Source organism: Lissotriton vulgaris, chromosome 9 (genome assembly GCF_964263255.1).
Source record: "Lissotriton vulgaris chromosome 9, aLisVul1.2, whole genome shotgun sequence".
Classification (NCBI taxonomy): Eukaryota; Metazoa; Chordata; class Amphibia; order Caudata; family Salamandridae; genus Lissotriton; species Lissotriton vulgaris.
This window is the reverse complement of record NC_141697.1, coordinates 177,238,136-177,310,224: the sequence shown is the minus strand read 5'-3', so window position 1 is coordinate 177,310,224 and position 72,089 is coordinate 177,238,136.

Genomic DNA, 72,089 nt, shown 5'->3' with positions numbered 1-72,089 from the left:
AAGAACAACAATAAGTCCAGCAATCCATTACGGACGTCCCACGGAGAAGTCATCATCCGGATGAAGGGACGAAGGAACCTCCCATAGCCACAGGAACAACAGTAGACCAACGAATAGGAGAAATTCGCAGCACATCTCATTTAAGGTCGGAACCTGGAAGAAGTAAAAACAAAGTCGTAAAGGCCATTCCAAAAGGAAGAAGTATAAAGTTCAAAACAGGGTGGGAAACAAGTCATAGAATAATCAACATAATGGTATAGCTGTAATGCATAAAATCAACACAATATATAAAGACTGTAAATAAGGGTGGGATAATCCTCGCCTCCTGTCCTTAACAGAATTGAAAATTCTTGGCACGAATGTTAGCAAATTTTAAATTCTATGTCAGGACGGAGGCTCCGATTATGCTTGTTCAAGGCTTAGCCACCACAACAGAAGCAACATCAACAATTGGTTTGAAATAAAACGCTTTAAATACAGATTCCGAAGACCAATCTGCGGCCTTCATGATATCCTGAAGGCCAACCACCAAGGAAAAAGCCTTAGAAGCCATGGCTCCTCGAGCAGAGTGGGCCCCAAAGATGGAAACATCAATGCCCGCTTCTAACATGAGCCAGCGCACCCAATGTGCCAAGGTAGCTGGAGAGACAGGCTTGAAAGGCTTTTGCAAAGCTATAAGCAGTTGACCCTGCAAATCATGTCGAAAAGGTGCATTACTCACCTCGTAATCTTTAATGCATTGCACCACACAAAGCTTCGGATTGTGTGGAAAAGAAGGGTAAGAGACAGAAGTCGTGTTACATTTAGTACGGCGCGAAATGGCAAAAGAAACACCCTCCGGAGAGAAAGTGCGCCCGGCAAGATCCAGAGCACGAACATCCGACACGCGCTTGCAGTACAACAGGCATAGCAACATAGTCAGTTTGGCAGACAATTGCTTACGAGAAAGCAAGGAATTAGCAGGCCAGGAAGTCAAGAAACGCAAAACCACGGAGACATCCCATAAGGCGACATACTTAGGGCAAGGAGGTTTTACCATCCAAATGCCTCCGAGTAATTTGGAAACCAAAGGGTGTTCCCCAATAGGTTTGCTATCCACAGGAATGTGACCAGCAGAAATAGCAGAATGAAAGTTATTTACCGTTCTGTGTGCCAAACCAGAAGAAGCAAGAGAAGCAAGAAAATTCAGAACTAAAGTGTGTAGTATCCTCACATGATGTTTAATTCCCTATGTTTCTTCACTCTAGCTGCTCAGCCTGTGTGTGTCTACTCTGTCTGGAATGTTGGTGAGTGAACCTTCACTAGAATGCCTGGGTGACTGAATGTGGTGTACCAGTTGATGAGAGGGGCTGAGCAGCTAGCAGGCTGCTCCTGGTGTGGTTGTGATTTACCACCTACATGACTTTTACTACCTGTTAACCAACCTGTTAATAAACCTACTTGGTTTACATCATACCAGCGTAGCGTGGTTACTACAAAGTGACATCTGCAGAAGAGGGATCCACTGACAGTTGTGTACACCAATCACACCATCGTTTCCAAGCTGACGCATAACGTTTGTGTGTGTTGGGGGCCCAAGCTTCACCGATAAATCGGGCAACGTCTGAAGAAAGGCCTGAGATTTGCCAGCGTCCCCCGAAATCCGCCACGCCACAAGACGGAGATGCCCTGAAAGAATGAGGGGGTGAGGTTTCAGCAGAGGGTCCAGCAACAGGTTCCACCTGTTGGGGAGAAGAAGTGGCGGGGAGCAACTCATCTCCAGAAGATCTGCAAACCACGCCTGAGCCCTCCAAAGAGGAGTGGTGAGAATGAGCTCCGAAAGAAAACTCCTCGTGCGGGCCAGAACCCTGGGTATCATCATGAAGGGAGGAAACGCATAGCACAGGAGAGGAGGCCAAGACTGGAGAAATGCGTCCGTGGCTAGATCCTCCGGATCCGGACGCCAACTGAAAAACAGGGGAAGCTGTTTGTTCAGGCGAGAGGCAAAGAGGTCCATGTGACAAAGCCCCCAAATCCGGGACAAAGTCCGAAACACCCGAGGGTGAAGTCGCCAATCGCTGAAATCCCGCAGATGGCGAGAGTTCCAATCCGCTATAAGATTGTCACGACCAGGAAGGCACTCAGCAATAATCGTGATCTGCCGTTGAAGACAAAATTGCCAAAAGTCCTTTGCAATCTCCACCAGGAGTTTGGACTTGGTGCCCCCGAGTTTGTTGACATATCTCACTGCTGAGATATTGTCCATACGGAGCAGAATGCAACAGTTCGACGCCTGAGGTGAAAGACAACGGATCGCGAAAGAGCCCGCAAGAAGCTCTTGACAATTGATGTGGAGGGATAACTCCTCCTGGGACCAACGGCCCCCCGTCGTCAGAGAACCGCAACGGGCTCCCCAACCCCAGAGACTCCCATCCGACTCGATAACCACGTCTAGAGTCTTCCCGAACAGCGCACGGCCGTTCCAAGACTCCATGTGGTCCAGCCACCACAGCATCTCCCAGCAAGCATCCTCTGACAGAGGAATGAGATTGGAGTACCGAAGACCCTTCTGAAGATGTCTGATCTTGAGGCGCTGAAGAACGTGATAGTGTAAGGGACCCCGGAAGATGACTTGGATTGAGGAGGACAACAGATCCACAATTCGAGCCACTTACCGTAAAGAGAACATCTGTTTGGACAAAACCATGCGCAACTCCCGTTTGAACGATCTGATCTTCTGACCGGGAAGAAGGAGTTGGCAGGCCACTGAATCGATGCGGAAACCGAGAAAGTCCATTGTCTGAGAGGGCTGAAAGTCCGATTTCAGAGGATTCACAAGAAATCCCAGAGATTGTAATAGTTCTATGGACCATTGTAAATGATGTTGCAAAAGGAGAGGGCATTGCGCCATCAAAAGAATGTTGTCGAGGTAGACAATCAAACGGACCCCACGGGTTCGCAAAGATTCTACCACAGGACGCAGCAGCTTCGTGAAGCACCATGGAGCGGAAGAAAGACCGAAAGGAAGGACAGTATACTTGAACCATTTCCCCAACCACTGAAACTGAAGGAATCGACGGTGAGGAACAAAGATCGGAACAGACAGGTAAGCGTCCTTCAGGTCTAGACAGACCATCCAGTCCCCCTTCTGAAGAAGATCTCGAAGAAGATGGATACCTTCCATTTTGAAATGACGGTACACCACTCCGCCGTTGAAATCTTTGAGATTGAGGACCAGACGGGAACCTCCCCCTTTTTTATCCACCAGAAAAATGTTGCTGACGAAACCGTCGGGATGACGGGAAGAAGGAATGATGGCTCATTTTGCCAGAAGAGAGTCGATTTCTTCGGAGATGAAGTCCTGATCTCGTTGGGAAAAAACAAGGGGTAGCGGAAGGCGGTGTTGGAGAGGGCGTTCGTAAAACTCGAGTTTGAAGCCTTGCATCGTCTCCAACACCCAGGCATCGCTGGAGATTAGCCGCCAATTGTGGAGAAAATACTTCAGTCTGCCCCCTAAAACAACCTCGGAAGCTAGAATCAAGCTCACCTGAGTTGAAGGAATCCTGACGTCCTCCTTGGGCACCTCCGTAACCGCCCTTGTTGTAGTTGCCTCTGCCTTTGCGCAAAGGATAGAATCTGGACTTGCCAGAACCATAGTTGTCTTGTCCGCCTCCTCTCTGGGACTGTCCACCTCGTTAGTTAGGTTGATTGCTACCCCGGCTGGACGAACGTCCCCTTCGTCCGGCCCGCCCGAAAACCGGACAGAAGGCTCGACACAGATTGGACTGCGCTTTATCAAGGCCACTGAACGTTGCCACAAAATTAGTCAATTCCTTGAGGAAAGGAGGACCAAAGAGAAAGCCTTGCGCCAAGGAACCTGATGCCGAAGGAGCGAGATCCGTCAACTTAGGGTCTAACTTCATTAGAATAGAGCGACGACGCTCGCAGGACAGGGCACAATTTGCATTACCCAGAATGCAGATGGCCCTCTGGGAACATCCCACAAGTTCTTCAGGATCAATCAAAGAGTTAGAATTCTTGGCACAATAAGCCAGGTCCAATATCTTGGTCAAGGGGCCCAAAATATCCAATAGCTTGTCCTGGCAGGACCTCCAGGACCTGTCCAGACCTTTTTTCGGATCTTTGGAATATTTGCGCATGTAGGTGACCATAGTCGGATCCACCTCTGGAGTGTCCGCCAATTTGTCCGCAAGATCTGGTCGGGGACACTCCGAGCGCAACCGAGCGCGAACGTCTTTATCAAAAGGGCGACGAATGTGCGTCTGAACATAATCAGCCACTTCAGGGGAGGGAAGCCAGGCTGAAGAATTGGGATGAATTATGTTGTCTGGATCAAAGGTTAATACCTGAGGAATGGAGGGGGCATCCACAAAGAGCTCCCTGCGAGCCTTCTTCTTAGGAGGTGGAACCACAGGGTCAGAAGAAGTATCCGTGGACGAGGAATCGTCAGTCATGGGAGAATCAGATGGCGTCTGTTTAGGCGTAGAAGATTTCTTAGAAGTCTTAGAAGAGGACAGAGACTTCGCCAATCTAACAAAATCCGCCATGTGTGGGTTTTTAGGTGACTTCTTTGAACGTCCTGACTTAGGCAACCAACCTAGCTGAGAGGCATACTCGGATAAATGCAGTTTGAACGGGGCAATAACGCGAAGTAAAGCTTGGTCCATATACTCGGTAAATGTAAGGGGGGTCCCCGTGGAAGAAGAATATGAACAATACCAATTTAAAAATTTAAAAAGACTAAAGTGATGGTTCAAATAGAAAGGAATGTTGTCATTTATTCAACAACACAACATTATAATTAGTGAAACATTGTTGCAATCATTACAAGAGAAATGAAAAATCGAAAAATGAAAAGGCCCCAATATGGGAAGAAGGAAGAGAAAGGGGTGCTCTAAGGCTGTGAGAAGGGTTAAGAAAAGTACACAGATTTGACGATAATGTACATCAATACATAAATCCACAAGGAATTAGGAATTATTCCAAAAACCAAACGAGCCTATATCAATTAAGGCCAATCTTGCAAATGCACTTCAAATAGAGACGTTCTACGGTCACAGGAGTGGTTTAATGTAGGACAGGGATGTGCCGGACGTCCAAAAGTGAGGAGGCGTCGACGTTTCGACCCCTTTGTGTAGGCTAAATTTAGTCCTTTGCCGGGGTCTTCATCAGGACCGTTACAATGGGGGAAGGAACGGAAGGGGGCCGTCCTGTCTTTTAGTGGTGAACCAGATCAAATCAGGATATACGCGGCGGTCATCAATTGACTGTTACATCTTTTTAAAGGTCCACGTGGAGTCTGTGTGAACCGAGAAAGGGTGCACTCAAAGTTCGCCAAAACCAGAGGTCGACTGGGTGCCTTCACAGTTATACGCGGTTTTCAAAGTCTGACATCCGTCCCCAATTTCGTTATCTGTCCATGTGCCCCTTGTTCAAAGCACATTTTAAAAACGAGCGTCTTGTCTCGTTCGAACGAACGAGACAAGACGCTCGTCGTGCGACTTTACGGTGAGAAGTAGAGTTACTGATTCTGAGTGCAGGAGAATGAGTGATACTACGCGATTTTAAAATGTGCTTTAAAATGTTTCACTAATTATAATGTTGTGTTGTTGAATAAATGACAACATTCCTTTCTATTTGAACCATCACTTTAGTCTTTTGAAATTTTTAAATTGGTATTGTTCATATTCTTCTTCCACGGGGACCCCCCTTACATTTACCACATAACGCCCAGGTCCCCGCGACTGCATGGGTTCTACCCCCCTCTGAAATGGTCCATATACTCAGCCCCCAATGAGCTAGCGGGCTCTTCCTCAGCATAATAATAAGCGTCTTCATCCTCATAATAGTCACCTATTGTGACCTGAAAACAGGTAATAAGCCCAAAGGAGGAGAAGCAAGATATAAACACCCAAAGGGCAATGCAGGGGGAGTGTACACCCCAAAGCAAGCCAAACACTGCAGGAACCAACCTGTCAGAATTAGTTAAAGTGTGGAGGGAGGGCTTGCTGAACACTCTAGAATTATTACAACCCTCGTTCTATGAATGAACCAGGGCGTGAGGGGCCTAACAACCTGGCAGGTGGGCTAAGGCTGAAAGCCAAATCAATGAACTCCTGAAGGAGAAGCTTGAAAGCGCCGTGAAACTCCTCACGAAATTCCCCTCAGCGAAGGAAAACGAAGCGCAGTTCCACCGGCAGCCACTGAAGCAATGTGACAAGGTGGAACTGCGCATGTGCAACAAGCGTGCCAGCCGAAAATGAGAGACGCGCGAGAAGGACGCGCGTCTCTCAGCCCCGTCTCCCGCTCCACCAAAAGTAACAGGCGCAGAGAGCCTGCAACCAGGGGGGTGAGCACACGCCCCCGAAGCCACGCCGATAAGCGGCGAAATAAATAACCACAAAAAGGTAACGCGCACTTAGTAGCAGCGCAAGCAAGGAACCGGAGAGGCTCAAATTAGCATATGTCAACAGCGCGAAATGAAATAACGAGCGCGCAATTATAATAACAAAGCACAATAATAAGTAGAATGAAAAATGCACTTAACTGGCTGCGGAGCAGCAAAGAAAGAGGAAGTTGTAACCTCTATGACTCTATATATACTGTTTGGTACTCTATGGTTACCCAGGGTTTATGGGTAATGTAGTTTTCTTTTTCTTTACTGTGTTTTGATTGGCTGCTGTGTTTCAGTAAAGAAATTGAGAAAAGCATAAACGGAGCCTCCGTCCTGACATAAAATTTTGTTACCCCTCTGGAAAGTACATCTTGGAAGGTACTGACATCATCCACTGGAGAGACCCTTGAAGGTGGACTGTCTGTTAAGGTAGGGGAATAGTCCTTTTTTAAAGACTGAGTCAAGGAAGACGACTATGTAGTTGATCTGCTTATTTTCCGATGACCACGTATTACGGATCTCCTTGCGACACTGTCACTCTTCGAGCGTGATCTTGACCCCTCGAGGGAGTGGTTGGAGAGAGATCTACTGTCTGTACCAACCGAGCCAGTGGTGACCTGTGTAGGGGGCTGGAGTAGTCCTGTGGTTCTAGCACATGCCCTGTTGTAGATTTCGGCCAATGATGCAGTGGCAACATCCATCTAGAAGAAAGAAGCACGGTGGGTTATGTTTGTCCCCTTGTTTCTTGTTGTACTGGAGGTTCTGTCATCTGTGGACAGGAGCACTAAGGATATGAAGCTGAGAAGTCCGATGTCGGCACAATAACCTCCAGGGACCGCGAAGTCGATGACACCGTGCATCTTGACCTTGATCGGTCAGATTGTTCTCTTGATTGATGAGTCAATGTCGACTAGGGCAAATACCTTGATGTCGAGCTCGGAGTCACTCTTTCTTGAACTACTGATGGTGATTGAACTCTCAACGAAGGTGGACTGTCTGTTAAGGTAGGTGAATAGTCCTTTTTTGAAGACTGAGTCAAGGAAGACGACTATGTAGTTGATCTGCTTATTTTCCGATGACCACGTATTACGGATCTCCTTGCGACATTGTCACTCTTTGAGCGTGATCTTGACCCCTCGAGGGAGTGGTTGGAGAGATATCTACTGTCTGTACCAACCGAGCCAGTGGTGACCTGTGTAGGGGGCTGGAGTAGTCCTGTGGTTCTAGCACATGCCCTGTTGTAGATTTCGGCCAATGATGCAGTGGCAACATCCATCTAGAAGAAAGAAGCACGGTGGGTTATGTTTGTCCCCTTGTTTCTTGTTGTACTGGAGGTTCTGTCATCTGTGGACAGGAGCACTAAGGAGATGAAGCTGAGAAGTCCGATGTCGGCACAATAACCTCCAGGGACCGCGAAGTCGATGACACCGTGCATCTTGACCTTGATCGGTCAGATTGTTCTCTTGATTGATGAGTCAATGTCGACTAGGGCAAATACCTTGATGTCGAGCTCGGAGTCACTCTTTCTTGAACTACTGATGGTGAATGAACTCTCAACGAAGGTGGACTGTCTGTTAAGGTAGGTGAATAGTCCTTTTTTGAAGACTGAGTCAAGGAAGACGACTATGTAGTTGATCTGCTTATTTTCCGATGACCACGTATTACGGATCTCCTTGCGACATTGTCACTCTTTGAGCGTGATCTTGACCCCTCGAGGGAGTGGTTGGAGAGATATCTACTGTCTGTACCAACCGAGCCAGTGGTGACCTGTGTAGGGGGCTGGAGTAGTCCTGTGGTTCTAGCACATGCCCTGTTGTAGATTTCGGCCAATGATGCAGTGGCAACATCCATCTAGAACATGGGTACTCACAAACTTTCTCTCGGGGGCCAAATTTACAGTTTGGTTTGTGTCCGAGGGCCGCATCGGTGGGGGGGCAGGGTCAGTGGGGAAGGGGGAGGGGCTAGAGCAACAACATAAAACTGACCATGAGGTTGATCATAGGTCCCTGCAGCGGACGCCTTCGTCCACTGAGCCGTCCCGGCATACACACATCTCTCTCGGTCTCCCTCCCTCTCTCTAGCTCTCTCTCCCTCTCACCCTCCCTCTCTCCTGTCTTCCTCTGTCTCACTCCGACTGTCTCACTCCCTCTCTCTCACTCCCTCTCTCTCACTCCCTCTCCGTCCCCCTCCCTTTCCCTCCCTCTCACTCACTCTCTGTCTCACCCCCTTTCCCTCCCTTTCCCTCCCTCTCCGTCTCTTTCCCTTTACCTCCCTCTCACTCCCTCCCTTTCCCTCCCTCTCTGTCTCCATCTCACTCCCTCTCCCTCCCTGTCCGTCTCACTCCCTCTCCGTCTCACTCCCTCCCTCTCCCTCCCTCTCCCACTCATTCACTCTCACTCTCTCCCTCTCTCTCACTCGCTCACTCCCTCCCTCTCACTCCCTCTCCGTCCCCCTCCCTTTCCCTCCCTCTCACTCACTCTCTGTCTCACCCCCTTTCCCTCCCTCTCCGTCTCCTTCCCTTTCCCTCCTTCTCACTCCCTCCCTCTCACTCACTCACTCCCTCTCATTCACTCTCTCCCTCTCACTCACTCCCTCTCTCTCTCTCCCTCCCTCCCTGTCCCTCCCTCCCTCCCACTCCCTCCCTCTCACTCACTCACTCACTCCCTCTCACTCACTCACTCACTCACTCCCTCTCACTCACTCCCTCTCCCTCACTCACACCCTCTCCCTCACTAACTCCCTCTCCCTCACTCACTCCCTCTCAAACCCTCTCTCTCTCCCTCTCACACTCTCCCTCTCACTCCCAATCACTCACTCCCACTCACTCACTCCCACTCACTCACTCCCACTCACTCACTCCTACTCATTTACTCATTCTTTCTCACTCCCTCTGTCACTCACTCCCTCTCAGTCACTCACTCCCTCTCAGTCACTCACTCCCTCTCCCTCACTCCCTCTCACTCTCACTCCCTCTCACTCACTCCCTCCCTCTCACTCCTTCCCTCCTTCCCTCTCACTCACTCACTCCCTCTCACTCTCTCTCTCTCTCCCTCTCCGTCCCCCTCCCCCTCCTTTCCCTCCCACTCCCTCTGTCACCTCACCCTGCCTGTGCGCCAGCCGGGGCACACACACAATCACAGTCGCACCCGAGCACTTCACAGGTCATTAAAAGACCATTTGCATGTTAATGATGCCTTTGTATTTCACCTCTCCTTAGGCCCCTGCAGCTTTACTCTGGCCATTCCTAGGATCGCCCGCTGGCAGCCCCCACAAAGCAACAAGAGTCTCTCTCGCTGCTGCAGACACTTTAAAAAAAAAACTCGGGAAACACAGTTATGATGTCTCGGGGGTCCGCGGGCCGCCAGGGAAGGCTTGCCGGGCCGCCACTGGCCCGCGGGCCGTACTATGAGTACCCCTGATCTAGAAGAAAGAAGCACGGTGGGTTATGTTTGTCCCCTTGTTTCTTGTTGTACTGGAGGTTTTGTCATCTGTGGACAGGAGCACTAAGGAGATGAAGCTGAGAAGTCCGATGTCGGCACGATAACCTCCAGGGACCGCGAAGTCGATGACACCGTGCATCTTGACCTTGATCGGTCAGATTGTTCTCTTGATTGATGAGTCAATGTCGACTAGGGCAAATACCTTGATGTCGAGCTCGGAGTCACTCTTTCTTGAACTACTGATGGTGATTGAACTCTCAACGAAGGTGGACTGTCTGTTAAGGTAGGTGAATAGTCCTTTTTTGAAGACTGAGTCAAGGAAGACGACTATGTAGTTGATCTGCTTATTTTCCGATGACCACGTATTACGGATCTCCTTGCAACATTGTCACTCTTTGAGCGTGATCTTGACCCCTCGAGGGAGTGGTTGGAGAGATATCTACTGTCTGTACCAACCGAGCCAGTGGTGACCTGTGTAGGGGGCTGGAGTAGTCCTGTGGTTCTAGCACATGCCCTGTTGTAGATTTCGGCCAATGATGCAGTGGCAACATCCATCTAGAACATGGGTACTCACAAACTTTCTCTCGGGGGCCAAATTTACAGTTTGGTTTGTGTCCGAGGGCCGCATCGGTGGGGGGGCAGGGTCAGTGGGGAAGGGGGAGGGGCTAGAGCAACAGCATAAAACTGACCATGAGGTTGATCATAGGTCCCTGCAGCGGACGCCTTCGTCCACTGAGCCGTCCCGGCATACACACATCTCTCTCGGTCTCCCTCCCTCTCTCTAGCTCTCTCTCCCTCTCACCCTCCCTCTCTCCTGTCTTCCTCTGTCTCACTCCGACTGTCTCACTCCCTCTCTCTCACTCCCTCTCTCTCACTCCCTCTCCGTCCCCCTCCCTTTCCCTCCCTCTCACTCACTCTCTGTCTCACCCCCTTTCCCTCCCTTTCCCTCCCTCTCCGTCTCTTTCCCTTTCCCTCCCTCTCACTCCCTCCCTTTCCCTCCCTCTCTGTCTCCATCTCACTCCCTCTCCCTCCCTGTCCGTCTCACTCCCTCTCCGTCTCACTCCCTCCCTCTCCCTCCCTCTCCCACTCATTCACTCTCACTCTCTCCCTCTCTCTCACTCGCTCACTCCCTCCCTCTCACTCCCTCTCCGTCCCCCTCCCTTTCCCTCCCTCTCACTCACTCTCTGTCTCACCCCCTTTCCCTCCCTCTCCGTCTCCTTCCCTTTCCCTCCTTCTCACTCCCTCCCTCTCACTCCCTCTCACTCACTCACTCCCTCTCATTCACTCTCTCCCTCTCACTCACTCCCTCTCTCTCTCTCCCTCCCTCCCTGTCCCTCCCTCCCTCCCACTTCCTCCCTCTCACTCACTCACTCACTCACTCACTCACTCCCTCTCACTCACTCACTCACTCACTCACTCCCTCTCACTCACTCCCTCTCCCTCACTCACACCCTCTCCCTCACTAACTCCCTCTCCCTCACTCACTCCCTCTCAAACCCTCTCTCTCTCCCTCTCACACTCTCCCTCTCACTCCCACTCACTCACTCCCACTCACTCACTCCCACTCACTCACTCCCACTCACTCACTCCTACTCATTTACTCATTCTTTCTCACTCCCTCTGTCACTCACTCCCTCTCAGTCACTCACTCCCTCTCAGTCACTCACTCCCTCTCCCTCACTCCCTCTCACTCTCACTCCCTCTCACTCACTCCCTCCCTCTCACTCCTTCCCTCCTTCCCTCTCACTCACTCACTCCCTCTCACTCTCTCTCTCTCCCTCTCCGTCCCCCTCCCCCTCCCTTTCCCTCCCACTCCCTCTGTCACCTCACCCTGCCTGTGCGCCAGCCGGGGCACACACACACTCACAGTCGCACCCGAGCACTTCACAGTTCATTAAAAGACCATTTGCATGTTAATGATGCCTTTGTATTTCACCTCTCCTTAGGCCCCTGCAGCTTTACTCTGGCCATTCCTAGGATCGCCCGCTGGCAGCCCCCACAAAGCAACAAGAGTCTCTCTCGCTGCTGCAGACACTTTAAAAAAAAAACTCGGGAAACACAGTTATGATGTCTCGGGGGTCCGCGGGCCGCCAGGGAAGGCTTGCCGGGCCGCCACTGGCCCGCGGGCCGTACTATGAGTACCCCTGATCTAGAAGAAAGAAGCACGGTGGGTTATGTTTGTCCCCTTGTTTCTTGTTGTACTGGAGGTTTTGTCATCTGTGGACAGAAGCACTAAGGAGATGAAGCTGAGAAGTCCGATGTCGGCACGATAACCTCCAGGGACCGCGAAGTCGATGACACCGTGCATCTTGACCTTGATCGGTCAGATTGTTCTCTTGATTGATGAGTCAATGTCGACTAGGGCAAATACCTTGATGTCGAGCTCTGAGTCACTCTTTCTTGAACTACTGATGATGATTGAACTCTCAACGTCGGGAGAGACGTCACCGAAGGGGAAGTGGTACTTTGATACAGCTGTGTTTTAGTCCTCGATGTCGATCTCAACGTCAAATGCCTCGACGTCGGCCATGAATTCATCAACGAAGACCGATGTCTCGACATCGTGTGGTGAGCCGACGACGATGAACGCCTTCTGGATGATGATCGACATCAAGAGGGTGTCCGCGCGGATCGAGGCCTCAACGTCAACCGTCACCAGGTTGATATCAACAGAGGGGTTCATCTCGGCATCGAATGTCTATGAGCCGATGCCGACGGAGACCTGTGCCTCGACGTTGAGTCAACGCCAACGGAAACCGACTCCTTGATGTTGAACATCGCTGAATTGACGTCAACAGAGGAGGCTGATCTGACACCTGTGAATAACGGCAATGAATCGATGTTGAACGTGCAGTTTTCGGTGTAGTCTTCGACGTTGTATGGTGCTCTGATACCATAGATGGTGGAGGCCTCGTCAACGGGGACACTTGTTTCTTCTCTGCTGGAGGTATTTTCAATGCCGGGCCCAAAGCCAAAGGGAATAGATTGGGACCTTACTTCTCGAAGTCGATATGGGCCTCTTCTTCTTATGCCTCCCTGGAGATCTTCCTCTTGAAGTATATTTTTGTTTCTCTGAGAGGCCATGGAGATGAATTCTTTCTCTCTCCTGTACGCCTAGAAAGCTTTTTACAGTGTTGGCAAGTCTCAGAGGAGTGAGACTCAAGTAGACAGAGTATACACACAGAGTGTGTGCCAGGTTTGGCCTTCTTCTTGCCACAGGAGGGTCCAAACACATATACACCACACCATGCCACATAATTCCACACACCACTCAATTCCACAATTCAGCCCTTCACAATTCACCACACAACATACTTAAACTTCACTAAACACCACCCAACACCACATAATTCAACTCAATATTACTACACTCTACTCCATACCACATAAATACACTCCACATTAATCCAGATTATGCCACGTAGGAGAACTCCGCATAAATACACTCCACACATGCCACATAATAGCACTTCACATATTTTTTACTCAATGCCACACACTACCATGCCACACAATTCAACTCTACACATTTCCATTCAACACCACATAATTGAACAAACCATATCATGCAACTAAACACAATTACACCACACACCACATACATCCAATCTACACCACATAATTCCACATCATGCCACAAAATTCAACAGCACACCATATAAGTAAATTCCATTACATACCACTCCACAACAAAAAATACCATTCCACATAATTACACTCCATAACACTCAATACCGCTACATATAATTCTAGTACACTCAATACCACATAATTACTATCCACATAAATTGACTGCACACCGTGCCACATTCTTTCACCACACAACTCCACCACACAAAATTCCACTACTAACAATTCTACTCCACACCAAATACATTCACTCCACTCCAAACAGAGTCATAGGTAAATGACACTGCCATTTACACCGTCTATTGCTCTAACTTGCATAAATGCGAGACCTATTGCATTGAAAATGCTTGTTTATCTTCCAGATAGAATAATCAGCTTATCCTTACCGATCATGGTTGTTAGCACCACTGAGTAATCCAACAATTCCATATGAAGTCCTCTTCAATGAGGCCCGTGGAAGAACACAGAGACCAGTGGAGCAGCCTTTTAGGCTCCTAAAGGCTAGACTTGCTATATGGACAAGGCTGGTGATACCCTCCTCTACTCACCCAATAAGGTTTGCCAAATCACCATGGCCTGCTGCATATTGCATAGCATAGCCCTGCAACAGAACATCCTGTACATTGCAGAGAATTGAGAGCATGAAGAGCCACCGGCTGAGGATGGTGAAATGGCAAATGAAGATGATAGTGGTAAAGAGGTAGGAACTGGCTTACGTCCAGATGTTATTGATAACTGTCACAAGTCACTCACCTGAACACCGGGAAGTTCCTATGGGGTGACAATGGATCCCGACTCCCCGATGGATCATTTCTTGGTAGCAATGAATAGTTTTCACACTGCTCCAGTGAAAGTTCTCAAGGGGAAGGGGGAGTGGGAATGAGAGACAAATAAAGAAACAGATTGTACATGCTCTGCATGTCTCTCAGGGCACTGGACTGCTTTGCCTGGAGGGTGATGCTCTTGACCTCTGTATAGAACAAGTTATGCTAATACACAATTGTTAAGTGAAAACAGGTTTTGAATAATTACTTTTGCTAAAAGAATAATTGATTACCCTTTTAAATCAGTCCTAGGGGATGTCATTGCCAAATGTGAAATAAGGTTCTTTTAGCTGATTTAGCATAAGGTTCAGCTTTGGTCCAAACCAAACTTGGGTCTTGTTGAATCCAGAGTTCTTTATATTTACAATGAAACTGTCTTAACAAATCCTTAGATGGAGTTTTGTCCATCGAGCATAAAGATGTCGTTCTCAAAATGAATTTGAGAGATAAGCGCTTCCAGGAATGCATGCAAGACACAATACATTGGAGTCCATCTATCTATCTGTTACTTATAATTTAATTACAATTCCGAAAACTCATGAACTGTCCATTGCATCTTTTGTTACAATGTATCAAACTCTTGTGGTGTTCTTATTACCCCAGCCTTTAGAAAAGGAATTGGTTTACCTGAACGTTGATTGAGATCTTATCATTAGGTGGCAAATCCGTTGCAGAGTGTTGTAAAAAATGGACGTGCCCTTTGAACACCTCTCTGCAACGCACCTCCCTGGCGCATACTGGAGGTACCTGGTGGGCTAGTTGGCTCACAGGGGACCTCAGGATTGAAGAGTAATGAATTCCCAAAACTAAAGCGCGCCACAGGGTGTGTTTTCACACATGTCACCTCAGGCCCCGCCCCCTTCCTTTACTATTGAGCGAAATATTCCTCTAAAATTTGCCGAACTACGAATTCCGATTTACTCACCTGTTATCAGGAGAGACCTCAGTGCTGCATCTGTCAGCCCACTACTGATCCTGAAAAGTAACTCTAACCATACTTACAGTAACTTGAATTTCCTTCCATAGGCTAACATTGACTGGTTTCAAATGGACATTTTTCTGTGTGTGGAGTTTTGGAACTTTAAAAAATTCCTCTAAAATCAGCAGAACTACGAATTCCGATTTACTCCCCTGTTATCAGGAGAGACCTCAGTGCTGCATCTCCTATTTAACTTCTGCCGTGCGGGCTATAAACGAAAAAATTGCAAATGCTGAAAAGGTTCTGGAACTAGAAAGGATAAATGGCACTACCAACAGTCCTCTACCTATCCTACCCCGTCAGAATCCCCACACAAGAACACAATCCCTGCTTCTGACATACCACAAGACATCGTCACCAATACATGTATACTATCAACGGAGGAGGAGCCCAGCCGTAGGAAGCCTCTAAATCCGGATCAGTCAAAACCCAAAAAATGTGTCCGTAAAACGAAACATTTGCAAGTAGATCAAGATCAAGGACAAATTATGAACGCATTCTTGGGAGACAAACTGGAGGAATTGGTTAACTCACGAATAGAACCACTACTCGTGAGCATTGCTAAAGATATTGTGGACTCACTTAAGGCTTGCGTAGCTCGCTTATTAAAAAGGTGCGAAACTATAGACATTTTTATAAAGGACTATCTATCGCACTCCCGGTAGGGGAACACCATCCCTAAGCCTGCTCTCCCCATAGTTTTGGAAGCAATGGAATGCTCAGGTCCAAGCACAATTACACCTGACACACGAGCAAAAATGAACGCTAAAGACGGAGGTGACCTTATAAATCCGACCCATAGTAAAGAAAATACCCTCATCGGTGCAGTTGCTATCAATCCCACCACCCAGAAAGATACAACATCCCAGTCAAATCTCACTACAAATATTCATAAAGCTAAAATAATAAAATAATAATAAAGACATTTATAGAGCGCATGGATAAAGTACGCCATCTCGGCGTGTCCCCGCGCTAAAAGAGAGAGGAGAAAAACTCATTAAGGGGGGGAGGACAGTGCGAGGCAAAAAGGGCAATAAGTAAGCTATAAGGAGAACAGATAAGTTTTAAGTTTCCGTCGGAAAATAGTTTCTGAAGGCTCCAGGCGGAGATGGATGGGAAGTTTATTCCATGCTGTGGCAGCCGCCACTCTGAAGGACCCATTTTTTCTCTCCTGTAGCGGTGGGTCACAAGCGTGCCCATACCGCTAGATCTCAGTGATCTGCGTGGTTCGTACCTGGTAACCAGACCTGTCAGATAGCCGGGGGCTTTGTGCCAGATGATCTGATGACATATGAGCAGTGCTTTGTATTTTATTCTTTTCTTCACTGGGAGCCAGTGGAGGGCATCCAGGGTGGCTTTAGAGTTGGCTCTTCGCGGGAGTCTAAGCACTAGGCGGGCTGCAGCATTTTGCAATATCTGGAGTCTTCCTATGCTTTTACTAGAAGCTCCCGGGAAAAGGACATTACCATAATCGAGGCGTGATGTAATTAGTGCCTGGGTCATAGTGCGCCGGGCCTCCAAAGGAAGGAGATCTAGGGTTTTGTTGAGAGTTTTAAGGACTCCAAAGCACTTGCCTACTAGACGGTTGATGTGTGTCTCATAGGAGAGTGCGGGATCCATCCATATCCCTAAGTTTTTGGCTTCAGTACATGGTGTTGGCATGTCGCCTAAACAGTTTGGCCACCAGTCACATGTCCAAAGTCGTTGATCACCACCAACCACCAAGACTTCCGTCTTGGATCCGTTCAATTTAAGGCAGTGCGTATCCATCCAAGTGGCCAGTGCTTGCATACAGGCTCTGAAATTATTTGTTTCAGCAGCCGGTGTTTGGGTGAGGGTGAGTAAGAGCTGTGTATCGTCGGCGTAGGATACAATCTCTACGCCGAACGATTGGACTAGCTCAGCCAGGGGTGCCATATATAAGTTAAAAAGGGTAGGACTTAGAGCAGAGCCCTGTGGCACTCCCTGTTCCAGGACCCACTCTTCAGACTGAAATGAGCCCCGTTGAACCTGAAAGCTTCTGCCTGTCAGAAACGACTTAAGCCAACCGAGTGCTCTATCAGTCACCCCTCCTCTGTTCAGACACTGTAGCAAGGTGATATGTGCTACAGTGTCGAACGCTGCGCTCAGGTCTAGCATGACCAGTGCCATGGTTAGTCCAGCGTCAGCTCCTTGACGGAGAGTTTCGGTGGCTCTTAATAGGGCCGTCTCCGTAGAGAAGCCTCTTCAGAAACCCGATTTGGAGGGGTGTAGGAGATTATTCTGCTCCGCAAATGCAATCAGTTGCACATTTGCAATTTCCTCAGCAATTTTAGCTGTATAGGGTAGCAGACAGATAGGTCGTAGGTTCTCTAGGACATCATGGCTTACATTAGGTTTTTTCCTAATGGGTAGTACAATTGCCTTTTTCCATTTTCTTGGCAGGGTCTGGGAGTCGAAGGATGTAGTAAGGACATGGCGGATGTACGGTTCTAAAGTGGCTATACTTGCGGCCAGAACCCTTGGGGGAGCGGGGTCACGAGGAGAGCCCGATTTTATGCTAGAACATATGGTAGCAAGTTCTTTACTTGGCGGGACAGTAAAGCATTCTAGCCTCGGTTTTGTATTTGCCATCGCCGGTTCCTTCATTTCTGTGAAGGTTTCTCCAGCTGCAGGATAAGTGGAGAAAGAGCTGTATATTTTCTTGACCTTGTTGGCAAAATATGTTGCCACCTTGTTACATCAGTTTCCGGAGAGTTGGAAAGCGAGACGACTGAGATTTCTTTATAGATTTTAAAGAGTTCCCTAGATGAGCAGTCTGCCTCACTAATTCTGCTTCCGTAAAAGGTTGCTTTAGCAGCTCTGACCTGTTTTTGGTAGCCTCTCTGGGCTGTTTTGTATTGAAGCTTAGTTTGATCATTCTTATCCTTGCGCCAGAGTCTTTCTAGCTTTTTGCACTCTGATCTGACCTACTGCAGATCTGTATTGTACCATGGTGCCGTTCTCCTGGCTCTGTTTCCTTTTTTGGCCGTGGATAGAGGGGCTACCTTGTTCATGGCGTCAAGGATTCGGGTTTCTAAGTTTTGATTGGCGCTTTCACTATCTGTGCCTCCCGGCATCCCACCTAAGCTTAGCATCTCGTTAAAGATGGGTTGTGAAATTTTTTTCCATCTGCGATATGGGTAGCTATTATTGCCACTCAAATGGGGGCAGGCTTGCTTACAGTGTTAATTTCAAAAGGGACTAGAAAATGGTCAGTCCAGGGGAGTGGGTTAGGAGTACTCGTGGTAATGCCCTCCCAGTTGGCGAACACCGGATCCAGTAAATGGCCATGGATATGTGTGGGTATTAGGTTTTTTAGAACCAGATTCGTATTTAATAATTCCTGCTTCAGGTCAGTGACCTCCTTTAGCTGGATATCATCAAAGTGAATATTTAGATCACCCATGAGGAGAACCTTCCTATGTCTCAGTGCTAAGTGGGCGAGATGTTCTTGTAAACTTTGTCTAAAATTTCCCAGGGTCGCAGGAGGTCAATAAAGGAGGACACCCGAGATATGGTCCTGAGGGCCAAGTTTCAGTGCAAATTTGCCGGCTTCGCAGTTATCTATTCCAAGAGGTTCAAGGGAGCACACCAGGGGGGCCTTGCTGATCACAGCGATGCCACCTCCTCGGCCTAATGGTCGATCCACCCTGGCTATACTAAAGTCAGGTGGAAGGGATTCGATGATCTCAGGGTCGGAATCTGCCCCTATCCATGTCTCTGTCAGAAAGAGTATGTCAAGGCCCTCTTCTAGGAGCATGTTCCAAATTTGCAAGGCGTGTCTCGGGAGGGATCGACAGTTTAACAGCCCTCCTCTGAGGCTCTTGGTCCGTTCTTTGTCGTCTATCTGTGTACACGTTTGAAATGGGCAGTGTCGGCATTTCTTAGAGGAGATGACCTCCAAATTATGCCTGCAGCATTCATTTATTGTCGGACATAGGTTCCATAGGGCCTGTTTGTTGTAGGTTATGGGGTCATTGGGAGAACGGACAGGGGTTGTGGCCCTGGACCGCGCCCGGCCGCGGACGGGCGCAGACGGGCTTGCCTTAGGTGCGCCTTCAGCGCGCAAACGGCGCGCCCGCTGCGCTCGTCCGCTGCGCGACCGAGAATTGCACATAATTTATGGTGTGGGAGCTGAGGATAGAGGGGCGTGGCCTAAAAGGGGGCGTGGCCTCCGCTCGTGGCGGGAGGGCGCGAGGGGGAGTATCTGCCCAGCGTGCAGCGTCAGCGCTGGCTCCGCTGCGTGCACCAACTGGGTCTCAGCTAGTAAATTTAGGCTACATCTCCCCCCCATTGCCACCCCCTTTGTAGCTGTACGAACCGGGATTTCACCCCTAGCACATGGGGCCACAGAGTCTACAGTGGACCTTCTAAGCAAAACTAGAGAGTGGTGTAGACACTACTCTAGTGGGGACTACGACATACCTGCATCCATCACTATGGTTAGGAGAGTGGGGTGGGTAGGTAAAGGCACCAAGTCAATACCAGGGGACTGTATTGTTGTGAATTTTGGTGAGAAAAATGCCGCTGATAGACTGTTTTGGGATGGCTCTGAGATCACAAAAACGGGGCTTAGACCATATTCTTTGGGTTTTTTCTATCCACCTTTAAATGCACAGAACGGTAGGCGGCCTGTATCATTATCCAACAGCCAACCCCAATCAGGTATACTTGCACACAACGGAACTTCCAGACCGAGGGCATGCTGAATTCCACCTGAGCAATATATCACATCATCATAGGACCCTAAGAATAAGGCCAACACATCATGCGGTGGTATACCTCTTTCAAACCATTTTTTGCCACTTGTTGGGATGGACGACATTGATTGACAACCAAATCAATGTGGTAAAAAAGCTGAGATAGCTGCCACATCACCTCTCAAAAACACATGTAGTATCCTGAGCTGGAATATAGCCGGTCTCAGATCCAAAAGCAAGGATGAAAATTGGCTGGGCATGATTAGAGCCCATGAAATTATAGCATTGCAAGAAACATGGGACACGAGAAATAGCATGGCTCTGGATGGATATACTCACTTTAGTATCCCAGCCGAACCTAGCACGGCTGGCAGAGCGAAGGGAGGACTAGTTACACTCATCTCATTAAATATTAAAGGTAGAGTTAAACAGATTGATTCTGGTTCTAGAATTTGTCTAGTTGTCGAACTTAAGATAACTAACTCCCCCACCCTATTATTGATAAACTTTTATAATTCCCCAGTCAGTCACACCCCAAGTGAGCATCTAGACTCTTTAGGAGAGTTCTTGAACAAGTATAGGGAGCCCAGTAAACATGAGCTTGAGGTCATACTCATGGGAGATTTTAATATTCACCCATGTAGCTTAGAGTGCCTAAGGGAAGATAGCGAGCGCCCCCCTCACTCGCTCCCGACGCACTTTGAACATATTAAACAGAGGGAGGCCTTGGAGCTTCTCCTGGCATCAATGAACCTCTATGAATCTGGATGCTGTGAAACTGGGCATAGGTTGAATACATATGTAGGAAATAACACAGGCACGGTTATTGATTTTATTTTCATTTCTACTTATGTTTTATTTCAGGCCATAAATTACAGGGTAGAAAATTCTGTTTTTAGTGACCACAATCCCATAATTCTGGAGGTTGCTCGATGGGGGCCATTGGGACGCATTGAGACGCAGGCTCTTTGTGCCACTGATCTGGTCCCTAAAGACCAGAATCGGAGGCTAAAATGGGACAAAGTAATCCCAATGACCTTCCTACAAGATACCCTGCCTAAGGTTGAGGCAGAGGTGGGCATTTGCCTGGATAATATCGAACCAAATATAACACTAATTGATGCTTTTAACGTCATATGCCATCAAGTCAATGCTGAGTTAACGGTAAAAATAAAACCAGATTTGAGTTCGGGCCCAAAATGGTTTGACTATAATTGTACAAAAGCCCACTCAGTCCTCCTTACAGCGCTAAAAGATAAACCAAGGGACAGAGCACTTATTGCATCCCTCAGAAAACAATATAAACAAGCCCTCCAGGCCCGTAAACTAAAGATTAAAGACAAGGCCTGGAATGATTTATTATCGGTTGAGGCACAGCGGGACAGCCCCAAATTTTGGTCAATCATAAATCATCCCTACTTCTCGGGCACAGAGAACCATGGAGTAGAAGGCATTATTCCGGATGAACAGTGGGTGGCACACTTTGGAAACATATACAGTCATCCAGCCCACACTACTGCACATGAGATAACGTACTCGGGAAATGTAGTAATGGTGCCGGCCTTTAGGGCTAAGGAAGTGGAGAAAGCCATAAATGACACACTAAAGAACAAAGCACCGGGCCCAGATGGGGTACCCGCTGATCTCTTCAAATGCGCACCGACTTTTTGGGCCAAAATTCTTACTAATGTTTTTAATGCCACAAGAGACTATAACTTTCCTGAGTCTTGGGCAAAATCGATAATCATTTCAATTTTTTAAAAAGGTCTGAGGGGAGATCCAGCCTGTTATAGGCCGATCTCGCTAATAGACTCCAGTGTAAAAATCCTGGGTAGAGTGTTATTGAGGAGACTGACCACCTGGCCACCTGGCTCGATGGGAAAGGGATTATGTCAAATGCACAATATGGCTTCAGGGCAAACAGGAGCACACTGGATCAGTGTCTTAATCTTGAACTCCTTATAAATAAGTACTCGATCGCCAGGGGGGGTCTCTGTACATGGCCTTTATGGACCTCTCCTCAGCTTTCGACCTTGTTAACAGGGCGAAGCTGTGGGGGGTCCTTTTGGACATGGGCTTTGATCCCCCACTGGTTAGCTATATAGCCGAACTTTACCGCGACTTTTCACCTCGGTTAGAGTCACCAAGGAGGGCAGGTGCACCTGTCATTTTAAATCAGAGAGGGGCGTTAGGCAAGGATGTATCCTAGCTCCCCTCCTCTTCACACTTTACATTAACGCCCTAGAGCCAGCTTTGGCGGACGCATCCCTGGACATCCCGCGTGCAGGAGAGACAAAGATCCCGGTCCTCCTGTACGCAGATGACGCCGTTCTTTTGGCACGCTCAGGGGTGGCCCTTAGCCGTCTACTGGATTCTTTTGGTAATTTTATGGCCTCCCTAGATCTGAAAATTAACACTCAGAAATCGCAGATCATGATCACTGGAGCTGCAGGTAGAAAAAAGAAAACTAAAACTCTTTTTTGTACTGGGCAGGAGTTAAAGAGAGTCCCATCTTTTCCATACTTAGAAGTCTTATTTGATGATAGAGGAACCTGGGGCCCCCAGAAACTTTCAAAAAGCAACGCTGTAGCTAGAGCGGCTGCAGCTTTGCTTGGATTTACGAAAAGGCTGGGAGCCCGCCCAATGGAGGCTATTATAAAAGTATATAAAGCAAAATGCCTGTCTATAGCCTATTATGGCTCCGCCATCTGGGGACACACGAACCACGACAAGATTCAAAAGGTGGAAAATAAATTTCTGAGATCGTTGCTTTCTGTCCCTAATTCCACCCCTATATACTCATTACACGCAGAACTGGGTCTGAGTTACGTAACAGACGCATTAAAGTTAGCCCCAGTTACTTGCTGGCTAAAAACCTGGCTCAACAAGGAGATATCATTAAATCATATAATTCTTAAAGATTGTTTAGCCTTGGATAGAGCCTTAAACATCCCATGGGTGAGATTTGTAAAGTTACAACTCACACAAGCGGGTCGTCCTGACCTTTTTTTCTCCCCAGAATGTATTACAAAAGCAGATGTCAACACAGTAAAAAGTACCTTGGCTAATATGTATATATCAGAAAGGGAAGAAACTGAACTAAAGAAGCCACTTGTCAGAAAGAACTACACACTAATGAGTGTCCCGGGCATTGAACCCTATTTTATTTTAGTAACCAGACCATTTCATCGATTTATTTTAATCAGATTTCGTTTTAACCTTATTCATTTAATGCTTGGTCATTATCAAAATTGGGATATACCAGAGAATGCGAAACCCTGTGACTGTGATAATTTTTCCGTTCAGGACACTTTACATTTTATTATGTTTTGTGATCACTACACCATGATTAGGAAAAAATACATGCTACCAATTTTGCGTGAGGCAAGCTTTCTACAGGTCAGGCCAGCACTCATGTTCCTGCAACTTTTACCCACTGCAAAAGTAACATTCCATGTAGCAAATTTTTTAGTTGCGGGAGTACGCATTAACAAGAATCGCTCAAACTCAGGGTCTTCACTAATTAATAGTTGATCATTCTTAGCATATATGATGTTTTTATTACTTTTTATAACTTTTTATAACTTTTAGATACCATCCATATGTATTAATTTCATGAAATATGGTTGCATGAATTTCTTACACTTTTTAAATTCGTAATCAATAGATCAATGTATTGTGCTTGTAATGTTGTAATGATGTAATGATGAAATGTATTATGTGTCCATCTTTTTTGATTTTTATTAATCGAAGAAAGAAACCTGACTGACTGCTGCATCTTTCAGCTCAGTACTGATCCTGAAAAGTAATTCTAACCATACTTACAGTAACTTGAATTTCCTTCCATAGGCTAACATTGATGGGTTTCACTTGGAAATTCTTCGAAGTGTGGAGTTTTGGAACTTAAAAAAATTCCTCTAAAATCAGCCGAACTACAAACTCCGATTTACTCACCTGTTATCAGGAGAGACCTCAGTGCTGCATCTTTCAGCTCAGTACTGGTCCTGAAAAGTAATTCTAACCATACTTACAGTAACTTGAATTTCCTTCCATAGGCTAACATTGACTGGTTTCACTTGGAAATTCTTCGAAGTGTGGAGTTTTGGAGCTTAAAAAAATTCCCCAAAAATCAGCCGAACTACAAATTCCCGATTTACTCACCTGTTATCTGGAGAGACCTCAGTGCTGCATCTTTCAGCTCACTACTGTTCCTGAAAAGTAAATTTAACTGAACTTACCAGTAACTTGAATTTCTTTCCATAGGATATCATGGCCTGCTATATAAAATATATATAAATTAAAAAAATATAAAATAAAAAAAAAGAATATTACAATTGCAATATTTTTTTTAAAAAATGTACTCCAATTTATATAAAAAATATGTAATGTGATTTAAAAAATAAAATATCTCAAAATAAATACTTTAAAACAATGTAGTAAATTAGTATAAAAAATAACAATTAATACATTTAAAATTATCATTTACAAAACCTTTGAAATTCACTGAAATAACCATAGGTTTCAGCCACGTTATAGTTAGGAATTAGCATTTAAAAAACCTTAGAAATTCACTGAAACAAACATAGGTTTCAGCCACGTTATAGTTAGGAATTAGCATTTAAAAAACCTTTGAAATTCACTGAAAAAACCATAGGTTTCACAGATGTTATAGTTAGCTGGACATTTCACTCATACAAAACCATTGAAATTCCCCCGTTATAGTTAGTTCAGCTAACTATAACTCGCGCGCCCGAAATGCACTGCTGATGATGTCACATATTACATCACTCATGACATGGTCAGTGACATCACTCATGACATCTCAAATGTCACTGACGAAGGTAATCTACCGAAACACGTCTGTGAAATAAAAACCGCTACTGCTGTGACCAACCCCGCGAGTGCTGCATATTTGTTTCCTGGACTGGGAGAAAATCGAGCGATAATATTTGAAACGGAGCATCACCGTAAGCGGCACCCGTCTGTTTGTGCCCCGTTTGCTGATGCAACTAGGAGCGTGATATATATATATATATATACATATATTACAACAACGAATTCCAAGGAAAACGAACAAAGGCGCCACTCCAGTCGCTCGTGAATTTTAGACAAAGTTAATTTATTCTTGAATCCATTTCAGCATTTGTCACAGAAAAACCAACGCGTTTCAGTAGCTCCTTCTACCTTGTTCACGGTTGCCAAACCTCTGTTTGCTGATTATTTTAAAAAAAGGAGATCCCTCCCACCAAAACCATGTGATTACCCTAGTTCCTGTTACCATGATAGGGATTCTGGGATTTGTAGTTCATGTTATACAGTTCCCCCGCATTTGTTTACATTGTAATCTCAATTCTTTGTAACTTATTTCTAACATTCATTTCATGCACAATAAATTTCTTCTGAGTGATTACAGTTTACTTTCTGTTTTCTTCCCTCACTCACTTATATTGGGGGAGCGTGTGAGTCAACATCTTCACAATAAACATTTCCTTACTGCCCTCTAGTGGGCCTGCGTGATCATTTTTGTCCCTTCATTAGTTCATGTCTTTTACTTGATTGAATGTGGTTGTGTGGGGTAAGGGATAAATTAGTTAGGAGTGTATTGAGAAGTTCATGTTCAGTCTTTTGTTAAATGTGTATGTACAGTTCTTCCGACTGATTCAGTACAAAAGGAGTCATTGTGCGAAAGTTCAAGATGTGGCGCGACTCTTTTTGTCGCAACAGTTTTTCACGATGGCCACCTCTTTCTGATAAGGACATTGTTTCCAATCTGAAGGATTTGAGCAATTTCCAGTTGCCAATATGGTGTATCTCCATGTGTTTGGCTACCGCGTTTCCTCTGTCTTTATTCACCGTGGCCCGCACATGTTCCAATATGCATTTTTTTAATTTGCAAATTGTGCTTCCTATGTAACGGAGTTGGCAAGGACATTCTATCATATAGATGGTGTATTGACTCTTACATGTTATTAGTTCTCTTATTTTCAACACTTTTTTGTTTGCCATTGTTATTTCTCACAAATAGTAAAAAAAAATGGAGAATTCTGCAACTAGATCCAATAATAGGACAACAAATGGGGGAACATCCAGTGGTAACATACAGGCGAGCAAAAAACGTAAAAGATCAATTAGTGCACAGCCACTTCATCACCAAAAAGAAAAAAAACAACATGGTTACAAACAACAGGATTCACAAAATGTTACAACTGCAAAGTGTGTGAAATTGCTAAACCAATTAAAGAAGGCTATACGCCGAAATGCGTCATCCTTAGTTGTTAAGTGCACAATAAAGTTGTGCTGGACTTACCTGGTGTGCCGTTTTTTCTTGGGATCCAATCACGGAAAATGTGAACGGAAACAGTGGAAGATACACAGTATGGTGACTGCTACCATCCACGGCATCAGCGTTGCTAGGCTGAGGATCGCATGAGTAGTGAGTTTGGATATATATATATATATATATATATATATATATATATATATATATATATATATATATATATATATATATATATTCACTGAAAAAACCATAGGTTTCAGACATGTTATAGTTAGGAATTAGCATTTAAGAAACCTTTGAAGCCCGAGGATGTTCAGCAAAGTGTGGGGCAAATGGTTTGGCCTGCTCCCATCTTGATGGGCCCTTGCCCGATATGTCAGTGTGATGTGAGGGGACTATTTCCTTATTCAAAAAGGACTAATATGAATTGTGTTGTCATCCCTGATTAATAATAATCAGGGAGGGACGGGGGCTTTTATCTGTGATATGTGACTTGTTACCAATGAAATTTCTTGTACCAATTGATAACATTTGATTATCAAAAAAAAAACCTTTGAAATTCACTGATAAAAACGTAGGTTTCAGACATGTTATAGTTAGGAATTGGCATTTAAAAAACCTTAGAAATTCACTGAAAAAACCATAGATTTTAGGGGTGTTATAGTTAGTTGGACATTTCACTCATACAAAACCATTGAAATTCCCCCGTTGTACTAACTATAACTCGCACGCCCACAATCCACTGCTGATGATGTCACATATTACATCATTCATGACATTGTCAGTGACATCACTGATGACATCACTGTTGACATCTCAAATTACATCACTGATGACATCACTGTTGACATCATCCACGTGACAATCTGATACATCTTATCATACACTAGTATAACTTTTCAACACTCATTGTAAAATATGAAGTACCATACTTGAAACCATTGACACACCAATACAAGTTTATAAAAACCCACTCAGTCATTCCTACGTCTACACACACATCTAAACACTTATCAATAGATCAATAGAACACTATTAAATATACTTATACACCTACATCAACATTACACACCAGCACACATCCTATTCACTTATGCAGTCATCCTACTCACTTATGCAAACAATTGATCATACTTATATTTACTAAGCTACACACTTACACAAACATCACTTTATTTATTGATATAGATAGTAATTCATACTTAGGGGGACATTAGGATGACGCCGACCTATTGGACAATGGGACCACCCGTCATAAGGGCGGAGGTCCCGTGGGGGGAATTAGGATGCGCCCGCCACAGTGTCGGACGCATCCTGCATTTTTAAAATTGCGTCAGCACCGCCCGCCGCAATGCTAAAAAAGCACATTGTGATCGTGATGGCCCTGTTCACGAACATGCTGATGGACGCGCTGATCTAATCAGCGCCCATACAGCACGGCTGATTGACACGGCCAGCTGCAATACTGACCTCCCCAGCATATACTTACCGAAGTACGGCTTACTCACAGGGCCGTCACGAACGCTGAATTTTGCAGCGAGCTCTGCCCAGCAGCGAAGACACCAATCAATCTGTAACCCACCAAGCTGCCTCAAGCCTTCCCATTCTACTTGGTTACAAGGATTCAAATTCTCCAGGATCCTTTGAAGCACTTCCTAAATCAGACAACCAGTCCTGATGATGATCCGAAATGCTCCGGATCGAAACACCGTCGACCCAACAGCCTGACTAATAGGCGCACTTCTCCTTAGTGGCTTTAGACTTGAACCAAAATTAATTGTGCCCACTGTGATATCACAATGTCACATGCGCCGTTCTAGCCACTCACTGTAAATTGTCTGCACCTTATGCACAGTGTGCCGACTACGCTGTTTTTCTTTCACTTGCGTCGCCACCTGCACTATTTATTCACGTTTGTTGCACCAAGTTCCATGTGGTTGTCAATACATTCTATGCAGTGCTGTTCCTAACTGTGTATATCCGACCTTGAAATGAATGTTACCACATAAAGATGAATAATTACCTTTTGACATAAAAAAATGAGTAATCTCCTTCTTGCCCACCCAAGTAATGCTATGTGCATGCTATGTATAATTGTCTATTGAATTTCACCTTTCAGGACATTGTGTTCTAGTTGTACCTTGGTTCTACTGAGGCACAAGATGGCTGCCAACACTTTCTAATTTTGACTGTTGACAGCCAATCTGCATGCAGCTCGTGCACCGCAGGGTGCGTGCAGGCTGTGCTTTGGGTACGCGGATAGATAAAGGGATCCACCGCGCCCATAGATATATAAATTACTTTAACCGTCATTTTCTCAGGAACTACTGAACAGATTGACACCATATAAGCAAAAGGCACAAGTCGAAACTGAGGACTACCTCTCTGCTAAATTTGGTGAAATTCCGTTCAGCTGTTTGGGCTGTAGCTGTGTCTAAAGGTCCTATGGGAAATTGCACGATGAACACAGCCATAGGCTAATGTGCGTGACAGCAATGTAAGACAGCCAATGGCTGTGTCCATTCCCACTGATGATCGTGTACGTCGTGTACATGTACTCAGCATTTAAAAAAACAACCAAGAAGACCTCCTCAACTTTTGCTGCTGTTTCCGACCTCTAGGAGCCATGATGCCAGGATGAGAAGGTGACAAGACCCCAGCCTTCTCGCCAGAGGAGCTGGAGTTTCTAGCAATGGAGGTACTGTCCCTGTGCAGCCAGCTCTATGCCTTACCAGAGGAACAGGTACATGTTTAAAAAGTATTTGTAAATCTGTGTGTTTTGTTAACACAGGCTAGAATGTCCCTTTGAGTACCTGAGTGAAGTGTAGTGATTGAAGTGAAGTGTCTTCTATGAGTTACATTAGTGTGAAATTTTAAGACATTAATGATTAGAGAAAATAACATTTGTATGTGTGGTGTGTTTTAAGCCCTATATTTAATTTGGTGTGTATTTTGAGATGTATCTATGTATATGTATGAATTTCATATGAAATATAGAAAATTCCACATCATGCAAAATTAGAAAACACATTATATTTTCTTTACAACTGTACGTAGAAATAATTTTCTACATACCAAATTAAAATGATGTTTGCTGCGTGTATTATCCCACAAGTCACTCAGTCTAGATCAGATGTCTCCAACCAGTCAATTTGGGAGCTACCAGTAGCTCCCAGGTACCCTCAGAGTAGCTCACTACCTTGAGTTCCTTTTCAAAGGAGCACAAGTTCATATTTTCTTTTCAAAGTTAAGGAAGGTGGTGTTAATTTGATATCATGATAATCAGGCTGCAGATAGCAGGGTCAGGCAATAAGCAGTGCTCAGACTGATTTATGGGCTAGGCTGAGACTGAGTTACTGAGGTGAACAACTGAAGCACTGAGGTATTTTACTCTTAAAAATAATTCCTTGTCACTCAAACTTGGAGTTGTGAACAACATGATGCTTCTAAATGCTTTTAAATGGAGGATAAATAAAATTGAGTGTTACTTTAATTATTGCATTAACACGTCATCTCAATTTTTTCAATTTTAAAGTGTTGCTTGTGATGTAGTAAAATTGTGTTATATCAATAAAGATAAACAAAAAAGTCATGAAACAAGTCTTTTTTCCTTTCATTTTTTCTATTCATACAGGTCAACAGCCATCAGAAAAAGATCATTTGGAAGCCCATCACCAAGAAGGTGGACACCCTGGGGTCTACAAGCGGCGCAGCATTTATTGTCCTAAGAGGTGGGAGGACCTACGATGCTGGACCAAGAAGTAATCAGAAAACCAGCTCGGCCACTCACCTATACCAAAGTTGAATACTATATTTATTGGTTAACCTGTCTTTTTATAGCATTTGAAGACTATTTTTTGTCAATTTTAGTATTCAGTAGTATTATTTTTGTGAAGCCTAAGGTATGAAGTCTACATATGAAGAGTATTGAAATGTGAGTGGTACTTCTTGAACACTATCACAATACTAATCAAATACTTATTTGCTAATCGTATAGTCTACATTTACAGTGCAGAACCATTAGTGAATATGAATACTACCAGACGTTAAAGAATATTTCCAGACTACTAATCACATTCTTCTTTTCAAGTGTTGCATGCTGAATTGAATGATTTAGTATGCAGAGATTGATATGAATATGAACCTCATTTTGTGCTTACTATTGAACTATTAAAACGATGTAAGTGCAAAGCATTGTTCCAAACTTGTAATGCTAAACTGAATGGTATGGCTAGGTAATTAATATTATATAACAATACTAGCAGCCCGTCCCAAACTTGTCCGGGAGCAACAGGCTTCCACGACCCCGCCCGCCCCGACATTGTCCAGCAGCCCGGGCCCCCGCCCGGCCCGTCCCCCGCCTGCCCCGACCCCTGCCTGCCCCAACATGGGTCCCCTTACCTCAGCCACCGCTCCTCCCGCCTGTCCGCTGCTCGCACCGCTGCTGGCCTGTCCGCTGCTCCTCACGTCACCGCTCCTCCTCCGCGCCATGTCCGCCGCTCCCTTACCTCAGCCGCCGCTCCTCCAGCCTGTCCGCTGCTTGCACCGCTTCTGGCCTGTCCGCTGCTCCTCACGTCACCGCTCCTCCCCCGCGCCATGTCCGCCGCTCCTCGTCGCGCTCCTGGACGCCGCTCCTTCCCGCGCTCCTGACGTGAGCAGGCACGTCGCGGCCGGCGCTACTTCGGAGGGACTACTTTTTTTTTTACTGTAAATTTTCTAAATAACGTTTTTGTTTTACATTTATATAGCCTATAACCACCTACACACCCTGAAGATTCCAACGGTGTATCGGGTGTGTGGATTGAGGCTGTGGTTCCCGAGTTTACCCGCCTCAAAGGCTGAAAGTTCTTCCTATATTATAGTAGTATAGATTAACAAACAAACGTGCATGTGTTTGTATATATTTTCATTATTATTAAGATCAATTGAAATTATTAGAGCCTTAAATGCATTGCTATTCTGAAAAAGATGTAACATCTAACTAGTACAGTGCCACAAAAAGGCTTGAGGTTCAGGGGAAGAACATCAGGCAAACCTATGTCAGCAGTTTACTTACTAGGTACATACTACTGTGTTAATTGAGCTAAAACTTGTGAGTTGCCTCTTTATAGTTAGTTCTCCGAAAATTCAATTTATAAACAGAGATTCGAATCTATTAGAGGCTAGAGGGTTAGTGGCGCAAGGTGCACAAGATCCCCTTTTCCAGGAGTTGTATTTCTTTGCTGTTGATCTTAGTAACGGAATGTGTAGGAAGCTGGGGTAGAAATCATACAAGTCCCAAACGCAAATAGGGCCATCTCCTTCATTGGGCTGGCAAAATCGTAAGTAGGGTAGGATGTTCCTATTCTTAAATTTAATTAACACCAGGTCCCCCGAGGTGTCTTTGGGCAGCGTACCTAGCCATCCCACCCTCCTGACGCTCAGGATTCCACCATCTAGATCAGGTGGCAAAGGTCTGTTGTTCTGTAGCCAAAAGATAACCTTATTTAGCAGGTCCTGATGAGTTTCGTGTTTCCCCTGGCTGAGTGCAGGGACCCCAGAGAGCACAGTCACATATGGGACGGCTTCGGGAGGTAAATTAATACGTGGCGTTCTTTCTAGAGCGGCTCTAGCCACTGTGTGAGTTATTAACGCAGGTTTTAATGTTACTTTAGGGCCAGTTGAGGTAGGTGTATTAAGAGGCGGTAACTGAGATTGGGCATTCTTACATGTAATGGGCTTAGACTTTTTGGGGTTGATGGGAGGATTAGGGCAAATAGGTATTGCTATTTTATTGGTTGGTGGAGAATTCCTTTTAAGTGTTTTTTCAATGCTGGTCAGCCTGTCCCCCAGGTCATGAATTTTTATAACCAGAGGTGATATGGCAGATATTAAAAATTGCTCAAACTGAGCCAGTTAAGTCAGTTGGAGGGATGATACAGGGTCATCTATTCTGTCCACAGTCTTATCCCCCATTGATGTGATTGGGTTAGAGGGGGATGATGTAAGGCTGGTGCGCAATTTTTGAATTTTCTAGGTTGGTCCTCATTGACATTTTCCCCATCATGCTTCCTTTTAATATTAAGATCCCGGGGCAATGTATTGGGTTGAGTTTGATCTTTATTTAAGGGTAGAGGTACGTCCCGCGGAGTGCCGTTTAAATTGTCAAAGTCACTGCCCATAATAGGGGGGTAATGCATCCGGAACATACTTGGTGCCACACAGGGCATTGAGCTCCTCCCAGATGGACATGATTAATAAGAAAAACTCCAAAAAGCGACAATATGCAGTACAATGCAAGTCAAATGGTAAAACGCGTCTCTATACCTCCTCCTTGTAAAAGAGTCAGGTGGGGTGGCCCGTCCCGTCCTCCTCTGGCCTCTGAGGGCCACAGAGGGCCCGCCCTTTGCCCGGGCTTAGCCCGGCGTCCCGCGAAGCTGGAGTGACGCCTGCTTTATGCGCCGCCCGGCGCAATGGTGTGGCGTCTATCCACAGCAGAGGGAGCCTGGGAATTGTATCATAGAATGCCCCCCTCGGCACTGCGGCCGCGATAGATGTCCACTGCGGCGGCGGGAGGGAGACGAAGAGTGCCGGTAATCAGAGGTGGTCAGGGGTTAGATAGCCCAGGGTCCAGGGTCCGGAAACAAGGTGAGCTGCTCAAAGGCTCAGAAGCCCCTGCAGGCATCCCCCGCTCCACCGGAGTGATGCCTGCTTTATGCGCCGCCCGGCGCGATGGTGTAGCGTCTATCCACAGCAGAGGGAGCCTGGGAAATGTAGTGTAGAACGCCCCCCTCCGCACTGCGGCCGCGATAGATGTCCACTGCGGCGGCGGGAGGGAGACGAAGAGTGCCGGTAATCAGAGGTGGTTAGGGGTTAGATAGCCCAGGGTCCAGGGTCCGGAAACAAGGTGAGCTGCTCAAAGGCTCAGAAGCCCCTGCAGGCGTCCCCCGCTCCAACGGAGTGACGCCTGCTTTATGCGCCGCCCGGCGCGATGATGTGGCGTCTATCCACAGCAGAGGGAGCCTGGGAAATGTAGTGTAGAACGCCCCCCTACGCACTGCGGCCGCGATAGATGTCCACTGCGGCGGCAGGAGGGAGACGAAGAGTGCCGGTAATCAGAGGTGGTCAGGGGTTAGATAGCCCAGGGTCCCGGGTCCGGAAACAAGGTGAGCTGCTCAAAGGCTCAGAAGCCCCTGCAGGCGTCCCCCACTCCACCGGAGTGATGCCTGCTTTATGCGCCGTCCGGCGCGATGGTGTGGCATCTATCCACAGCAGAGGGAGCCTGGGAAATGTAGTGTAGAACGCCCCCTCCGCACTGCGGCCGCGATAGATGTCCACTGCGGCGGCGGGAGGGAGACGAAGAGTGCCGGTAATCAGAGGTGGTCAGGGGTTAGATAGCCCAGGGTCCCGGGTCCGGAAACAAGGTGAGCTGCTCAAAGGCTCAGAAGCCCCTGCAGTCTCTTTTCTGTTTCTTTTATCTACCTGCATTGCATCGGAGAGGAAGTGAAAGCAGAGTGCTAGTGTGACCGAGGGCGAGGGGATATAGCTGCTGTGTTGAGCAGTGTGTTTATCCGGTGCCCTTCTCACTAGAGAGGGGACTGACAAGGCATTCTACCATTCTGTTCTGTAGTTTTTCGGGGGTGTGGTTGGAAACAAGGGAGAGGCATGAAGTGTGTGCAGCTCTTTGTGTGAAAGGAGGGAGCCCGCCATTTAAATGCAGCTATTGATTATTTTATTTCCCCCGCCAAACAGGTTTACTTTAGAAGCCATTCTAGAACTATTGAACAACTACAGTAGAAGTCATTTTCATGTCCTCAGAAATCATCAACCTCTTGAAGTCATCAGCAAAGTTTAGAAACTTGAGCCTGATGATTGGAGGATGACTTGAAAATGAGCATCTGATGATTTCACAAGATGTGACTATTCCTGATCACCCGAGGGTGATTTGAAAATGAGTATCTGATTACTTCACATGGTGTGACTATTTCTGATGATTTAAGGATAATTTGAAAATGGGTATCTGATTACTTCTCAAGGTGTGACTATTTCCGATGACTTAAAGATTATTTGAAAATGCGTATCCGATTACTTCACGAGGTGTGAATATTTCTGATGACTTGAGGATGGTTTGAAATGAGTATCTGAGTACTTCACTAGCATCAATAAAATAGTATTTTTTCTGATGATTATCAAATGAGTTGTATGTATTTACATATGTGTTATGTAGATGTGTATAATGTATTTATGTATCCATAATGTATTTATATATACATTAAAAATATCAACCCTAACATCATTTCCTGTATTTCTGTGTATCTCTATGATTTAAGTACCTGATCTGAAAGGTGTAATATGTACAGTCTGTGTTTTTAGTTGAACTATAGGGAGACCATCCAAACAGTACAGTCAGTCTATTAGTCTGGTTGCTCTAAGCTTCTGATAACCATTGTACAGTGCGCACACGGTTTATATTTTAGTTTGGTTTATTCAAACAATTTCGGCTGTTTGGCCTTTTGTGCACAGCAGGTGACAAACACGGTTTATAAAAAAAACAGCACAGGACTGGTACATTAATACAGCTGAAAGGGGGAGCAATAGTGGGAATGTGATTGTGGCACCGTATAAAACAGAGCAAGAACCACTGGCAGATAGAGCTCCATCTTGGCTCAGTACTGGTAGTAAATAAATATATTGAAGCTAACTGGGAAAAAGTACAGTGTGCTGATATCACACTTTTAGGCACAACCATTGCCACAGAACACTTGACAAAAACTCAGTAGTTAATATAGCAAACCTCAATATTTCAATAGGGCTTAAACTCAGTATTGGGATGTGAAGTTAAGGACAGTGACATAGATAAGACTGTGTTAGTCTAATAAGTGGTTAAGTGAATTAGAACTTTACTCCCAGAGTGCACTACAATTTTAATTTGAAGCCGAAAAATTCAAACTGACTTAGGGAAACCGAGTCACCTGTTGACACTACTACTGTAAATGGTCTGAGCTCTAAAAGTTGTTTTGGGGGTTTTCGGACAATTTAATTTAAATATTTTACAATTCATATTTTCATTTTTATGTTGTAATACGTTATTCATTGAACTACATTTAAAGCCATTTGCTTTCAACAGAAAATAAATGTTTCTCCTCGATGTGCTTGTTCACTGACTGACCTATCTTCACTTGACTTGGTCAGCAACTTTCCTCAGGTCTGCCCCCAGGAGATTAACATTAATGATACTGTCTTCAATTCATGTTTGAGTGCAATTTGGGAGCTTTGGATAGCTGCCAATAGTTTGGCCCTGGAGGGTGTAATTTTCTCTTTAGGCCTACTGGCTAACAGATCAGAGACCACACGTTGTTGCCTTAGTGGTCAGTACACTGCCTGCCACGCCCAGGGTCCTGGGCTCTTTATTAACACAAGAACGTGCCCTCCGTATCTATGTCGGGCTGAACCATTAAACTCACGCCTGAGGGGAGGAAAGAAACATCATGGCAATACTAGGTGTGGGCCATAGTGGTTGCGCCCACCTAGTGCAACACTACAGAGGGGTCCCCAGGAGCATCGGACTGTTGTCACCACATCCTCTTTTGGACATGTGACCCAGGGAGATATTCGAGCCACTGCAACCGGGCCTGACAGGGGGTGCAGCTGCTCTCTGGCTGGGGGAGAGCCCATAACGCTGCTTACATTGATACCACCCTGTAGAGTGAGTACGCAGGATTTAGAGGAAAAGGACATCCATTGGGATGTCATTCATACCTCCTTACCAGAGCAATCTTCTATGTCCCCGCAGCCAACCAACAGCTCTCCCAGACAGGTAGACAATTCTGACGCTGCTCTCCAGGAGACCTACTAGAGTGGTCACATGGGAGACACTGAGCCCTCTGAGACCGGTCACATGGAGGTCCAAGAATAAATCACGGAACAGGCTAAGCCCTTTAAAGGGGAGTATATGGGAGAAGAGAATTTAAGTGTGGATGAGAAAATGTTTTGCGAGACAGAGAAGATGAAGACAACTACCGGAGGACACAGGATGGAGCCAAAACCCACCTGGTTTCTGTCCCGAGAATTCCAGAATAGAGGAGCCGCCCAAGGGTTTGCGGGGCTGAGCCATACTGCTCCAGAATGGCAGCTCAACACTCAAGAACGCAAGACCCAAGAAGATGCAGAGAGTATGTCAGAGTTGGCATTTTTAGAGAAACAGGGGTTAGCCGGGTACGGGCTGGATCTGGGGAAAGTGGGAGAGAAGAGGGACTTAACGTTTTGTCTCACTCTTCCCTCTGTTTCCCTTGAAAACAGCGAGCATACATTAAACAGGAACGTTAACTATCAGATTGAAGTGGCCACTTTAATCTCGACTGCTAATAACAAGAGCTTCATGAAGTTAACTAATCCTCTACACCGTTCTAATTATTTCTTTTCTGCACTGAAGCTATTCTTTACTTACTTGTCATCGAGGGATGTAAGTGTCTTCGGGAATGAACCTGTCCTATTACAATAAATTGTGAAATAAACAATTCAAAAGGACTTACCCCAAGCTTTTCTTTTCTTTTCTTTTGTTCGATTGCACGCTTCGATCAGGTGTTTTGAATCTTGAAGTACCTTGAAGCCTGGGAAGTGAGAGAAAGAAGAAGAAACACTACATTACCCATTGTTTATTTAAACCAAAAAAGGTATAACCGAAATAAAGAGAACACTAAAGCACATAGAGTTGTGAGTGTATTAGAAATCTCATCAACTGTGACAGGTGGTTGAGAATGCTGGCAATTTAATCATCCATTGATAAAAATTGAAAACTTTGTATAGCAATTAATACAGGGACAACGTAAGCTAGAATAGGCGCTTGAGAGACAGATGTCCTCTGCCAAAGCGGATTGTGAGATATGTAAAGATTCTATGATGGCACAGCTAGAAAGTCTTCATAAAGTAGTAGAGGACCAATTTCAACTGACTTCCAACCTTTCTTAATAAACTTTGAACGCGCTGCTAAAGCTGGCCCGTGGCCTCCAGAGAAATGGCCCTATATTCTTACCCCATTGATAGTAGGAGAAGCCCAAGCTGCCTACCAGGTTGCAAATCCATATGGCACCACATTATATGAAGAAATCAAGGTTGTCAGTTATCACTTAGGATTAGACACCGAGTCGTACCGGTTGAAGTTTTGGAAACCCCAAATCCCCTTTTCATTACGTTGAAATTGGCTGCCGATAAGTGGTTCAAACCCCTAGAGCACACAAAAAAGGAGATCATGAATCTGATATACTTAAAACAATAGTTGGAGGCCCTACCCCTTGCGACACAGAAGTGGTTAAGACAATATACTGGGTTGACAGTTAAACAAGCTAAGAAATGGCCAAAACGTTTGCTAGAACTAAAATAAGTTCCGATTTTGAGGAACAAAGAGAAATCCCAGAGGATTTACCAGCGGTAAGATTAAACATGAGTGCCACCCACCTTTAAAGGTCCCCAGTACTTTGACTACGGTGAGTGGAGACACATATCTCGGTATTGCCCAAACATGAAGTCTACAGAGGAACCCATAGATGTCAGCTTTATACCATGCACCATCCTTTACACTCAAGAGCTTGGTCATTATTTCTATGTTAGTCTATTTCTTAACAACCTGAACATTACTGCTTTACTAGACTAGGGTGTAGTCAATCAGTTATAAACAAAAGTTGGTACAACCCTCCCAGATCCTTCCATATAGAAAAGTAGATATTACGGGAGCCATTAGTATGGCATGCGGATCGCCACCGCCCATATGGCGGTGGTGATCTGCCCGCCATAAACCACCGCCCGCTTTCAAATTCCCCCCGCCACACTACCATGGAGGGGGACACTGGCGGATGGAAAGACCGTCTGCCGGTTTTAGGCCCGGTCGAAGATTTGAGCTGCTGTCTGGGAGACACCGCCATCCATATTAGCATGTCTGTGGGGAAATGCCTTTCTGTGGCTGCATTGAAGGCATGCGGTTCACGCAATTGGGGGCCCGTAGCGGGCCCCAGGGATTCTGAGGGGTGGGGGATGCACATGGGGGGTACCTATGGTACCTCCCTGCAGTTCCATGCACAACATGGCAGGCACCACGCGGTGCCTGCCACGTTGTGCATGCCTTCTTGGCATTGCGGCGGGCCGTGCTGAGAGCACCGCCTGCCGCAATGCCAAGAATGCAGGATGCGCCTACCAGTGTGGCGGGCACATCCTAATGTCAACAATGGACCCCCGCAGCAATAGCAGGCAGTCCCATTTCGTCCGCCTGCCATCCTAATGACCCCCTGGGTGTGTACAAGGAGATGTAAAAACATATCCGGAAGCTAATGTATTAGTGACTACCCAAACAGGGAAATAATTAAAGGTAGAAGTAGGGGTATTACAAAACCTCCCAGAGGATATAATATTAGGTACAGATAATAAAGAATTCCTGTCCATGTTTCAGAAACACCTTCAATCATTAAACCTCTTAAGAGGAAGGAGATATTAAACCACGGTGTCACAATACTTTACTTACCTCAGAGCCATGGTAAATACATAGTGATTTTCACCATTCCCAAAGAAATTATGTAAATTTACAAAATGCCTGGTGGGAAGCTAGGAAGAGTGAGTAAAAGCCCCCTTCTCACTTTCCTCAATTTATCATTAAAAAGAGTCTTTTGTATAGGTTGGGAAAACTGGGGGCTGATCTCCACCTCCTAGTTTCAAAGGAATTCAGGGAACAAATCCATTTTTCTCATTCTCACCTCCTGGTAGGAAACACAGGAGCAGAAAAAACATCCCAAATGGTTCTGGGATATATTTATTGCCCAGGTATCTATGCCAAACAAAAGAAATACTGTTAAGAGTGTGACGTTTGTACCTACACATGTCACTGTTTGAATTGATTACTCTCGAGAGGGGCACTCACTCTCCTACTATCTATATAGGGGAGGGTTACTTGGCCCCGGATGCCATTTCTCAAACGAAATGAGGGGTTAGGCGATAAGCTCGAATACAACGTAAATGGTTATAAATCCTGAACCTACCTCTCAAGTTGATTGTTGAATATCACATGGATTGTCTGAGTGGTGCTTTATGACGCTGTCCCCCGCTTGAACTGATCTCCATGTCTCCCCGGGCGCAGGACTAACCTACGTTTACGTATTATCAATGACTTCTACTATGTGAATGCTATTGTTGCTCTTAGTTGGTTTTACTTGCACTAGATGACATCATCCTGTTGTTGGCTGACGAGGGCACCTTCGGCTCTCCACACTCCTCATCAATGTTCGGGGGGCGACAGGCACTCTGCCTAGTTGGGGAGTGGATAGTTTTAAGTCTGCGGGCAGGGACGCAGGGAGGGGGGTTGTTAAGGGGGAAACAGCAAGGGGGTGGGTTTGGGAGGGACGGGAAATGTTAATGGAGAAACTCCTTTGGTCTCTGTTTTTGTTCTTGCTTATTCGTTGCAGAAAATTCTTGATCATGGAACGTTGCATGCAGCACGCCGCGACCCCACGCGATACCTCTAGCGACTTCTCACTTATAAGCCCAGCTATGTGTCACCATATGCCACCACGATATATCTATTGCCTAGACTTTGGCCATGCTGGGCCTCGCGAATGCCCCACGGTAGCCCTCTCCCTTGGAGCCATTTTCTATAGACAGCACTCAATTCACCACAAACCACTGATCCGGGCACAATCTCACTTCTTTAGGCCACCATGACACCCGCCTCAACAACGTCTCTTGCCATCATGACGTGGAACGTTAACGGTCTTGGCAATAAGATAACGAGAGGGGTGGTCATGCAATATCTTAAACTCCATTCTCCAGACCTGGTTCTCCTCCAAGAAATGCAGCTAATGGGTAATGCGTGCCAAGCGCTACACCGAGGTGGTTATAAATTACTCGTACACGCCGGTTTCACCTCTGGATCCAGGGGCACCGGTATTCTCGTGCGAAGAAATGTGGCCCTGACATGCACAAAAACGTGGGCCGATCCCCTCGGTCGCTTTGCTGTGGTAGAGGCCACCTGGGAAGGCAAGCCACTAAATATCATTTCAGTTTACATCCCCCCAGCCCTAGGCACTGCTGCACTCCAGACCCTACAACGACTAATGCTTGATCTTCCACAGGGACCCCTGCTTATTGGGGGCGATTTTAATATGACGATGAATGATGCCATAGATCGGCACCCCCAACGTCCGTCACATAAGTCGAGCTCAGACCTATCTGACTTTACACAAACAATGGGGCCCGAAGACCTATGGCGCCTATCTCACCCGCACACGTCTTATTATACACACTTTTCCAACGCTCACAACAGTAGCTCTCGCATAGACTACTTATTCTCACCCACAACTGATTTAGAGTTCTTTCACCATCCAGAGGGGCTCCTTAGAGGGATCTCCGACCACTCCCCACTCACTGTGCAATTCACACACCACCGCCAAAAGACACGCGGCCCTATAATAATCGCGCCCTGGCTCTTAAAAATTCCTGACATACAAGATTGCTTGCTTGAACACACCGAATACTACTTTGCTGAAAACGTGGGATCCGTGGCTTCGGCCATAACAATATGGGAGGCATACAAGGCAGTAATCAAGGGTAAAGCGCTAGCTCTCAAGAACGGTTACATCCACAAACAAAGTGAACACTTGTTACAAGTAGAAACAGACCTTATCAACCTGGAATCCCTCCACAACACAAACCCCACGGGCGACATAACGGCCCGCCTTCGGGTGAAACAAATAGAATATAAAGCACTGGCTCTTGAAAAGGCGCAAGCCAAGCTCTTGAAAACCAGTCACCGTGTCTATGAGCTGGGAGACAGAGCACGCAAGATGCTCGCATGGCTTGAAAAACGCGAGCAGGGTTCCCGTTGGATCCCAGAATTGACCCTGCAAGATCAGTCTACTGTCACAGATCCGGGCGATATAGCGGAGGCCTTTGCCACCCACCTTGAAGGGGTCTATACCGCCAGAGCCCACTACAACGTGGAAGAATCCAAACTGCTCCTTGCCTAAATGAGGCTCCCTACTCTCTCCGAGCCTGAGATGCAGGAGCTAGAGGCTGACCTCACGATGGAGGAAGTTGGGAACGCCTTGTTCGCCATTTAATCAGGCAAGGCAATGGGCCCCAACGGCGTCCCAATTGAGTTCCTGAAGGGTATGGCGGGTGAGATCCTCCCGCACCTTAAAGCAATGCTCGAAGAAAGCCGTGAAGTCGGCTGCTTGCCACAGGATCAACGATTGGCTTCGATCGTGGTTATTCGTAAGCCCAACAAACCAGCTGCTGACTGCAGCTCCTACCGACCTATATCTCTCATTAACACTGAAGTAAAAGTCCTTGCCAAGCTCCTAGCCACCAGACTCATGGCAGTTCTCCCCGCCCTGATACACGAAGATCAATTGGGCTTCTTGCCAGGCCGCAACACTGCGCTCAATCTCCGCCGTGTCCACTATGTCATGAGTAGGATACCGTACTTCCAAGAAGACGCAGCTATCCTTTCCCTCGATGCAACACTTGCCTTCGATTCTATCGAATGGTCTTACCTCTTCGAGGTACTCCTCCGCTTTGGCTTTGGCCCCAAATTTATACAATGGGTTCGACTCCTTTACACTGATCTCTGGGGACAGGTTTATGTCAACGGACATACGTCCAGGCGCTTTCCCTTACACAGAGGTACAAGACAAGGATGCCCTCTTTCCCCCCTGTTATTCACCCTCACTCTTGAACCCCTTGCCCACTGGATTAGAACCGACAATTCCATCCGAGGCCTTCGATGGAATGCTGACACGGTCGATAAGATTTCACTATACGCAGATGACATCCTAGTATATATCTCCTCCCCCAGGTCCTCCCTAAACAGCTACATGTGGTCACCAACTTTGGCAAATACTCAGGCTTCTCTATTAATTGGTCTAAATCGGTGCTCTATGTTCCCCATGGTCCACCTCCACCTCTCCCGCGAGGCTACTCCATCGAAATCGCCCAAGACGGTTTTAAATATTTGGGAATCTTTGTCACTCCGGACCCCCAACTGTTCCATGAACGCAACCTTAAATGCCCGCTCCAGAGACTCCATGCCGACGTCTCACAATGGAGAACGCTCCCCCTCTCTCTCCCAGGTAGAGCTGCCCTATTTAAGATGCTTGCGCTCCCTCGATTCCTTTATGCCCTACAAAATTGCCCATTCCCCATAGCTGACTCTTATTTCAACCTAATCGAAGGAGACCTTCGCCTCCTTCTATGGGATGGCGGCTCTCCCCGCATTGCTCTCATCTCTCTCACGCAAGGGTGGTATGATGGAGGTATCGCCCTCCCCAATATCCGTCTCTACTATTGGGCAACCTAATTGGTCGCCACCAACTCGTGGATCTACGGCACGCCCACAAACCCTGCCTTTCACTTAGAGAAATATCAGACAGGCCGTGGCGGCTACTTTGAGGCTCTTTATGGCAAACATTCCTGTACCCGATATATTGGCCCACTGTCCCACACATTATCAATATGGCACCGCGCGAACAAACAACTCGGGTGGGCCAACACCCTCACACTGTCCACCCCACTCTGGAACTCATACAAGCTAGGCACCCTCTGTCATTATAGAGGCTTTGATAAATGGGACACATTAGGCATATCCACTATTGGCGACTTGCTCCACAAGGGCAAACTACTGACATTCAAAGAGCTGCAAAACACATATGACCTGGCACAATCCGAGACTTTCCGATACCTCCAAATTAAACACGCCATACTCACCAACGTCCCGGATCTCGCCTCTCTTCCACAATCCTCGCCCCTCGAGGACAGACTCTTATCACAACCCCTTCAGGCCAAAGCGATATCCTACACTTACCGTAAATTGTGCAACAATATGCCAAACACTTTTCACCTTCTGCGAGATAAATGGCAGACTGACGTCGGTACCCTAGATGATGTGGACTGGCAGTCAGCATTGATGTCCCCACGCGAATCAGCCAACAACCATAGATTCAGATGAATACAGCTAAAAATATTGCACAGAACATACATGTCTGGTCCCCTTCTGGCCAGAATAGGCCGACGCCCATCTGACATCTGCCTCCGACATTGCGCATAACAGGCACCTTCTATCATATACTGTGGGAATGCCCAGCGGTCCAAGACCTTTGGAATCGCGCTGTCCAGAAAATGATTGATGCTCTAGGGAAACCGGTCCCTCTGACCCCCAAATGTGCTCTTCTCAATGTATGGGACCTACAGATTTAACTGCAATAGAACAGCGATGGGCGGCCCTAAGCTTCCTCCTATTGAAGCGTGAAATAACCATGCAATGGGGTTCACCACACAAACCGCTCCTGATTAGATGAGTAGCTGCAATGGACATGTGCATGCTGTCTGAAATGTCGGTTAATAAAACTAGGGGATGCCCCGGAGTCTGGGATAAGAAATGTGGTCAATGGAATGCCTATAGGGGCGAATTGTGTACTTCCCCATCAGCAGACATGGAAATGACCAGGCCTACCATCCCTCAGTGATTGTGATTGTGGTTACTGCTGTGCTGTATGTGCTCTGTGACGAGATTACTGACTGCGATTGTTTAGATAAATATTTCCTCTGCTTCGAACAATAACGTTTGTTTTTAAAAAAGAAAAACCATAGACCTATAAACTATCTGGAACACGAATTTGACTACTATGTGTACACCTTGCTTTACCACGCCGCCGGACCTCCGGGATGTCGGCTGAAGGGCTGTGTTACTCTGACAATGATACTAGGTAACTGTACGTAACTCAGCCGGCCCTTGGGGTTGTAGGCTCTATGCTGTGTCAATTCATGATTGCGCAATAAAGGTCTTTGGAAAAAAAAAAAGAGTGTGAAGTTTGTCAGCGTAAAAATTCATACAGTCCTCCACCCGTTCGTCTCCAACCATTACCTATAATTGGCAAACCGTTTAAGCGTATTGGCATGGATCTGATTGGGCCCTTTCAGAAGACCAAGGACCAGATGTATGACCATATTTTGCATTCACACATGGGAAACCGGCCCATTTGTGACTGCAAAATTGATCTGTCCAATGTAAAAACCCTGTAACTTATTACCGACTCGCAAAATAGGATTTGCGACTGGCTATTAGGAAGGACAAATGCAAAAACAACAGTTGATGGACAGAATGCAGAACAATGTCATACATTCATCCCAGTACAGAGATCTGGGCTTAAATCCATCGTTTTTCTGCTCACCATGCCATTCCAGTTTGAACCCAGCCATATGCAAATCAATCTTGACCCTGTGCCCCATGGGAACAGTCAAGCCTGAACTGCCAAGCCAGGTCCTCCCTGGACTGGAAACAAGCATCCTAGGACCGGTTTTGGGCTTTCAGCACTCATCAGCCAGGATAGCGTGATTCCTGTGGCATGGGGAGCACGGGACTCACGTCTGAGCATACCCGTCCCACTTGGGGTGACAAATGCAAAAAAAACAGTTGATGGACAGAATGCAGAACAATGTCATACATTCACCCCAGTACAGAGATCTGGGCTTAAATCCATCGTTTTTTGCTCACCATGCCATTCCAGTTTGAACTCAGCCATATGCAAATCAGTCTTGACCCTGTTCCCCATGGAAACAGTCTAGCCCGAACTGCCAAGCCAGATCCTCCTTGGACTGGAAACAAGCCTCCAAGGTCCGGTTTCGGGCTTTCAGCTCTCATCAGCCAGGATAGCTGTATTCCACTGGTATGGAGAGCACGGGACTCACGTCTGAGCATACCCGTCCCACTTGGGGTGACAAATGCAAAAAAAACAGTTGATGGACAGAATGCAGAACAATGTCATACATTCACCCCAGTGCAGAGATCTGGGCCTAAATCCATTGTTTTTTTGCTCACCATGCCATTCCAGTTTGAACCCAGCCATGTGCAAATCAGTCTTGACCCTGTTCCCCATGGGAACAGTCCAGCCCGAACTGCCAAGCCAGATCCTCCCTGGACTTTAAACAACAATCCTAGGACCGGTTTCAGTCTTTCTGCCCTCATCAGCCAGGATAGCTGGATTCCAGTGGCATGGAGAGCACCGGACTCACGTCTGAGCATACCCGTCCCACTTGGGGTGACAAATGCAAAAACAACAGTTGATGGACAGAATGCAGAACAATGTCATACATTCACCCCAGTACAGAGATCTGGGCCTAAATCCATCGTTTGTTTGCTCACCATGCCATTCCAATTTGTACCCAGCCATATGCAAATCAGTCTTGACCCTGTGCCCCATGGGAACAGTCCAGCCCGAACTGCCAAGCCAGGTTCTCCCTGGACTGGAAACAAGCATCCTAGGACCGGCTTCGGGCATGCCAAGGGTGTCTCCTCCTAATAGCAAATCTCACTTAAATGTATGGTTGTTTTGCGACTTTGCACCACACTTGCAGTTTACCAGCTACTCCAAGTAGGTGGTAAGCCACTCACAAACGGGAAAGAGTCCCCAGGGGATACCTTCCCCTTAGTGAGTGTGTGCTAAAATATTTTTTAAGAGAAGGTAGCGGTCTGGCGGACCACTCCCAAAACCTAAAAAATGAAACAGAAACATTTGAGGAAAACGGGCTGCATTAAAAAAAAAAAACCTGCTTTCTTTTAAAAGCAGTCACAGACATGGTGGTCTGCTGAGCCTAGCAGACCACCATCCCTGGGAGTGCTAGCCATTCCTAATGGGGTCACAAATCGCACCTGCCTCATGAATATTAGATCACTGATATAACATCGACACTCAAAATATCGACCTACAAAATTATCGACACACAAATATTGATAACATAAATATCAATATGCTATACTTATTAAAAAAATACACAAATACCGACTCAAAAATATCGTCAAACATTAACATTGATATCAATAATATTGATAAAAAAAGATCATCATAACTAATATCGAAAACATTAAATAAACATACAAAATGACACAAATATCGATAACAAAAATATAGATCACACTATTATCGCCAAAAACAAAATATCGACACCGTAAGAATATTTTTAATAACACAATATATAATAAAAATAATATGAACAATATCACAAACATACAAAACATATTAAATAAATAAAATTAAAGTTAAATAAACTATAATTCAATAAAATACCTTCAACAAAAATTCACCAAATTAATTATACTTACAAACACTATATATAAAATAAATCATTTTTAATAGACATGCAATGCAATATAAAATACAATAATATACTATTATGCTTTTAAATAAAGTAAGAATAAAAAAAGTTTAACTGAACATTAATTAGCGTTTCCCATATGATGAAACAACTGACAAATTATTTGAAAATGTAGTAACAACCATTGAAAAACACCTGCAACTAAAAAAAACCAATAAGATTGAAAGCACAATTAAACAAACACCATATAAACTAAAGAAAATGCAACATTATTTTATGCTCCAACAACAAAACTAAGAATACGGGGAATCTCTGCAGGGTTGCTTCTACAACACTGGGCTTCCTCATTGCAGGCTCTGATTTCAACTTCACAAAGTAAGTAAAATGTCTATATAACTTTACAACTGTATAACATAATCGTAAAGCCCTTTTAATAATAACTAAATAATTAATGTATCTTTTTTTTAATTATATCTCCTCTACAGAAATTTTAAAACATACTCAATTAACTTTTAACATCATCCAAAAATCACCTTGCCAAAAAAGTCATTATAAATCTCAATTAAACTATTAAAACAACTAAAATTCCCAACCCAAACCGCCCACTAACCACACAAACCCCAAACCCCAAAATACAGAAAATGCTGTTAACACATTTATTTCAATGTTCATTTTTCTTCTGCAGAAAATATAAAGAAACACTAAAGGCAAGCACAAACAGAAACACCTCAGCATCAAAAAAAGTTCAACATATTCAAGTATGTAAGAATAATTTTGTATATATATATATTCTTTATTCGATCAAAAGTATGATCATTTACATCATAAAAACAATTCATGAGCATAAACACTATTAAAAATGTCAATAAAATAACTCATAAGATAATTCGTGTAGAAAAACAGACTTTCACATCTTCCAGACTGAGTATAAAATACATAAAACCGTTCCCCAGGACCAGGTTGGGATGTATTTATAAGTTAAATTCTCAGAGGCAGTGTTAATCACTTTTGACCTCTTCCACCAGGCAAAGAGTAGATATCTCGAAATTGCAAATACGAGCCACCTTGTAGGACTGACCTAAAAATGCATAGAGCGTCGCTAGGCCGGGTAAAAGATAATAAGCGGCAGACTGGAGTTATCCAAGTTTTTCTAAGATCAACATAGTTGGGACAGCAAAAAAGAAAATGATCAAGCGTCTCAGGAAAAGTGTGACATGTAGGGCACAGTGGTGTCACATATGCATTCTCCCAGGTGCTTCTTCTTGCATTTAAGAGAAAGGAATTATATATACAACGCTCTTGCCTGGGGGGGGTTCGATGTCATCCAGAAATATTTCGAAGCCAAACCCTCCTTTAAGTTCGCAATTAAAGTGCTATGTGTAGTGCATTCTAGACTTTGTAAGTCCATAAACTCCCAGTACCTTTTTTTGAGGAGGGGAGCCATTGATTTTAAAATGGACCCTGGCTCCTCCCAAATACACCCCATCCCTAATTTTAAGAACCACTCCTTGATCTTATTGATCCACTTAAACCGACCAGTTTGTTTATGCAGAGCAGTCAGCTCTTCCAATGTTTCCTTCACCAGGACCTGTGTGTGGCTTGTCCATATCCTAATCCAGAACAGGAGTGACCTAAGGATAGCAAAGAGGTTTTAGACCAAGATCAAGTCTTAGTGGCAGTAGGGGAGTATTCACAGGCAAATTCAGGATCGGTCTAATGAATTTATTTTCAGCAATTGCTAAGTCCTTTAGATTTTCCAGCCCCTAGAGCTCAGCCCCATGAAGGGCTACTCCTAGACCTTTGGCCCTGTGAAGTTCTAGAATAGGCGAAATCGGCTGGTACGGAGACGCCCTGGCCCTCCGAACTATTGCACAATCGGCATGCTGGAGGGTCAGAGTGCACTTCTCAATTTGTGATGTCCAGGCCAGCCTATCGTTAATATGCAATCCTGAATAATCAAAAGACTTGACCTGTTCAAGGGATTGTGTGCCAAGCATGTGTTTACCCCTGTAGAGTTTATAGGGATTGAAAGTCATGTATTTGGTCATGAACAGTTTATTTCTAGCCCCCTCTCCTTGCATGCTTTGTCAAATTTATTGTATTATATTATTAATGTTGTGTATAAAACATGTATTACAATTAAAACAATTACAATACATTAAATATATTTTATATACATTTCTCAAAGCATTTGAAACATCAGAATGACTGAGAGTATAAAATTCATAGCATCCTAGAAAGGAAAATATTTATTATGTTATATGGCATATGTCTACACCCAAAAAAAACAGACAGGCGACAAAGTTAATTGGAAATGTAGCAAATATTATTCAAATGCATGTTATGGGAGAGCTACAACATAATAAACTACTGTATTACATGTTAAGGACCATAACCACCCCCTAACATAGCTGAATTAGAAGTGAGAGACGCTTTAGACACTCTGAAAGAAGCTAGCACTAGCTCTCAAAAACCTACTACTGAAATACTAAAAGACATACTCCCCTAAATTCCAGGGCATGTAACTGGCCAATTACTCTATGTCTCAATGTAGAAAAGGCTAATAGATAGAACAAAAAAATCAACTGCTACCACCCCACCTACCCCCAAAACTTTCAGTGAAATACAAATACCACCTGAACGCACTACAAGTCATAATGAAGAGCAATTTCTACTTTATGACAATGAATCTAACGACAAAAGAATTATAACATATGCAACTCCCACAAACTTACTTAAACTACAAAATTGTGAAACATGGATGATGGACGGAACAATTAAAATATCTCCCAAACCATTTTACCAATTATTTACAATCCATGGACTGTATCACAATTCCAACATCCCCTTTATATATGCCCTGTTGTCAAAAAAACAAACCACTACCGATGTAGAACTCTTAACAAACGTAAAGCAAGAAACTAATATTAACTATCCTCACATAAATATCATAGACTTTGAACAGTCAATGATACAAGCCATCCTGAAAAAACTACCCCCACACAGCAATACAAGGTTCCTAATACCACTTTAATCAATGCATATGGAGACATCCCCAAAAATCTACGCATAGGGCCTAGTTCCGATCTCGCTCGGAAGGGCTACGAAGTGAATCCATCAAGCGCGAATCCGATTTGTAGACCCGATTTCCGACCAACTCGTATCGCTGTACGAGCAAGTATGATGTGTTTTAAGGCTTGTGCTACGACAGACTCGTACCTGTCAGCTATGCCTTCTGAGCGACTCCAAAATGGCCTTTGCGTACAGCGCAATGCGTACGATTTCCAAACGCGCGATTGAGATGCACGCTTTGAGCAGCCGGAGCGAGTCGGAGCCTCTGACTCAAAAAAGCTCCAGGAAGCGGACTTTGGGGGTCCGCGGCGGACCCCCCTTCACCCGGGGCCCTACGACTCGGCCAGTGGGGAGGACCCATGGGTCCCCCCTTCACATGTTTGCACATTACGGGTGCACCGAGTTGACCCCACAACAGGGGCCGCCCTTTTCCGAGATGTGCCTTTTTTGTCAATGAGATCTTATGTACGCTCTGTACAGCAGGCTCCCATTCACTTCAATGGAGCTCCGAGCGACCCGAGTCCGTCAGTGCTGAATTGCATCGTACTCGGTCGCTCGGAGCCAGCAGCCCAAGTCACTCGGAAAGCTCTACGTTCACGAGTCAGCCATAGGGCTTTCCCAGTAAGATCGGAATCAGGTCCTAAGTGTACAGTATACAACTAATAGCAATTTTGCATATGAAATAAAAAAGCTAATTGCACTAGCATACGTCCCAATAACTGATGTAGCATAACACTACAATCTCTTAATAGAAAGCTCCTACTACCAAACAAATGAACATAATTTAAGTCCCCTACTCGACTATTTTGAGAATACCTGGGTAGGAAGGCTACACAGATCTGGACACCGGAGACAACCCAAATACCACATTCCATGGTGGAATGTATATAACAGTACCCTAAACAAAGAAGAAAAAACTAATAACGCTGTGGAAGGATGGCATAATGCTTTCCACGACACAACAGGCAGAACCCAACCAACCCTACATAAATTACTACAATCATTCCAAAAAGAACAAAGCTACCAATAACTAAGACTTGAACAGTATGTAACACAACTAGGTCCAAAACTAACTTTATGACAATATATATATATATATTTTTTTTTTTGTATAACAACATATTTTTGTTTGCAGGACAGCTATATAGGCAAGTAAGAGGTACATCTATGGGCTTGTGCTTCTCTCCCAGCTACGCGAACTTGTTCGTAGGCTGGTGGGAGAAGCACGAGGCCTGGGGGGGTGGCAAATGATCAGTGGACAGACAACATCTTACTATGGACAAGATACATAGATGATCTGTTTGTAGTTTGGCGCGGTAGTAGAACCTCGGCTGAGGAATATATTGCCGCACTAAACGACAACGGGTGGAATCTCAAATTCACAAATACAATCAGTGACACCAGTGTTTACTACCTAGACCAGGAAATCTATATCAGTAAGGGGAAGATACAAACCCGTTTATACAGAAAACCTACGGCAGGAAATGCTGTGTTACATGCAGCTAGTCAGCATCCTAAATGCCTGATTGGTAATGTCCCCTATGGCGAATTCCTACGCCTGAAAAGAAACTGTTCGGATGAGGAGGAGCAAAGGGCAAAGGAGGAAGCCAAAACAAGATTCCTGAAGAGAGGATACTCCCACAATGTATTAAACGTTGCTGAGGAGAAATCCAAAAAAATCAGAAGAGAAGAACTTTTGGTAGTGAAACCGATACAAGAACAAAATGAGATTCCCAGAATGATCACAACTTTTAATGTGAAATCAGGAAGGATTATGCACATATTCCAGAAAAACTGGCATATCCTTGGCACTGATCACATTATGAAAAAAGTCTTACCAGAGCGACCTGTAATTACATATAGGCGCAGCCAATCCCTGGCGGACCATCTTGTCCATAGTCACTTTATACCCAAGAAAAACAAGTCTGTGCAACTCTCAAAATCAAAAGGATTTTCCCATGTCGAGGCTGTAAGGCCTGCAAAAATAGTAAGACAACAAAGACTTACCCAGGTAGAACAGATGAAAATGAGCCAGAGAAAACCATCAAAAAGCTACTTAACTGTAACTCCGAGTACACGATCTATTGCCTCCTCTGCCCGTGTGGGAAAAGCTATATAGGCAGTACTATCAAGCCTACAAAGATGCGAATCCTTGAGCACATGCGGGCAATTGCGAATAAAGATAAGTCGTACCCTGTGGCACGACATTTTGCAGAATTCCACAAAAGCGACAGGGACCTGCTCAGCTTTTACTGTATAGACCAGGTGGAACGTACGGAAAGAGGAGGAGATAGAGAGAAATCACTTCGTACTCTAGAATCTAAATATATCATCGGGTTAAAAACAATGGCCCCCTGGGGGTTAAACAATAATGAGGAGATGTGGGTACATCTTTAGACACAAAAATTTCTTGATTCCAGCGACTATCTATGTAATAACATCATTAACGCAATAATACAATCATGTAATATACGTTAGAGAAACATTGATATAAAGCTTTTCAACTGTGTTCAAGGAGATTATTGCCCATCCAGGGCTTAATTAAGCTGGTCGAACTAAGAATTTAGACTCGCCCATTCAGGGCAGTATATCTGTGCTAGAGGCGGGAGCATGAGGAAGAAATGTATATATGTTCAAACACAACTGCTTATAACCTAGCCTTTAGCGAAAACTGCTCAAAATGTTGGATTAAACTGTCTCAATATGCATGCACTTTATTATGAAACCGCAACTTGTTGCTAAAATTGTTTTTAACATGCACTAGAGCACTTTATTGTACATAACGCCATTGTGAACTAATGAATTGGTTTGCCCATTTGCACGCTAAAAGATGGCCGCTGTATCAGCTTTTCTATTTACAGATATACCGTCATTTATGTTGTTGTTGCAAATAGAAAAAAAGTGGCTTTAAATGGCGTTGTGTAACACTGCACAGGTTGACACTGACGAAGCCTTCTGGCGAAACGCGTCTGTTGTGGGGTTAGGGGCTTTAATTAAAGAAAAGCATCACATAATATCTGCGTGCTGGTCATCTTTCTAGCCAGATTGGAGTGGAGTGTGTTGAAAACATAAGAGCGGCTCACCACCGCGGACCAAGCACCCGGGATCACGAGGAGCGACGGCGGTGAAGAACCTGTGCTGTAAATTACTATGGTCGTTAGCCCCGAGGCGATGAGTATCCAACAGCAAGCTTGAGCAGAATCAATTTTTCAACTTGGAAGAAAACGGAAAGAAACTAATACCCCGGACCCACAGGACGCAGCGAGGAGCTCGGAGGTGCCTGCTGAGGCTTTGGCGGACGATCCAGGCAACCCGCTTCGGACTGGTGAGTGAAGCGGCAACGTTGACAAATATTTTCTTTGCGAGCCTCTGTCCCGTAACAAGATATTATTATCAACACCATAGCCCCGTTTAAGAGTGTGCATGTGTAGACACTACCCCAGTACTTACAGTGAAGGCGCTGCATACTGAGACGTTTCTTTGAAAATAAATGAGCACGATGTCGAACACAGCAGATTTATTGCAGGAAAGGGAATCTGCAGCCGAAATGATGTTTAAATCGGCAAATGACAAATCGGCAAAAACAGCTACCGAAGCTGCACCGACAGCACCCCCTAGCAATTTAAAAATACTGTATCAAAGGCTGGAAAAGTTGATGGAGAGAGAAGTCAGAAAATGGTGGGAAGCCACTTCCCTCCAACGATATGTGGACTGCGATAGAATTCCAAGAGGCCTCCGCATCTTCACAGTACCATCATATGAAAGACCAAACCCAGCCCTATTGAAAGAATGGGCAGAATATACTGCTGAAAGTGCAAAAGGGATGGTAAAGATGCTGATTCAATATGCCTGGATAGACAGGGATGAATGTCTAAAAGAAATATCAGACTTGGAAAAGATAATTGCAAATGAGAAGGACACAAAAACCAATGATGAACTAAGAGCAACAATGACTAAAAGAGTTAAAGAATATGAGCAAGGAACCAGGAAGAGAAAACAAAATAAATTCCAAAGAGATGAGCAGGATTATATGTCGGGGAGAATTTTGACCTTTGCTCGCAAATTTGATGCGACGAGAAAATGCCTTGCGCAAGGGATTCCAGGACCAAGTAATGTGGAAACCTCAGAATCTGAAGGAGAAATTTCAGATGAGGAAAGAACGGGGGCACAGGCAAACAAAAACAAAGCCAAAGATGCACAGCAAGAAAATTCTTTTTTCGACGAATTTCAGGTTATAAAGGAAACAAGACAAAGGCCGCAACAACGCAATCACCCCCAGCACAAAACCAAAGAGGAAAACAAGGAGGGGCAAGAGGGGGAAATGTTGCCACCGCTTCGCCAAGAGTAACGAGGAGCGTCTCCAGACGCACAAAGTGGTGAAAGAAACGCACCAAACTATCATTAACCTCTCTACGAGAGTATTAACTCCAGAAGAGGAAATTGTACTTAAAAAAGGCTTACGTTTCTGTCCATCTAACGACTTCAACTTAGTCGATATTAAAATTGATCTTTTTAGGTACATCAGAAAGATGAAATTCCAGAAGATCTTCACAATGCATCCTATGACATCTCTCAACTTGGAAGCACAAACGAATGACTACTCCGAAACGGAAACACTGACACAACTATTAGATACAATAAACAACACAGTATCTACAAGACCAAATGAACTAAGTGAAAATGAGCAACCCCCACACAGCGAGATTGAACAAATCAAAGACCCCAGCAATATGAAAAACAAATAAAAAAAACTCCCTAAGACTCAATACGATGCAATTGATGTCTTCAATGATGCAATTCTCATGGACCTTGAAAAATTGGCAAAAGAAAAAATGAACGTCAGGAATTCAAACATAACACGCAAAGAATGGGAAGCAATCAAATCTTTGCGCAATGATGAGTCCATTGAGATCAAACCCTCCGATAAGGGTGGAAACATCGTGATCTTCACTAAAGAACAATACCAACAGGAGGCCCTGAGACAACTGAGAGATACCGATTGTTATATGATCATAAACAGGGCAGAATACACTAAGAGCATAATGGACTTTCAAAAACTGTTAGAAGGTTGGAAACAACAAGGAATGCTCAATATGGACGAATTCCTTTATTTAAATTGTGAAACACCCATTCTACCTACGTTTTATCACCTGCCCAAGGACCATAAAAATCCAAAGAGACCTCCAGGATGACCAATTGTCTCTTCGATTGGCAGTTTGTTGGAAAATGCATCCAGATTTATTGATAAGTATATTGCACCAATTGTAAAGGAACTTCCCTCCTATATAAGGGATACACAAGACGTTTTAAGACTGATTGACAATATTGCCTGGGAACCTAGTTTCCTATTAATAACTCTTGACGTTGTCAACCTCTACACTTGCATCGCCCATGATAACGGTCTTGCTGCCGCAAAGTGGTTCCTGGATAAAAAACACGATCAATTCCGGGATCACAATGAAATGTTAATACAAATGATGAGATTTTGTTTGTATAACAACATATTTTTGTTTGCAGGACAGCTATATAGGCAAGTAAGAGGTACATCTATGGGCTCGTGCTTCTCTCCCAGCTACGCAAACTTGTTCGTAGGCTGGTGGGAGAAGCACGAGGCCTGGGGGGTGGCAAATGATCAGTGGACAGACAACATCTTACTATGGACAAGATACATAGATGATCTGTTTGTAGTTTGGCGCGGTAGTAGAACCTCGGCTGAGGAATATATTGCCGCACTAAACGACAACGGGCGGAATCTCAAATTCACAAGTACAATCAGTGACACCAGTGTTTACTACCTAGACCAGGAAATCTATATCAGTAAGGGGAAGATACAAACCCGTTTATACAGAAAACCAACGGCAGGAAATGCTGTGTTACATGCAGCTAGTCAGCATCCTAAATGCCTGATTGGTAATGTCCCCTATGGCGAATTCCTACGCCTGAAAAGAAACTGTTCGGATGAGGAGGAGTACTCTCAGGCAAAGGAGGAAGCCGAAACAAGATTCCTGAAGAGAGGATGCTCCCACAATGTATTAAACGTTGCTGAGGAGAAATCCAAAAAAATCCGAAGAGAAGAACTTTTGGTAGTGAAACCGATACAAGAACAAAATGAGATTCCCAGAATGATCACAACTTTTAATGTGAAATCAGGAAGGATTATGCACATATTCCAGAAAAACTGGCATATCCTTGGCACTGATCACATTATGAAAAAAGTCTTACCAGAGCGACCTGTAATTACATATAGGCGCAGCCAATCCCTGGTGGACCATCTCGTCCATAGTCACTTTATACCCAAGAAAAACAAGTCTGTGCAACTATCAAAATCAAAAGGATTTTTCCCATGTCGATGCTGTAAGGCCTGCAAAAATAGTAAGACAACAAAGACTTACCCAGGTAGAACCGATGAAAATGAGCCAGAGAAAACCATCAAAAAGCTACTTAACTGTAACTCCGAGTACACGATCTAGTACCTCCTCTGCCCGTGTGGCAAACGCTATATAGGCAGTACTATCAAGCCTACAAAGATGCAAATTCTTGAGCACATGCGGGCAATTGCGAATAAAGATAAGTCGTACCCTGTGGCACGACATTTCGCAGAATTCCACAAAAGCGACAGGGACCTGCTCAGCTTTTACTGTATAGACCAGGTGGAACGTACGGAAAGAGGAGGAGATAGAGAGAAATCACTTCGTACTCTAGAATCTAAATATATCGTCGGGTTAAAAACAATGGCCCCCTGGGGGTTAAACAATAATGAGGAGATGTGGGTACATCTTTAGACACAAAAATGTCTTGATTCCAGCGACTATCTATGTAATAACATCATTAATGCAATAATACAATCATGTAAATATACGTTAGAGAAACATTGATACAAAGCTTTTCAACTGTGTTCAAGGAGATTATTGCCCATCCAGGGCTTAATTAAGCTGGTCGAACTAAGAATTTAGACTCGCCCATTCAGGGCAGTATATCTGTGCTAGAGGCGGGAGCATGAGGAAGAAATGTATATATGTTCAAACACAACTGCATATAACCTAGCCTTTAGCGAAAACTGCTCAAAATGTTGGATTAAACTGTCTCAATATGCATGCACTTTATTATGAAACCGCAACTTGTTGCTAGAATTGTTTTTAACATGCACTAGAGCACTTTATTGTACATAACGCTATTGTGAACTAATGAATTGGTTTGCCCATTTGCACGCTAAAAGATGGCCGCTGTATCAGCTTTTCTATTTACAGATATACCGTCATTTATGTTGTTGTTGCAAATAGAAAAAAAGTGGCTTTAAATGGCGTCGTGTAACACTGCACAGGTTGACACTGACGAAGCCTTCTGGCGAAACGCGTCTGTTGTGGGGTTAGGGGCTTTAATTAAAGAAAAGCATCACATAATATCTGCGTGCTGGTCATCTTTCTAGCCAGATTGGAGTGGAGTGTGTTAAAAAAAAAAAATAAAATAAAAAAAAAATAATATATATATATATATATATATATATATATATATATATATATATATATATATATATTAAACAATGGTAATAAAATAAAATGCATATTTTTTTTTGCTTGAGTCTTTGAATGAAAACAAAATATAAATATTGCTTTTAATTTAGCTCCTATATTATTTTATTTCTGTATTTACAATAGAATAATTATCTTTAATTAATTATCAGGCATAATAAATGTTTTTAATATAACATACTATTACCACTCAAACATACATTTTTATCATTAACCTTACTCCAAAATAAAGAACTAATATTTTACTATTCCCACTCTACACTATATCAACTCAGGGAAACTGCTGGACACTAAACATATATAATTTACTATGTCAACTCCAAAGTACAAAAAATCAGTGTAGGTGCTGGACACTAAGGTGTCTATTAGGATGGCGGGCGGATCGCCACCGCCCTACCGGCAGTGACGATCTGCCTGCCAAAACACCCCGCCAGACAGCCTTTCACCCCTGCCACATAAGCATGGCGGGTGGCACCGCGTAAAGACTGTTTGCCGCATTTCCACCGGTAGGCAATTGTCACGATTGCCTACCGGGCGGAAAAGGCCTGCAATATGGTGGCGGTTTTATAATGTTGGCTGTTTAATGCCTTTCCATGGCAGGGACTCCACCATGGAAAGGCATGTGGTTTTCACTTTGGGGGCCCGTTGCGGGTCCCCGAGGAGGTGGGAGGGTGAGGGGATGCAATTGGGGGATACCAATGGTACCCCCCAACATTGGCATACACAAGGTGGCAGGCATCGTGTGGTGCCTGTCACGTTGTGCATGCCAATGCACAACATGCATATATTGCATTGTGGCGGGTGCTGCTTACAGCACTGTCCACCACAATGCAATATATGCGGGATGCGACCGCCAGGGTGGCGGTCGCATCCTAATTTGCGGATCGGGAGCCCCTCGGCACTGGCGGCCGGTCCCAGCACCACTAGGGTGGCAGGCGGACTGGAGTCCATCCGCCATCCTAATAGACCCCTAGAAATATAAAAATTACAATTCTCACCCCAAACTATGTTAACTCAGGGAAGGTGCTGGACACTAAACATATTTAATTTACTATTCCCACTCCAAACTAGAAAAAGTCAGGGAAGATGCTGGACATTAAACATATATAATTTATTATTCCCACTCCAAACTAGAAAAAGTCAGGGAAGGTGCTGGACACTAAACATATATAATTTACTATTCCCGTTCCAAATCTTATTAACTCAGGGAATAATATATATATTTCTTATATTATGATTTCACTACTATAATACTATATCAAAACAAAAATGTTTAATATTTTATTTTTTACATTTTTATTTCACATTTTCACTTTTCAATAAAAAAAAATAAACATTACTCCACAAAATTATCTGAAAATTTCACGAAATATCACAACATTAAAAAAATGTTTTATAAATGTATAATTCATTTTTAATATATTAAAATTAAAATGTCTTTTGAACATACCCCGATTCAGAAAAGGGGGTGGTGATGAACAGAGTGTCTGAATTAAACAGACCACTCTTACCCAGTCCAAAGATCAGGGCTTGATCCATCACCGTTATTTATCTCACTGCCCCATCCCAGCTCAGAACCTGGCTATATGCAAATCAGTCTGTCCCTGGCCCAGTGCATCATGGGAACAGGGCAGACTAAACTACCAAGCCAATTCTTCACCAGAAAGGAGACAAGCTACCGGGGACCGGTTTCTGGCATTTCAGCCGTCTTCGGCCCGGCTTGCTTGAATCCTGATGGAGCAGTGAGAAAGGGACTCATGTCTGAGTATACCCTGCCACACCTATAGTGGCCAAAAACGATTCAGAAAAGGGGGTGGTGATGAACAGAGTGTCTGAATTAAACAGACCACTCTTACCCAGTCCAAAGATCAGGGCTTGATCCATCACCGTTATTTATCTCACTGCCCCATCCCAGCTCAGAACCTGGCTATATGCAAATCAGTCTGTCCCTGGCCCAGTGCATCATGGGAACAGGGCAGACTAAACTACCAAGCCAATTCTTCACCAGAAAGGAGACAAGCTACCGGGGACCGGTTTCTGGCATTTCAGCCGTCTTCGGCCCGGCTTGCTTGAATCCTGATGGAGCAGTGAGAAAGGGACTCATGTCTGAGTATACCCTGCCACACCTATAGTGGCCAAAAACGATTCAGAAAAGGGGGTGGTGATGAACAGAGTGTCTGAATTAAACAGACCACTCTTACCCAGTCCAAAGATCAGGGCTTGATCCATCACCGTTATTTATCTCACTGCCCCATCCCAGCTCAGAACCTGGCTATATGCAAATCAGTCTGTCCCTGGCCCAGTGCATCATGGGAACAGGGCAGACTAAACTACCAAGCCAATTCTTCACCAGAAAGGAGACAAGCTACCGGGGATCGGTTTCTGGCATTTCAGCCGTCTTCGGCCCGGCTTGCTTGAATCCTGATGGAGCAGTGAGAAAGGGACTCATGTCTGAGTATACCCTGCCACACCTATAGTGGCCAAAAACGATTCAGAAAAGGGGGTGGTGATGAACAGAGTGTCTGAATTAAACAGACCACTCTTACCCAGTCCAAAGATCAGGGCTTGATCCATCACCGTTGTTTATCTCACTGCCCCATCCCAGCTCAGAACCTGGCTATATGCAAATCAGTCTGTCCCTGGCCCAGTGCATCATGGGAACAGGGCAGACTAAACTACCAAGCCAATTCTTCACCAGAAAGGAGACAAGCTACCGGGGACCGGTTTCTGGCATTTCAGCCGTCTTCGGCCCGGCTTGCTTGAATCCTGATGGAGCAGTGAGAAAGGGACTCATGTCTGAGTATACCCTGCCACACCTATAGTGGCCAAAAACGATTCAGAAAAGGGGGTGGTGATGAACAGAGTGTCTGAATTAAACAGACCACTCTTACCCAGTCCAAAGATCAGGGCTTGATCCATCACCGTTATTTATCTCACTGCCCCATCCCAGCTCAGAACCTGGCTATATGCAAATCAGTCTGTCCCTGGCCCAGTGCATCATGGGAACAGGGCAGACTAAACTACCAAGCCAATTCTTCACCAGAAAGGAGACAAGCTACCGGGGACTGGTTTCTGGCATTTCAGCCGTCTTCGGCCCGGCTTGCTTGAATCCTGATGGAGCAGTGAGAAAGGGACTCATGTCTGAGTATACCCCGCCACACCTATAGTGGCCAAAAACGATTCAGAAAAGGGGGTGGTGATGAACAGAGTGTCTGAATTAAACAGACCACTCTTACCCAGTCCAAAGATCAGGGCTTGATCCATCACCGTTATTTATCTCACTGCCCCATCCCAGCTCAGAACCTGGCTATATGCAAATCAGTCTGTCCCTGGCCCAGTGCATCATGGGAACAGGGCAGACTAAACTACCAAGCCAATTCTTCACCAGAAAGGAGACAAGCTACCGGGGACCGGTTTCTGGCATTTCAGCCGTCTTCGGCCCGGCTTGCTTGAATCCTGATGGAGCAGTGAGAAAGGGACTCATGTCTGAGTATACCCTGCCACACCTATAGTGGCCAAAAACGATTCAGAAAAGGGGGTGGTGGTGAACAGAGTGTCTGAATTAAACAGACCACTCTTACCCAGTCCAAAGATCAGGGCTTAATCCATCACCGTTATTTATCTCACTGCCCCATCCCAGCTCAGAACCTGGCTATATGCAAATCAGTCTGTCCCTGGCCCAGTGCATCATGGGAACAGGGCAGACTAAACTACCAAGCCAATTCTTCACCAGAAAGGAGACAAGCTACCGGGGACCGGTTTCTGGCATTTCAGCCGTCTTCGGCCCGGCTTGCTTGAATCCTGATGGAGCAGTGAGAAAGGGACTCATGTCTGAGTATACCCTGCCACACCTATAGTGGCCAAAAACGATTCAGAAAAGGGGGTGGTGATGAACAGAGTGTCTGAATTAAACAGACCACTCTTACCCAGTCCAAAGATCAGGGCTTGATCCATCACCGTTATTTATCTCACTGCCCCATCCCAGCTCAGAACCTGGCTATATGCAAATCAGTCTGTCCCTGGCCCAAGAATTGGCTTTTGTAGTTTGGTTTGCCCTGTTCCCATCATGCACTGGGACAGGAACAGACTAATTTGCATACAGCCAGGTTCTGAAACTGGGATGGTGCAGTGAGCTAAAAAATGGTGTGGGATCTAGCCCTGATCTCTTGACTGGGTGAGAGTATTCTGTTTAATTCAGAGACTCTGTCCCTCACCACCCCTTGTTGTAAATATTTTTGTCCACCCTAAGCGTGGAAGGGTATACTCAGATGTGAGTCCCTTGCTCATTGCACCATCAGGATTCAAGCAAGCCGGGCCGAAGAGGCTGAAATGCCAGAAACCGGTCCCCGGTAGCTTGTTTCCTTCCCAGTGTAAGAATTGGCTTTTGTAGTTTGGTTTGCCCTGTTCCCATCATGCACTGGGACAGGAACAGACTAATTTGCATACAGCCAGGTTCTGAAACTGGGATGGTGCAGTGAGCTAAAAAACGGTGTGGGATCTAGCCCTGATCTCTTGACTGGGTGAGAGTATTCTGTTTAATTCAGAGACTCTGTCCCTCACCACCCCTTGTTGTAAATATTTTTGTCCACCCTAAGCGTGGAAGGGTATACTCAGATGTGAGTCCCTTGCTCATTGCACCATCAGGATTCAAGCAAGCCGGGCCGAAGAGGCTGAAATGCCAGAAACCGGTCCCCGGTAGCTTGTTTCCTTCCCAGTGTAAGAATTGGCTTTTGTAGTTTGGTTTGCCCTGTTCCCATCATGCACTGGGACAGGAACAGACTAATTTGCATACAGCCAGGTTCTGAAACTGGGATGGTGCAGTGAGCTAAAAAACGGTGTGGGATCTAGCCCTGATCTCTTGACTGGGTGAGAGTATTCTGTTTAATTCAGAGACTCTGTCCCTCACCACCCCTTGTTGTAAATATTTTTGTCCACCCTAAGCGTGGAAGGGTATACTCAGATGTGAGTCCCTTGCTCATTGCACCATCAGGATTCAAGCAAGCCGGGCCGAAGAGGCTGAAATGCCAGAAACCGGTCCCCGGTAGCTTGTTTCCTTCCCAGTGTAAGAATTGGCTTTTGTAGTTTGGTTTGCCCTGTTCCCATCATGCACTGGGACAGGAACAGACTAATTTGCATACAGCCAGGTTCTGAAACTGGGATGGTGCAGTGAGCTAAAAAACGGTGTGGGATCTAGCCCTGATCTCTTGACTGGGTGAGAGTATTCTGTTTAATTCAGAGACTCTGTCCCTCACCACCCCTTGTTGTAAATATTTTTGTCCACCCTAAGCGTGGAAGGGTATACTCAGATGTGAGTCCCTTGCTCATTGCACCATCAGGATTCAAGCAAGCCGGGCCGAAGAGGCTGAAATGCCAGAAACCGGTCCCCGGTAGCTTGTTTCCTTCCCAGTGTAAGAATTGGCTTTTGTAGTTTGGTTTGCCCTGTTCCCATCATGCACTGGGACAGGAACAGACTAATTTGCATACAGCCAGGTTCTGAAACTGGGATGGTGCAGTGAGCTAAAAAACGGTGTGGGATCTAGCCCTGATCTCTTAACTGGGTGAGAGTATTCTGTTTAATTCAGAGACTCTGTCCCTCACCACCCCTTGTTGTAAATATTTTTGAACATACCCCTTCATTACCTATAACCACAACATCCCACTCCTAAAATCCAAATTTAAATTATTTTTAATATAAAAGATAACTTTTTATATTTTAAAACACTCCTAAATTTAATTTTATAGATTTATTTACATTTTTAACATTTTTATTTTAAAACACTCACCACCTGCATTCCCCTATAACCCTAACATCCCACTCCTAAAACACAATTTTACATTTTTTAAATATTAATGATATATTTTTTTAATTGTATTTTTAAATATTTTTTTAAACACTCCCCACCCATATCCCCTATAACTCCAACATCCCGCTCCTAAAACACAATTTACATTTTTATTAATATTAATTTAAATTACAAAAAAAATTAAAACACTTCACACCATTTTCTCTTATAAACCCAACATCCTGCTCCTACTTTTTTCTATAAAACATATACAATTTAATACAAATTATTAATACATTTAATAAATATTTTCTTTAATAGAAATTTCACATTTTCAAAATCGATATTTTTCAATATTTTCAAAATCAATATTTTTAACAAAGATATGTTATATAACCCATTAAATTGATGTTCTTGACATACATATTACACACAATGATATATATATATATATTTTTCAGAACAACATTTTATTGTTTTCCTGACAGAGATTGCAAATAAACCACAGTACTCCGAACACCGGAGGGTCTGTGAGCATAAAATCAAAATGCACAGAATAGCAATCAATACAGTCGTACAATTAAGCATATTTACTACAACTCTCCTATCTCCCTCTCCCGTATTAACTACCCCCTCCCGGATCCAACCCAAATCCCTTGCACGATGTCCTCACAAGTCCAAGACATAAAATATCTATGAAATAGGCAATGCATACTCTCCCTCATCCAGGTTCTTAAAGCATCTGTTTTGTATCCGCATCACGCTGTGCTGGCGGTTCCAGCCACAATCCCCTGTATTCCGCCCATCTCTTCCATATTTTGTAGTGTTTTCTGGGGCAACCTCGGGCCTCAAACACTGGACGCTCCAGCCCCATACAGTAATCTAATCCTTTTTTCCACACTCCCACCGGGGGGGCCCTGGTGTCCTTCCAGGCGCGGGCCACATCACTCTTGGCCACGATAAGGCCAAGGAGCAGTAAATGCCGTTTATAAATGTTGCCACCCACTTGTTCCATTACATGGAGAGGGCCAAGCTGCGGTGTTCGGGGGAGCTCCCAGCCCAATACTTCTTTTAAACAGTCCCAAACACCTGACCAGAATCTCTCCAGTGCTCCACAGGACCACACCGTATGTAGGAAAGTGCCCACCTCCTGACCACATCTCAGACATTCAGGGGTCGCAATCAAGCCCACTCTCCACAGCCTCTCTCTAGTAAAGTATGCTCTGTGTAGATATTTAAACTGGACGAATCGTAATCATACGGGAACGGCCGCACCTCTAGGGGCAGCAAGGGCCTCCCTCCAATCCTCTTCTTCCAGAACACCCACATCTCCCACCCATGTGGCCCGCAGTTTATCGAAAGAGGAGGAGCAGTGTGTAACCAAGGACTGGTAGATGCGGGATATTTTCTTATCCTCTAAGTCACTCATGAATACCTTAGCTTCCAGAAGGCTGAATTCGGGCAGGGAGTCTAGCCTCTCCAGGGCAGGAGAGATGGCATGTCGGAACTGCAAGTATTTAAAGAACTGGGTCTGGGGCATACTATACTCGTCCCTCAGCTCCAGGAATGATTTTAATGTTGTGCCTTTCATTACGTGGCCCAGCGCCGAGATCCCTATTGCGTCCCAGCCGCGGAACCCCTGTAAAGACACCAGAGCCGGTAAGCAACCGTTCCGCCACAATGGGGTCTCCGCGGTTAGTCTGTTCCACCATCCCATGCGGTGAAGCGCCTGCCTCCAGATCTGGAAGACCACTTGCGTGACCACCGGGAGCCTCTTCCTCTTCCCAGCCGAGTACAATACGGTATGTAGGTTGTCCGGCTCCATCAGGTACCTCTCCAGGGCATAAGCTGGATCACCCCGATCCCCGTACCACCACTCATTCAATACCAACAAGTGGGACGCCTGATAATAAGACAGGACATCCGACGATGCCAAGCCGCAGCAATATGTGGAGAGGAAGCAGGTACGGAGTGCCACTCTCACCGCACCCCCGGCCCAGAGGAACTGGCCCAGCGCCGAATTGACCTGGCGAAACCACTGCGGTGATATGGGGTAGGGGTGGTTTTGTAGTTGATATAGTAGTCGTGGGAGGGCCACCCTCTTGAAAATGGCCAAACGGCCATAAAGATTCAGGGGCATACAGGACCATGTTTTCATTTCCGACCGTACCCGGCCCCAGACAGGAACAACATTGCGCTCCCACGAGACTCCGGGTATGTCCGTCAGGAACACCCCAAGATACTTAAGGCCCCCAGTCGCCCCCTGCAAAGCCGAAGCCCAGGCACCCAGCTTCGTACAGTCCCCCAGTGTCCACAGTGTGGACTTCCGCACATTTAGATTGAGCCCCGATACCTCCCCAAATACTTCTATAATTTCCAGGACCCTTGGTCCTGACCTATTGAGGTCCGTGAGGAGGAAAAGCACATCATCAGCGTAGAGCGCTATCCTGTCCGACGGCCCGGCCTCCCATTCAAAGCCACTCATCTGCGCGTCTATGCGCACCCACGCCGCCAATAGCTCCATGGCAAGGGCGAACAGGTACGGCGAGAGGGGACACCCCTGTCAGGTGCCCCGTCCGATAGAAAAGGCGCTGGATACAGCCCCGGCCACTCTCACTGAAGCCGTCAAGTCGGTGTACAGCAGTCGTACGTACTACAGAAACTGGGGTCCGAGATTCAGGTGAGGCAGCAGTGCATGTAAATAAACCCAACTCAACGAGTCAAAGGCTCTATCAATGTCGGCCAGTAGAAGCGCCGCCTGGGTTCCTGTGGCCCGCATCATCTCCAATGCCACCTGTGCACGCCTAATGTTGTGTCTCGTCGCTCTATGCGGCATAAATCCTGCTTGGTCCGGATGGACCAAGTTAGTGATATATGGAAGGAGGTGATTGGCGAGGGCTTTAGCCAATATCTTCGCCTCAACATGTAGAAGCGATATGGGTCTGTATGATTCGTGACGTTCGGGGGGCCTCCCTGGTTTACAAAAGACCACTATTTCGGCATGCCTTCAATCCGCCGGTAATCTGCCACCCTCCCTGGCCGCTTCAAGTGCCCGTTTATAGTGCGCCCCCAGCTGGAGGTGGTATTTCCTAAAAAACTCACATGGGAACCCGTTGGGTCCGGGGGCCTTCCCTGCATTCAATTCCCCAAGGGCCTTTCCTAATTCCTCTGCTGACAGCGGAAGCTCGAGACAATCTCGTTCCTCCTCCAATATCACCCGCGGCGGGAGGTCTGCGAGAAATGTATCGATAGCGTCTGCTGGGAGAGATTCCCTAGGGGCATACTGCGCCGCATAGTAACACCCAAAGCTGTTCGCAATCTCCTCGGGAGCTAACAAAGGGTCTCCGGCCTTGTCGCGAAGAGCCGGCAGTGTCTGTGCCTGGAAAGTGCCCTGGCAGAGCCTATACAGCATTGTGCTGGACTTATCTCCCCACTGGTAGATTCTGCTCTGCGTAGCAAGCCACACCTGACGTGACTCCTCTAGATGTAGGGATGCAGAATCCTGCTGCGCCTGTAGCAGCCGTCGCACGTCCTCGTCATCCCCGGTTGCCGTGCACCTCTCTTCCAACTCGCACGATATTTTTTACTTTTGACATTTTAAACTCGATATTATAGCTGAAGATATTTAAAACTCGATATTATGTCTACTTACCATAAATATTAATGAGGCAGGAAATTTGTGACCCCATTAGAAATCGCTAACAGGGTCTGAGCCACTGTTGTAAATTACATGTTGCGAGTCGCAAAGTGACGCAATTTGCGACTCACAAATTGTAAGGGTCGTACATCTAGGCCCAAGAGTGGTAATTCATATGTCCTTGTAGTTGTTCATTACGCAACTCGGTATCCTAAGGCAATTCCCCTTAAAGCAGCCACTACAAAAAACAGAGCCCATGTCCTCATTGAAATATTCAGTGCGAAAGAAATAGCATAATATCAACACGAAAGGGGAGAAATTGTATGAAAAGCACACAACCAAATAATTAAAAAACTAAATTGCATTTATTTATATGTAAACTTATTCACATTAAAAACATTTGATAAAAAAGCATAATAAACCAACAATTACATAAACAAATCAGTAACACAATAATCATATACTTATATCACAATTACATGAAAAAAGTCATAAAACGGTGGCAAACAATGTTATTCTCGACGCGCGTTTCGGCGTTGTTGGAAACGCCTTCATCAGGAGCCACAATAAAATCTGAAAAACATATTTAAAGCAAAATTAAAACCATAAATTACAATCTCAAGTTCCAATGTGAACAGTGAGAGGTACATACAAAATATGCCTTTAACTGTGCTTACATAACAATGACTCCCTACTTGTGTAGCTAGAGAATATAGCTACGCAAGGTACAAGCTAATAGTTGTATATTTGAGCAGTGGTTAGTGGGGGAAGGGAAGGTACCTTATAGGTAAATTGAGTTCACAACAGGACAGTCAGGACGATGAACTCTGAATCTGCGAAGCTGTGGCCTTAAATACCCCTATACCTTCCATCAACTACACATAGAAAGATAGATCTATGTGTGTATATAAAAGAATGAACTATTTAACATAACCCATTGGAGTTCGGACATCTGTATATGAGTATAAGCCCAATGTTCCTATAGCTGATGTGGGTGTTTAGGAGCAAGAAATGGACTATTATGGGGAGAAGGAACCACAACTGTCAGGATTCTGTGGTGCGGAGCGTTGGAAATCACTTACCAAGGTGTCTATGACGTAAGGGGAAAAAAAGACACTTATTGTCCTTCTTATTATGTCACTGTCCGTACAGTCAAATTTTTAGGGGATTATGAACTATCAGATTGTAGTTTTATATGTTATATACATTTCATCGCTATACTTAATACTGGGGATAACAGTGATTTAGTAATTAGAAGGTAATTGATGCTCCTCAAGGTTAAAATCGAGGAATCTAATTGTTCCGACGTTAGAACTCAGGTAAATGTCTAGTACAGTTTGCCTATGCGCTCCTGCTTACCGTAATGTTACTTCGCTAGCAAGTTATGTTGCAAAGGCCTCTTCGGATATGGCAGAAACTATCTTGGTTTATCTGAACGGGTAGCTTGCATGTCTCAAGGCTGGAAATAAGCACATAGAAAAGTCTGGTCAAATTCTTACCATGAGAACACTAGGTAAAGCTCTTTGCGATTTAGACCTAACTGGAGTGCAAGAACCTGCGTAATTTGCCCAACACGCCAGGAATGGATGCTGGTAGTTTAACACAAGGAAGTGTAATGGAGAAATATACTGGAGTCATATTATATCGGTTACTCGATAGATTTATCATTATTGGAATTGGGTCGTCTAACGCAAACGAGTATATGACTTACGGCGGGAGTTGGATTTGAATGGTGGTTAAGATTAAGGATGGATTTTATCGTTTATCCTTACCAAAAACACAGATAGCGTGCTCAATACTTTTCTCTGAGGGTGCATATAAAAGAGACAACTCGTGATCCCTTTGTTCTTGTGTGAACTGGATGGAAATATAACTCCACGCCGGAACTTGGTTTCTGGAATGGAAATGGAGGGCTGCTACAGTTACAAATGAATTAATTAATACTACGTATTGTATGCAGACAGGCATACCCTGGGTTCGGCATGGGCATGTATCTTACCGTTAATTTAAAGACGAGAACTTGTGCATCAACCTGCGGGAGCCGTGCTAAAGATGTCTGCCGGCGTCCCACAACCGTTGGGAGAGGAAAGTACCTCGGTGTGCCAGGTGGGCCCCTCTTTAAGTATGTGGACAGGATGAAAATGTAGCTATACGTCGGACTATGTTTCTAGAAAGGAAATGCAAGGTAGCTACAGTTACGATTAAATTAGTGAATGTTACGTATTACAAGTGCGATGGTAAACTCGGGGTACGGCATGGACACGTATCTTACCGTAGATATAAAGTCACGAACGTGTGCATCAACCTGTGGGAGCCGCGCTAGAGGTATCTGCTGGCGTCCCACAGCCGTTGGGAGAGGAAAATACCTCGGTGTGCCAGGTAGGCCCTTCTTTAAATATGTAGACTGGATAAAAATATAACTACACGGCGGACTTAGTTTCTAGAAAGGAAATGCAAGGTAACAACAGTTACGATTAAATTAATGGGTGTTACGTATTTGCAAGTGCAGTGATAAACTCGGAGTTCGGCATGGACATGTATCTTACCGTAGATATAAAGTCACGAACGTGTGCATCAACCTGCGGGAGCCGCGCTAAAGATGTCTGCTGGCGTTCCGCAGCTGTTGGGAAAGGAAAGTGACCCGACGTGTAGATGGGCCCCTCCTTAAATATGGGTAACTAAGTTACCTATAGTGACGCGCCGGCAGAACGGTTCCTCCTATTAAAGGGGAATACGTTCTAAATAAAGACCGTGCTGAGCGTCACAGACAGAAAAACCCGATGTGGAAAGCAAGGGAGTCATTGTTATGTAAGCACAGTTAAAGGCATTTTTTGTATGTACCTCTCACTGTTCACATTGGAACTTGAGATTGTAATTTATGGTTTTAATTTTGCTTTAAATATGTTTTTCAGATTTTATTGTGGCTCCTGATGAAGGCGTTTCCAACAACGCCAAAACGCGCGTCGAGAATAACATTGTTTGCCACCGTTTTATGACTTTTTTCATGTAATTGTGATATAAGTATATGATTATTGTGTTACTGATTTGTTTATGCAATTGTTGGTTTATTATGCTTTTTTATCAAATGTTTTTAATGTGAATAAGTTTACATATAAATAAATGCAATTTAGTTTTTTAATTATTTGGTTGTGTGCTTTTCATACAATTTCTCCCCTTTCGTGTTGATATTATGCTATTTCTTTCGCACTGTTTATTTCCCTGTACCACGAATTGATTTTCTTAACAGGGGGTCCTTGGTGTTTACCTCATTGAAATATTCTCCAGAGTGGGATTTCCTAAGGAAATTATTACTGGCCAAGGCACCCCTTTCCTCTCCAAACTAATGCAAGAGATACATACCACTTTAGACCTCTAACACATCAAAACATCCGTATACCAGCCCCAGACTGATGGATTGGTGGAACATTATGATGGCACTCTCAAACTCACCCTTTGGAAGACACTTATAGGAGAGGGGGAAATTTGAGACCTTCTCCTACCCCTGGTACTCTTATTCATCCAAGAGTAAGTTCAGAGCATCTTGGGTTGCTCATCGTTTGAGATTTTATATGGTAGACAGCTCAGTTCCCTTCTTTAAATGATAAGAGAAACCTGGGAGAAGGATGTGGGAAAAGGAAGCACAGGATCTTTTAGAATACATCCAATAATTAAGGTCTCATATTTGTAAGTTGAGGGACTTAGCTCACACTCAACTTGAGAAAAGTCAGGCTAAACAAAAGCACTGCTATGATAGGGAGAAGTGTAGAGAATATCAAGCAAATGACTGGGCCCTTGTCCTGCAAAATGAAATTTGAATGGAAGGACCCCAACCAAATTATAGCTAAAATAGGGAAAAACACTCACAAAATAAGAACTAACCCTTCGAAATACCAACCATACCACATAAACATTCTTAAGAAGTGGTTGAAATCCCACCAAAAAGGGCTAATTTCTTTAAAAAGAGATCCCTCAAAACAGTACAATTAAATAGCTAATTGTTAATGACGAATTGAACAAAATACAGAAAGATTCTCTTGCCTCTGTCTTACAATCCTTCTCAATGATTTTTTCAGACTTATCCAGTCGTACATGTTTAACAGAACATGCCATATCTACAGAGAGAGGGACAGTTTTAAGGTAACAAACTTTCAGCATACCTGTAGCCAGGAAAGAGGCAGTCAGCAAAGAGATATCCTCTATGCTACAGATGGGAGGGATTCACTCCTCTAAAAGTAACTGATCCTCACCATTGGTAATTGTCCCTAAACCAAATGGATCCATCAGATTCTGTATAGACTTCAGGGCAGATAATTAAGTGTCTAAGTGTGATGCCTACCCTCTCCCCAGGGTAGATGAACTAATTGAGAAGCTAGGTAAGACTAAATACATCACAACACTAGATTTAACAAAAGGGTATTTGCAAGTACTTCTAAAGAAGGAAGTTCAGGATAAAACAGCCTTTTCCACACCAGACTATCTTTTTGAGTTCACCGTTCTACCTTTTGGCCTCCATGGTGCCCCAAGGAACCTTTAGAAGGTTGATGAATAAAGTACTAGAGATTCATCAAGCTTAGTCATCTGCCTATGTGGATGATATAGTGATGTTTAGTTTGACATGAGAGTTACATCTTCGACACCTTCAGGTTATAATGTATGAATTACAACAAGCTCAATTTTATGTCAATGCAAAGAAATTCGGTATCAGTTTCACTAAGGTAAAATACCTAGGCTATATTTTAGGGAACAGGTTGATTTAACCACAGGAGGAGAAGGTTCGGGCTTTTGCAGACACCCATTTTCCGAAAACCCATAAAGAAGTGCGTGCTTTTCTGGGTTTTCTTGGCTATTATAGGAGATTCATTCCCTGATATTCTGAAATAGCAGCTTCCCTCACGGACCCTTTGAAAAAGAGTATTTCAAAACAGAATCTCCGGAATCCTTCCCTGACAGCTAAAGAAGCATTTCTGGAACTTAAAAAGGCCATTACGTCTAGCCCCATTCTTACTTCTCCTGACTTCTCTAAAACATTCATTCTTCAGACTAATGCTTCTGAAGTTGGTGTTGGAGCTGTTCTTTCACAATCCAATAATGAGGAACTAGACGTACTTATTCTCTTCATAAGTCGTAAACTCTTTCCCAGTGAGTAGAAATACTCCATAATTGAAAAAGAATGTCTCGCTATTAAATGGGCTATTGAAAAGTTGAGGTACTACATCAAGGGCAACTCGTTCATTCTATAGTCTTATCATACCCCTTTGACTTGGATGAGTCGGACCATGGGTAATAATCACAGGGTCGTCTGGTGGTTTTTGTCTTTGCAACCCTTTCCCTTTGGGGCTCGTCATCAAAAGGGTAAGGATCATGCCAATGCTGACTTCCTCTCCTGGATGCCTCTTTTCCCCCCCGAGGGGGAAAATCTTAGGGAGGTAATGTGTAGAAGGAGAACACAGGATTTAGAGGAAGAAGACATTCCTTGGCATGTCATTAAGACTCCCTTATGAGAGCAATCTTCTTTGTCTCTGCAGCCAAACAACAATTCTTACACTGCTCCCCAGGAGACCTACAAGCATGGTCACGTGGGAGACATCAAGCCCTCCGAGACCAGTCACATAGAAGCCCAAGGACCAACCATGGAACAGGCTAAGCCCTTTAAAGGGGAGGATACAGAAGAAGAGCGTTTGAGTGTGGAAGAGA